This window comes from Schistocerca gregaria, unplaced genomic scaffold, assembly GCF_023897955.1.
Source record: "Schistocerca gregaria isolate iqSchGreg1 unplaced genomic scaffold, iqSchGreg1.2 ptg000407l, whole genome shotgun sequence".
Lineage (NCBI taxonomy): Eukaryota > Metazoa > Arthropoda > Insecta > Orthoptera > Acrididae > Schistocerca > Schistocerca gregaria.
Genome location: NW_026061844.1, coordinates 1,741,716 through 1,813,804, shown reverse-complemented (window position 1 = coordinate 1,813,804; position 72,089 = coordinate 1,741,716).

Genomic DNA, 72,089 nt, shown 5'->3' with positions numbered 1-72,089 from the left:
CTTATGGTCCCAGGTCATGTCCAAGCCACCAAAGACGGCTAAAAAGTGAATAATCGACAACTAAAACTTCAATTGTACTACTTCTTACTGGCTATTACTTCAACTTAGAAGCTTCTTCTGTGTTCTACTATGGTGCTTTTAGTGTTTCCGCATACTGCAGCACGCGACATAGCTTTGCAGACGATAAATGTAACCGTTTCAGAGAGTAGAGCGGCCAATGTGACTATGTGGCTTAAAGTCGATTCGATAACAAATGTCGAAAACGGACGGATTTCTCAGTTTTTTACTACATATGAACACTTTTCACATTCTCCCGTGCAACGCGGCTGTTATTCCTCCTTTCATGCAAAATCTTATGGTCCTAGGTCATGTCCAAGCCAACAAAGCCGGCTAAAAAGTGAATAATCGACAACTAAAACTTCAATTGTACTACTTCTTACTGGCTATTGCTTCAACTTAGAAGCTTCTTCAGTGTTCTACTATGGTGCTTTTAGTGTCTCCGCATACCGCAGCACGCGACATAGCTTTGCAGACGATAAATGTAACCGTCTCAGAGAGAAATGTGGCCAATGTGACGATCTGGCTTTAAGACGATTCGATAACAAATGACGAAAACGGACGGATTTCTCAGGTTTTTAATACATATGAACACTTTTCACATTCTCCCGTGCAACGCGGCTGTTAGTCCTCCTTTCATGCAAAATCGTATGGTCCTAGGTCATGTCCAAGCCACCAAAGCCGGCTAAAAAGTGAATAATCGACAACTAAAACTTCAATTGTACTACTTCTTACTGGCTATTGCTTCAACTTAGAAGCTTCTTCAGTGTTCTACTATGGTGCTTTTAGTGTCTCCGCATCCCGCAGCACGCGACTTAGCTTTGCAGACGATAAATGTAACCGTCTCAGAGAGAAATGCGGCCAATGTGACGATCTGGCTTTAAGACGATTCGATAACAAATGACGAAAACGGACGGATTTCTCAGGTTTTTACTACATATGAACACTTTTCACATTCTCCCGTGCAACGCGGCTGTTAGTCCTCCTTTCATGCAAAATTTTATGGTCCTAGGTCATGTCCAAGCCACCAAAGCCGGCTAAAAAGTGAATAATCGACAACTAAAACTTCAATTGTACTACTTCTTACTGGCTATTGCTTCAACTTAGAAGCTTCTTCAGTGTTCTACTATGGTGCTTTTAGTGTCTCCGCATCCCGCAGCACGCGACATAGCTTTGCAGACGATAAATGTAACCGTCTCAGAGAGAAATGCAGCCAATGTGACGATCTGGCTTTAAGACGATTGGATAACAAATGACGAAAACGGACGGATTTCTCAGGTTTTTACTACATATGAACACTTTTCACATTCTCCGCTGCAACGTGGCTGCTAGTCTTCCTTTCATGCAAAATTTTATGGTTCCACCTCATGTCCAAGCCACCAAAGCCGGCAAAAAAGTGAATAATCGACAACTAAAACTTCAATTGTACTACTTCTTACTGGCTATTACTTCAACTTAGAAGCTTCTTCTGTGTTCTACTATGGTGCTTTTAGTGTTTCCGCATACTGCAGCACGCGACATAGCTTTGCAGACGATAAATGTAACCGTTTCAGAGAGTAGAGCGGCCAATGTGACTATGTGGCTTAAAGTCGATTCGATAACAAATGACGAAAACGGACGGATTTCTCAGGTTTTTACTACATATGAACACTTTTCACATTCTCCCGTGCAACGCGTCTGCTAGTCCTCCTTTCATGCAAAATCTTATGGTCCTAGGTCATGTCCAAGCCACCAAAGCCGGCTAAAAAGTGAATAATCGACAACTAAAACTTGAATTGTACTACTTCTTACTGGCTATTACTTCAACTTAGAAGCTTCTTCTGTGTTCTACTATGGTGCTTTTAGTGTCTCCGCATACCGCAGCACGCGACATAGCTTTGCAGACGATAAATGTAACCGTCTCAGAGAGAAAAGCGGCCAATGTGACGATCTGGCTTTAAGTCGATTCGATAACAAATGACGAAAACGGACGGATTTCTCAGGTTTTTACTACATATGAACACTTTTCACATTCTCCCGTGCAACGCGGCTGTTAGTCCTCCTTTCATGCAAAATCTTATGGTCCTAGGTCATGTCCAAGCCACCAAAGCCGGCTAAAAAGTGAATAATCGACAACTAAAACTTCAATTGTACTACTTCTTACTGGCTATTGCTTCAACTTAGAAGCTTCTTCAGTGTTCTACTATGGTGCTTTTAGTGTCTCCGCATACCGCAGCACGCGACATAGCTTTGGAGACGATAAATGTAACCGTTTCAGAGAGAAAAGCGGCCAATGTGACGATCTGGCTTTAAGACGATTCGATAACAAATGACGAAAACGGACGGATTTCTCAGGTTTTTAATACATATGAACACTCTTCACATTATCCCGTGCAACGCGGCTGTTAGTCCTCCTTTCATGCAAAATCGTATGGTCCTAGGTCATGTCCAAGCCACCAAAGCCGGCTAAAAAGTGAATAATCGACAACTAAAACTTCAATTGTACTACTTCTTACTGGCTATTGCTTCAACTTAGAAGCTTCTTCTGTGTTCTACTATGGTGCTTTTAGTGTCTCCGCATCCCGCAGCACGCGACATAGCTTTGCAGACGATAAATGTAACCGTCTCAGAGAGAAAAGCGGCCAATGTGATGATCTGCCTTTAGGACGATTCGATAACAAATGACGAAAACGGACGGATTTCTCAGGTTTTTACTGCATATGAACACTTTTCACATTCTCCCGTGCAACGCGGCTGTTAGTCCTCCTTTCATGCAAAATCTTATGGTCCTAGGTCATGTCCAAGCCACCAAAGCCGGCTAAAAAGTGAATAATCGACAACTAAAACTTCAATTGTACTACTTCTTACTGGCTATTGCTTCAACTTAGAAGCTTCTTCAGTGTTCTACTATGGTGCTTTTAGTGTCTCCGCATCCCGCAGCACGCGACATAGATTTGCAGACGATAAATGTAACAGTCTCAGAAAGAAAAGCAGCCAATGTGACGATCTGGCTTTAAGACGATTCGATAACAAATGACGAAAACGGACGGATTTCTCAGGTTTTTACTACATATGAACACTTTTCGCATTCTCCGGTGCAACGTGGCTGCTAGTCTTCCTTTCATGCAAAATTTTATGGTTCCACCTCATGTCCAAGCAACCAAAGCCGGCTAAAAAGTGAATAATCGACAACTAAAACTTCATTTGTACTACTTCTTACTGGCTATTACTTCAACATAGAAGCTTCTTCAGTGTTCTACTATGGTGCTTTTAGTGTTTCCGCATAACGCAGCACGCGACATAGCTTTGTAGACGATAAATGTAACCGTTTCAGAGAGAAGAGCGGCCAATGTGACGATCTGGCTTTAAGTCGATTCGATAACAAATGACGAAAACGGACGGATTTCCCAGGTTTTTACTACATATGAACACTTTTCACATTCTCCTGAGCAACGCGGCTGCTAGTCCTCCTTTCATGCAAAATCTTAAGGTCCTAGGTCATGTCCAAGCCACCAAAGCCGGCTAAAATGTGAATAATCGACAACTAAAACTTGAATTGTATTACATCTTACTGGCTATTACTTCAACTTAGAAGCTTCTTCTGTGTTCTACTATGGTGCTTTTAGTGTCTCCGAATACCGCAGCACGCGACATAGCGTTGCAGACGATAAATGTAACCGTCTCAGAGTGGAAAGCGGCCAACGTGACGATCTGCCTTTAAGTCGATTCGATAACAAATGACGACAACGGACGGATTTCTCAGGTTTTTACTACATATGAACACTTTTCACATTCTCCCGTGCAACGCGGCTGCCAGTCCTCCTTTCATGTAAAATCTTATGGTCCCAGGTCATGTCCAAGCCACCAAAGACGGCTAAAAAGTGAATAATCGACAACTAAAACTTCAATTGTACTACTTCTTACTGGCTATTACTTCAACTTAGAAGCTTCTTCTGTGTTCTACTATGGTGCTTTTAGTGTTTCCGCATACTGCAGCACGCGACATAGCTTTGCAGACGATAAATGTAACCGTTTCAGAGAGTAGAGCGGCCAATGTGACTATGTGGCTTAAAGTCGATTCGATAACAAATGTCGAAAACGGACGGATTTCTCAGTTTTTTACTACATATGAACACTTTTCACATTCTCCCGTGCAACGCGGCTGTTATTCCTCCTTTCATGCAAAATCTTATGGTCCTAGGTCATGTCCAAGCCAACAAAGCCGGCTAAAAAGTGAATAATCGACAACTAAAACTTCAATTGTACTACTTCTTACTGGCTATTGCTTCAACTTAGAAGCTTCTTCTGTGTTCTACTATGGTGCTTTTAGTGTCTCCGCATACCGCAGCACGCGACATAGCTTTGCCGACGATAAATGTAACCGTCTCAGAGAGAAAAGCGGCCAATGTGATGATCTGCCTTTAAGACGATTCGATAACAAATGACGAAAACGGACGGGTTTCTCAGGTATTTACTACATATGAACACTTTTCACATTCTCCCGTGCAACGCGGCTGTTAGTCCTCCTTTCATGCAAAATCTTATGGTCCTAGGTCATGTCCAAGCCACCAAAGCCGGCTAAAAAGTGAATAATCGACAACTAAAACTTCAATTGTACTACTTCTTACTGGCTATTGCTTCAACTTAGAAGCTTCTTCAGTGTTCTACTATGGTGCTTTTAGTGTCTCCGCATCCCGCAGCACGCGACATAGATTTGCAGACGATAAATGTAACCGTCTCAGAAAGAAAAGCAGCCAATGTGACGATCTGGCTTTAAGACGATTCGATAACAAATGACGAAAACGGACGGATTTCTCAGGTTTTTACTACATATGAACACTTTTCGCATTCTCCGGTGCAACGTGGCTGCTAGTCTTCCTTTCATGCAAAATTTTATGGTTCCACCTCATGTCCAAGCAACCAAAGCCGGCTAAAAAGTGAATAATCGACAACTAAAACTTCATTTGTACTACTTCTTACTGGCTATTACTTCAACATAGAAGCTTCTTCAGTGTTCTACTATGGTGCTTTTAGTGTTTCCGCATAACGCAGCACGCGACATAGCTTTGTAGACGATAAATGTAACCGTTTCAGAGAGAAGAGCGGCCAATGTGACGATCTGGCTTTAAGTCGATTCGATAACAAATGACGAAAACGGACGGATTTCCCAGGTTTTTACTACATATGAACACTTTTCACATTCTCCTGAGCAACGCGGCTGCTAGTCCTCCTTTCATGCAAAATCTTAAGGTCCTAGGTCATGTCCAAGCCACCAAAGCCGGCTAAAATGTGAATAATCGACAACTAAAACTTGAATTGTATTACTTCTTACTGGCTATTACTTCAACTTAGAAGCTTCTTCTGTGTTCTACTATGGTGCTTTTAGTGTTTCCGCATACTGCAGCACGCGACATAGCTTTGCAGACGATAAATGTAACCGTTTCAGAGAGTAGAGCGGCCAATGTGACTATGTGGCTTAAAGTCGATTCGATAACAAATGTCGAAAACGGACGGATTTCTCAGTTTTTTACTACATATGAACACTTTTCACATTCTCCCGTGCAACGCGGCTGTTATTCCTCCTTTCATGCAAAATCTTATGGTCCTAGGTCATGTCCAAGCCAACAAAGCCGGCTAATAAGTGAATAATCGACAACTAAAACTTCAATTGTACTACTTCTTACTGGCTATTGCTTCAACTTAGAAGCTTCTTCAGTGTTCTACTATGGTGCTTTTAGTGTCTCCGCATACCGCAGCACGCGACATAGCTTTGCAGACGATAAATGTAACCGTCTCAGAGAGAAAAGCGGCCAATGTGACGATCTGGCTTTAAGACGATTCGATAACAAATGACGAAAACGGACGGATTTCTCAGGTTTTTAATACATATGAACACTTTTCACATTCTCCCGTGCAACGCGGCTGTTAGTCCTCCTTTCATGCAAAATCGTATGGTCCTAGGTCATGTCCAAGCCACCAAAGCCGGCTAAAAAGTGAATAATCGACAACTAAAACTTCAATTGTACTACTTCTTACTGGCTATTGCTTCAACTTAGAAGCTTCTTCAGTGTTCTACTATGGTGCTTTTAGTGTCTCCGCATCCCGCAGCACGCGACATAGCTTTGCAGACGATAAATGTAACCGTCTCAGAGAGAAATGCAGCCAATGTGACGATCTGGCTTTAAGACGATTGGATAACAAATGACGAAAACGGACGGATTTCTCAGGTTTTTACTACATATGAACACTTTTCACATTCTCCGCTGCAACGTGGCTGCTAGTCTTCCTTTCATGCAAAATTTTATGGTTCCACCTCATGTCCAAGCCACCAAAGCCGGCAAAAAAGTGAATAATCGACAACTAAAACTTCAATTGTACTACTTCTTACTGGCTATTACTTCAACTTAGAAGCTTCTTCTGTGTTCTACTATGGTGCTTTTAGTGTTTCCGCATACTGCAGCACGCGACATAGCTTTGCAGACGATAAATGTAACCGTTTCAGAGAGTAGAGCGGCCAATGTGACTATGTGGCTTAAAGTCGATTCGATAACAAATGACGAAAACGGACGGATTTCTCAGGTTTTTACTACATATGAACACTTTTCACATTCTCCCGTGCAACGCGTCTGCTAGTCCTCCTTTCATGCAAAATCTTATGGTCCTAGGTCATGTCCAAGCCACCAAAGCCGGCTAAAAAGTGAATAATCGACAACTAAAACTTGAATTGTACTACTTCTTACTGGCTATTACTTCAACTTAGAAGCTTCTTCTGTGTTCTACTATGGTGCTTTTAGTGTCTCCGCATACCGCAGCACGCGACATAGCTTTGCAGACGATAAATGTAACCGTCTCAGAGAGAAAAGCGGCCAATGTGACGATCTGGCTTTAAGTCGATTCGATAACAAATGACGAAAACGGACGGATTTCTCAGGTTTTTACTACATATGAACACTTTTCACATTCTCCCGTGCAACGCGGCTGTTAGTCCTCCTTTCATGCAAAATCTTATGGTCCTAGGTCATGTCCAAGCCAACAAAGCCGGCTAAAAAGTGAATAATCGACAACTAAAACTTCAATTGTACTACTTCTTACTGGCTATTGCTTCAACTTAGAAGCTTCTTCAGTGTTCTACTATGGTGCTTTTAGTGTCTCCGCTTACCGCAGCACGCGACATAGCTTTGGAGACGATAAATGTAACCGTTTCAGAGAGTAGAGCGGCCAATGTGACTATGTGGCTTAAAGTCGATTCGATAACAAATGACGAAAACGGACGGATTTCTCAGGTTTTTACTACATATGAACACTTTTCACATTCTCCCGTGCAACGCGTCTGCTAGTCCTCCTTTCATGCAAAATCTTATGGTCCTAGGTCATGTCCAAGCCAACAAAGCCGGCTAAAAAGTGAATAATCGACAACTAAAACTTCAATTGTACTACTTCTTACTGGCTATTGCTTCAACTTAGAAGCTTCTTCAGTGTTCTACTATGGTGCTTTTAGTGTCTCCGCATACCGCAGCACGCGACATAGCTTTGGAGACGATAAATGTAACCGTCTCAGAGAGAAAAGCGGCCAATGTGACGATCTGGCTTTAAGACGATTCGATAACAAATGACGAAAACGGACGGATTTCTCAGGTTTTTAATACATATGAACACTCTTCACATTATCCCGTGCAACGCGGCTGTTAGTCCTCCTTTCATGCAAAATCGTATGGTCCTAGGTCATGTCCAAGCCACCAAAGCCGGCTAAAAAGTGAATAATCGACAACTAAAACTTCAATTGTACTACTTCTTACTGGCTATTGCTTCAGCTTAGAAGCTTCTTCAGTGTTCTACTATGGTGCTTTTAGTGTCTCCGCATACCGCAGCACGCGACATAGCTTTGCCGACGATAAATGTAACCGTCTCAGAGAGAAAAGCGGCCAATGTGATGATCTGCCTTTAAGACGATTCGATAACAAATGACGAAAACGGACGGATTTCTCAGGTATTTACTACATATGAACACTTTTCACATTCTCCCGTGCAACGCGGCTGTTAGTCCTCCTTTCATGCAAAATCTTATGGTCCTAGGTCATGTCCAAGCCACCAAAGCCGGCTAAAAAGTGAATAATCGACAACTAAAACTTCAATTGTACTACTTCTTACTGGCTATTGCTTCAACTTAGAAGCTTCTTCAGTGTTCTACTATGGTGCTTTTAGTGTCTCCGCATCCCGCAGCACGCGACATAGATTTGCAGACGATAAATGTAACCGTCTCAGAAAGAAAAGCAGCCAATGTGACGATCTGGCTTTAAGACGATTCGATAACAAATGACGAAAACGGACGGATTTCTCAGGTTTTTACTACATATGAACACTTTTCGCATTCTCCGGTGCAACGTGGCTGCTAGTCTTCCTTTCATGCAAAATTTTATGGTTCCACCTCATGTCCAAGCAACCAAAGCCGGCTAAAAAGTGAATAATCGACAACTAAAACTTCATTTGTACTACTTCTTACTGGCTATTACTTCAACATAGAAGCTTCTTCAGTGTTCTACTATGGTGCTTTTAGTGTTTCCGCATAACGCAGCACGCGACATAGCTTTGTAGACGATAAATGTAACCGTTTCAGAGAGAAGAGCGGCCAATGTGACGATCTGGCTTTAAGTCGATTCGATAACAAATGACGAAAACGGACGGATTTCCCAGGTTTTTACTACATATGAACACTTTTCACATTCTCCTGAGCAACGCGGCTGCTAGTCCTCCTTTCATGCAAAATCTTAAGGTCCTAGGTCATGTCCAAGCCACCAAAGCCGGCTAAAATGTGAATAATCGACAACTAAAACTTGAATTGTATTACTTCTTACTGGCTATTACTTCAACTTAGAAGCTTCTTCTGTGTTCTACTATGGTGCTTTTAGTGTTTCCGCATACTGCAGCACGCGACATAGCTTTGCAGACGATAAATGTAACCGTTTCAGAGAGTAGAGCGGCCAATGTGACTATGTGGCTTAAAGTCGATTCGATAACAAATGTCGAAAACGGACGGATTTCTCAGTTTTTTACTACATATGAACACTTTTCACATTCTCCCGTGCAACGCGGCTGTTATTCCTCCTTTCATGCAAAATCTTATGGTCCTAGGTCATGTCCAAGCCAACAAAGCCGGCTAAAAAGTGAATAATCGACAACTAAAACTTCAATTGTACTACTTCTTACTGGCTATTGCTTCAACTTAGAAGCTTCTTCAGTGTTCTACTATGGTGCTTTTAGTGTCTCCGCATACCGCAGCACGCGACATAGCTTTGCAGACGATAAATGTAACCGTCTCAGAGAGAAAAGCGGCCAATGTGACGATCTGGCTTTAAGACGATTCGATAACAAATGACGAAAACGGACGGATTTCTCAGGTTTTTAATACATATGAACACTTTTCACATTCTCCCGTGCAACGCGGCTGTTAGTCCTCCTTTCATGCAAAATCGTATGGTCCTAGGTCATGTCCAAGCCACCAAAGCCGGCTAAAAAGTGAATAATCGACAACTAAAACTTCAATTGTACTACTTCTTACTGGCTATTGCTTCAACTTAGAAGCTTCTTCAGTGTTCTACTATGGTGCTTTTAGTGTCTCCGCATCCCGCAGCACGCGACATAGCTTTGCAGACGATAAATGTAACCGTCTCAGAGAGAAATGCAGCCAATGTGACGATCTGGCTTTAAGACGATTGGATAACAAATGACGAAAACGGACGGATTTCTCAGGTTTTTACTACATATGAACACTTTTCACATTCTCCGCTGCAACGTGGCTGCTAGTCTTCCTTTCATGCAAAATTTTATGGTTCCACCTCATGCCCAAGCCACCAAAGCCGGCAAAAAAGTGAATAATCGACAACTAAAACTTCAATTGTACTACTTCTTACTGGCTATTACTTCAACTTAGAAGCTTCTTCTGTGTTCTACTATGGTGCTTTTAGTGTTTCCGCATACTGCAGCACGCGACATAGCTTTGCAGACGATAAATGTAACCGTTTCAGAGAGTAGAGCGGCCAATGTGACTATGTGGCTTAAAGTCGATTCGATAACAAATGACGAAAACGGACGGATTTCTCAGGTTTTTACTACATATGAACACTTTTCACATTCTCCCGTGCAACGCGTCTGCTAGTCCTCCTTTCATGCAAAATCTTATGGTCCTAGGTCATGTCCAAGCCACCAAAGCCGGCTAAAAAGTGAATAATCGACAACTAAAACTTGAATTGTACTACTTCTTACTGGCTATTACTTCAACTTAGAAGCTTCTTCTGTGTTCTACTATGGTGCTTTTAGTGTCTCCGCATACCGCAGCACGCGACATAGCTTTGCAGACGATAAATGTAACCGTCTCAGAGAGAAAAGCGGCCAATGTGACGATCTGGCTTTAAGTCGATTCGATAACAAATGACGAAAACGGACGGATTTCTCAGGTTTTTACTACATATGAACACTTTTCACATTCTCCCGTGCAACGCGGCTGTTAGTCCTCCTTTCATGCAAAATCGTATGGTCCTAGGTCATGTCCAAGCCACCAAAGCCGGCTAAAAAGTGAATAATCGACAACTAAAACTTCAATTGTACTACTTCTTACTGGCTATTGCTTCAGCTTAGAAGCTTCTTCAGTGTTCTACTATGGTGCTTTTAGTGTCTCCGCATACCGCAGCACGCGACATAGCTTTGCCGACGATAAATGTAACCGTCTCAGAGAGAAAAGCGGCCAATGTGATGATCTGCCTTTAAGACGATTCGATAACAAATGACGAAAACGGACGGATTTCTCAGGTATTTACTACATATGAACACTTTTCACATTCTCCCGTGCAACGCGGCTGTTAGTCCTCCTTTCATGCAAAATCTTATGGTCCTAGGTCATGTCCAAGCCACCAAAGCCGGCTAAAAAGTGAATAATCGACAACTAAAACTTCAATTGTACTACTTCTTACTGGCTATTGCTTCAACTTAGAAGCTTCTTCAGTGTTCTACTATGGTGCTTTTAGTGTCTCCGCATCCCGCAGCACGCGACATAGATTTGCAGACGATAAATGTAACCGTCTCAGAAAGAAAAGCAGCCAATGTGACGATCTGGCTTTAAGACGATTCGATAACAAATGACGAAAACGGACGGATTTCTCAGGTTTTTACTACATATGAACACTTTTCGCATTCTCCGGTGCAACGTGGCTGCTAGTCTTCCTTTCATGCAAAATTTTATGGTTCCACCTCATGTCCAAGCAACCAAAGCCGGCTAAAAAGTGAATAATCGACAACTAAAACTTCATTTGTACTACTTCTTACTGGCTATTACTTCAACATAGAAGCTTCTTCAGTGTTCTACTATGGTGCTTTTAGTGTTTCCGCATAACGCAGCACGCGACATAGCTTTGTAGACGATAAATGTAACCGTTTCAGAGAGAAGAGCGGCCAATGTGACGATCTGGCTTTAAGTCGATTCGATAACAAATGACGAAAACGGACGGATTTCCCAGGTTTTTACTACATATGAACACTTTTCACATTCTCCTGAGCAACGCGGCTGCTAGTCCTCCTTTCATGCAAAATCTTAAGGTCCTAGGTCATGTCCAAGCCACCAAAGCCGGCTAAAATGTGAATAATCGACAACTAAAACTTGAATTGTATTACTTCTTACTGGCTATTACTTCAACTTAGAAGCTTCTTCTGTGTTCTACTATGGTGCTTTTAGTGTCTCCGCATACCGCAGCACGCGACATAGCTTTGCAGACGATAAATGTAACCGTCTCAGAGAGAAAAGCGGCCAATGTGACGATCTGGCTTTAAGACGATTCGATAACAAATGACGAAAACGGACGGATTTCTCAGGTTTTTAATACATATGAACACTTTTCACATTCTCCCGTGCAACGCGGCTGTTAGTCCTCCTTTCATGCAAAATCTTATGGTCCTAGGTCATGTCCAAGCCACCAAAGCCGGCTAAAAAGTGAATAATCGACAACTAAAACTTGAATTGTACTACTTCTTACTGGCTATTACTTCAACTTAGAAGCTTCTTCTGTGTTCTACTATGGTGCTTTTAGTGTCTCCGCATACCGCAGCACGCGACATAGCTTTGGAGACGATAAATGTAACCGTTTCAGAGAGTAGAGCGGCCAATGTGACTATGTCGCTTAAAGTCGATTCGATAACAAATGACGAAAACGGACGGATTTCTCAGGTTTTTACTACATATGAACACTTTTCACATTCTCCCGTGCAACGCGTCTGCTAGTCCTCCTTTCATGCAAAATCTTATGGTCCTAGGTCATGTCCAAGCCAACAAAGCCGGCTAAAAAGTGAATAATCGACAACTAAAACTTCAATTGTACTACTTCTTACTGGCTATTGCTTCAACTTAGAAGCTTCTTCAGTGTTCTACTATGGTGCTTTTAGTGTCTCCGCATACCGCAGCACGCGACATAGCTTTGGAGACGATAAATGTAACCGTCTCAGAGAGAAAAGCGGCCAATGTGACGATCTGGCTTTAAGACGATTCGATAACAAATGACGAAAACGGACGGATTTCTCAGGTTTTTAATACATATGAACACTCTTCACATTATCCCGTGCAACGCGGCTGTTAGTCCTCCTTTCATGCAAAATCGTATGGTCCTAGGTCATGTCCAAGCCACCAAAGCCGGCTAAAAAGTGAATAATCGACAACTAAAACTTCAATTGTACTACTTCTTACTGGCTATTGCTTCAGCTTAGAAGCTTCTTCAGTGTTCTACTATGGTGCTTTTAGTGTCTCCGCATACCGCAGCACGCGACATAGCTTTGCAGACGATAAATGTAACCGTCTCAGAGAGAAAAGCGGCCAATGTGATGATCTGGCTTTAAGACGATTCGATAACTAATGACGAAAACGGACGGATTTCTCAGGTTTTTACTACATATGTACACTTTTCACATTCTCCCGTGCAACGCGGCTGTTAGTCCTCCTTTCATGCATAATCTTATGGTCCTAGGTCATGTCCAAGCCACCAAAGCCGGCTAAAAAGTGAATAATCGACAACTAAAACTTCAATTGTACTACTTCTTACTGGCTATTGCTTCAACTTAGAAGCTTCTTCAGTGTTCTACTATGGTGCTTTTAGTGTCTCCGCATCCCGCAGCCCGCGACATAGCTTTGCAGACGATAAATGTAACCGTCTCAGAGAGAAAAGCGGCCAATGTGACGATCTGGCTTTAAGACGATTGGATAACAAATGACGAAAACGGACGGATTTCTCAGGTTTTTACTACATATGAACACTTTTCACATTCTCCGCTGCAACGTGGCTGCTAGTCTTCCTTTCATGCAAAATTTTATGGTTCCACCTCATGTCCAAGCCACCAAAGCCGGCAAAAAAGTGAATAATCGACAACTAAAACTTCAATTGTACTACTTCTTACTGGCTATTACTTCAACTTAGAAGCTTCTTCTGTGTTCTACTATGGTGCTTTTAGTGTTTCCGCATACTGCAGCACGCGACATAGCTTTGCAGACGATAAATGTAACCGTTTCAGAGAGTAGAGCGGCCAATGTGACTATGTGGCTTAAAGTCGATTTGATAACAAATGACGAAAACGGACGGATTTCTCAGGTTTTTACTACATATGAACACTTTTCACATTCTCCCGTGCAACGCGTCTGCTAGTCCTCCTTTCATGCAAAATCTTATGGTCCTAGGTCATGTCCAAGCCACCAAAGCCGGCTAAAAAGTGAATAATCGACAACTAAAACTTGAATTGTACTACTTCTTACTGGCTATTACTTCAACTTTGAAGTTTCTTCTGTGTTCTACTATGGTGCTTTTAGTGTCTCCGCATACCGCAGCACGCGACATAGCTTTGCAGACGATAAATGTAACCGTCTCAGAGAGAAAAGCGGCCAATGTGACGATCTGGCTTTAAGTCGATTCGATAACAAATGACGAAAACGGACGGATTTCTCAGGTTTTTACTACATATGAACACTTTTCACATTCTCCCGTGCAACGCGGCTGTTAGTCCTCCTTTCATGCAAAATCTTATGGTCCTAGGTCATGTCCAAGGCACCAAAGCCGGCTAAAAAGTGAATAATCGACAACTAAAACTTCAATTGTACTACTTCTTACTGGCTATTGCTTCAACTTAGAAGCTTCTTCAGTGTTCTACTATGGTGCTTTTAGTGTCTCCGCATACCGCAGCACGCGACATAGCTTTGCAGACGATAAATGTAACCGTTTCAGAGAGTAGAGCGGCCAATGTGACTATGTGGCTTAAAGTCGATTCGATAACAAATGTCGAAAACGGACGGATTTCTCAGTTTTTTACTACATATGAACACTTTTCACATTCTCCGTGCAACGCGGCTGTTATTCCTCCTTTCATGCAAAATCTTATGGTCCTAGGTCATGTCCAAGCCAACAAAGCCGGCTAAAAAGTGAATAATCGACAACTAAAACTTCAATTGTACTACTTCTTACTGGCTATTGCTTCAACTTAGAAGCTTCTTCAGTGTTCTACTATGGTGCTTTTAGTGTCTCCGCATACCGCAGCACGCGACATAGCTTTGCAGACGATAAATGTAACCGTCTCAGAGAGAAAAGCGGCCAATGTGACGATCTGGCTTTAAGACGATTCGATAACAAATGACGAAAACGGACGGATTTCTCAGGTTTTTAATACATATGAACACTTTTCACATTCTCCCGTGCAACGCGGCTGTTAGTCCTCCTTTCATGCAAAATCTTATGGTCCTAGGTCATGTCCAAGCCACCAAAGCCGGCTAAAAAGTGAATAATCGACAACTAAAACTTGAATTGTACTACTTCTTACTGGCTATTACTTCAACTTAGAAGCTTCTTCTGTGTTCTACTATGGTGCTTTTAGTGTTTCCGCATACTGCAGCACGCGACATAGCTTTGCAGACGATAAATGTAACCGTTTCAGAGAGTAGAGCGGCCAATGTGACTATGTGGCTTAAAGTCGATTCGATAACAAATGACGAAAACGGACGGATTTCTCAGGTTTTTACTACATATGAACACTTTTCACATTCTCCCGTGCAACGCGTCTGCTAGTCCTCCTTTCATGCAAAATCTTATGGTCCTAGGTCATGTCCAAGCCACCAAAGCCGGCTAAAAAGTGAATAATCGACAACTAAAACTTGAATTGTACTACTTCTTACTGGCTATTACTTCAACTTAGAAGCTTCTTCTGTGTTCTACTATGGTGCTTTTAGTGTCTCCGCATACCGCAGCACGCGACATAGCTTTGCAGACGATAAATGTAACCGTCTCAGAGAGAAAAGCGGCCAATGTGACGATCTGGCTTTAAGTCGATTCGATAACAAATGACGAAAACGGACGGATTTCTCAGGTTTTTACTACATATGAACACTTTTCACATTCTCCCGTGCAACGCGGCTGTTAGTCCTCCTTTCATGCAAAATCTTATGGTCCTAGGTCATGTCCAAGCCAACAAAGCCGGCTAAAAAGTGAATAATCGACAACTAAAACTTCAATTGTACTACTTCTTACTGGCTATTGCTTCAACTTAGAAGCTTCTTCAGTGTTCTACTATGGTGCTTTTAGTGTCTCCGCATACCGCAGCACGCGACATAGCTTTGGAGACGATAAATGTAACCGTTTCAGAGAGTAGAGCGGCCAATGTGACTATGTCGCTTAAAGTCGATTCGATAACAAATGACGAAAACGGACGGATTTCTCAGGTTTTTACTACATATGAACACTTTTCACATTCTCCCGTGCAACGCGTCTGCTAGTCCTCCTTTCATGCAAAATCTTATGGTCCTAGGTCATGTCCAAGCCAACAAAGCCGGCTAAAAAGTGAATAATCGACAACTAAAACTTCAATTGTACTACTTCTTACTGGCTATTGCTTCAACTTAGAAGCTTCTTCTGTGTTCTACTATGGTGCTTTTAGTGTTTCCGCATACTGCAGCACGCGACATAGCTTTGCAGACGATAAATGTAACCGTTTCAGAGAGTAGAGCGGCCAATGTGACTATGTGGCTTAAAGTCGATTCGATAACAAATGACGAAAACGGACGGATTTCTCAGGTTTTTACTACATATGAACACTTTTCACATTCTCCCGTGCAACGCGTCTGCTAGTCCTCCTTTCATGCAAAATCTTATGGTCCTAGGTCATGTCCAAGCCACCAAAGCCGGCTAAAAAGTGAATAATCGACAACTAAAACTTGAATTGTACTACTTCTTACTGGCTATTACTTCAACTTAGAAGCTTCTTCTGTGTTCTACTATGGTGCTTTTAGTGTCTCCGCATACCGCAGCACGCGACATAGCTTTGCAGACGATAAATGTAACCGTCTCAGAGAGAAAAGCGGCCAATGTGACGATCTGGCTTTAAGTCGATTCGATAACAAATGACGAAAACGGACGGATTTCTCAGGTTTTTACTACATATGAACACTTTTCACATTCTCCCGTGCAACGCGGCTGTTAGTCCTCCTTTCATGCAAAATCTTATGGTCCTAGGTCATGTCCAAGCCAACAAAGCCGGCTAAAAAGTGAATAATCGACAACTAAAACTTCAATTGTACTACTTCTTACTGGCTATTGCTTCAACTTAGAAGCTTCTTCAGTGTTCTACTATGGTGCTTTTAGTGTCTCCGCATACCGCAGCACGCGACATAGCTTTGGAGACGATAAATGTAACCGTTTCAGAGAGTAGAGCGGCCAATGTGACTATGTCGCTTAAAGTCGATTCGATAACAAATGACGAAAACGGACGGATTTCTCAGGTTTTTACTACATATGAACACTTTTCACATTCTCCCGTGCAACGCGTCTGCTAGTCCTCCTTTCATGCAAAATCTTATGGTCCTAGGTCATGTCCAAGCCAACAAAGCCGGCTAAAAAGTGAATAATCGACAACTAAAACTTCAATTGTACTACTTCTTACTGGCTATTGCTTCAACTTAGAAGCTTCTTCAGTGTTCTACTATGGTGCTTTTAGTGTCTCCGCATACCGCAGCACGCGACATAGCTTTGGAGACGATAAATGTAACCGTCTCAGAGAGAAAAGCGGCCAATGTGACGATCTGGCTTTAAGACGATTCGATAACAAATGACGAAAACGGACGGATTTCTCAGGTTTTTAATACATATGAACACTCTTCACATTATCCCGTGCAACGCGGCTGTTAGTCCTCCTTTCATGCAAAATCGTATGGTCCTAGGTCATGTCCAAGCCACCAAAGCCGGCTAAAAAGTGAATAATCGACAACTAAAACTTCAATTGTACTACTTCTTACTGGCTATTGCTTCAGCTTAGAAGCTTCTTCAGTGTTCTACTATGGTGCTTTTAGTGTCTCCGCATACCGCAGCACGCGACATAGCTTTGCAGACGATAAATGTAACCGTCTCAGAGAGAAAAGCGGCCAATGTGATGATCTGGCTTTAAGACGATTCGATAACTAATGACGAAAACGGACGGATTTCTCAGGTTTTTACTACATATGTACACTTTTCACATTCTCCCGTGCAACGCGGCTGTTAGTCCTCCTTTCATGCATAATCTTATGGTCCTAGGTCATGTCCAAGCCACCAAAGCCGGCTAAAAAGTGAATAATCGACAACTAAAACTTCAATTGTACTACTTCTTACTGGCTATTGCTTCAACTTAGAAGCTTCTTCAGTGTTCTACTATGGTGCTTTTAGTGTCTCCGCATCCCGCAGCCCGCGACATAGCTTTGCAGACGATAAATGTAACCGTCTCAGAGAGAAAAGCGGCCAATGTGACGATCTGGCTTTAAGACGATTGGATAACAAATGACGAAAACGGACGGATTTCTCAGGTTTTTACTACATATGAACACTTTTCACATTCTCCGCTGCAACGTGGCTGCTAGTCTTCCTTTCATGCAAAATTTTATGGTTCCACCTCATGTCCAAGCCACCAAAGCCGGCAAAAAAGTGAATAATCGACAACTAAAACTTCAATTGTACTACTTCTTACTGGCTATTACTTCAACTTAGAAGCTTCTTCTGTGTTCTACTATGGTGCTTTTAGTGTTTCCGCATACTGCAGCACGCGACATAGCTTTGCAGACGATAAATGTAACCGTTTCAGAGAGTAGAGCGGCCAATGTGACTATGTGGCTTAAAGTCGATTTGATAACAAATGACGAAAACGGACGGATTTCTCAGGTTTTTACTACATATGAACACTTTTCACATTCTCCCGTGCAACGCGTCTGCTAGTCCTCCTTTCATGCAAAATCTTATGGTCCTAGGTCATGTCCAAGCCACCAAAGCCGGCTAAAAAGTGAATAATCGACAACTAAAACTTGAATTGTACTACTTCTTACTGGCTATTACTTCAACTTTGAAGTTTCTTCTGTGTTCTACTATGGTGCTTTTAGTGTCTCCGCATACCGCAGCACGCGACATAGCTTTGCAGACGATAAATGTAACCGTCTCAGAGAGAAAAGCGGCCAATGTGACGATCTGGCTTTAAGTCGATTCGATAACAAATGACGAAAACGGACGGATTTCTCAGGTTTTTACTACATATGAACACTTTTCACATTCTCCCGTGCAACGCGGCTGTTAGTCCTCCTTTCATGCAAAATCTTATGGTCCTAGGTCATGTCCAAGGCACCAAAGCCGGCTAAAAAGTGAATAATCGACAACTAAAACTTCAATTGTACTACTTCTTACTGGCTATTGCTTCAACTTAGAAGCTTCTTCAGTGTTCTACTATGGTGCTTTTAGTGTCTCCGCATACCGCAGCACGCGACATAGCTTTGCAGACGATAAATGTAACCGTCTCAGAGAGAAAAGCGGCCAATGTGACGATCTGGCTTTAAGACGATTCGATAACAAATGACGAAAACGGACGGATTTCTCAGGTTTTTAACACATATGAACACTCTTCACATTATCCCGTGCAACGCGGCTGTTAGTCCTCCTTTCATGCAAAATCGTATGGTCCTAGGTCATGTCCAAGCCACCAAAGTCGGCTAAAAAGTGAATAATCGACAATTAAAACTTCAATTGTACTACTTCTTACTGGCTATTGCTTCAACTTAGAAGCTTCCTCAGTGTTCTACTATGGTGCTTTTAGTGTCTCCGCATACCGCAGCACGCGACATAGCTTTGCAGACGATAAATGTAACCGTCTCAGAGAGAAAAGCGGCCAATGTGATGATCTGGCTTTAAGACGATTCGATAACAAATGACGAAAACGGACGGATTTCTCAGGTTTTTCCAACATATGAACACTTTTCACATTCTCCCGTGCAACGCGGCTGTTAGTCCTCCTTTCATGCATAATCTTATGGTCCTAGGTCATGTCCAAGCCACCAAAGCCGGCTAAAAAGTGAATAATCGACAACTAAAACTTCAATTGTACTACTTCTTACTGGCTATTGCTTCAACTTAGAAGCTTCTTCAGTGTTCTACTATGGTGCTTTTAGTGTCTCCGCATCCCGCAGCACGCGACATAGATTTGCAGACGATAAATGTAACCGTCTCAGAAAGAAAAGTAGCCAATGTGACGATCTGGCTTTAAGACGATTCGATAACAAATGACGAAAACGGACGGATTTCTCAGGTTTTTACTACATATGAACACTTTTCGCATTCTCCGGTGCAACGTGGCTGCTAGTCTTCCTTTCATGCAAAATTTTATGGTTCCACCTCATGTCCAAGCAACCAAAGCCGGCTAAAAAGTGAATAATCGACAACTAAAACTTCATTTGTACTACTTCTTACTGGCTATTACTTCAACATAGAAGCTTCTTCAGTGTTCTACTATGGTGCTTTTAGTGTTTCCGCATCACGCAGCACGCGACATAGCTTTGTAGACGATAAATGTAACCGTTTCAGAGAGAAGAGCGGCCAATGTGACGATCTGGCTTTAAGTCGATTCGATAACAAAAGACGAAAACGGACGGATTTCCCAGGTTTTTACTACATATGAACACTTTTCACATTCTCCCGTGCAATGCGGCTGCTAGTCCTCCTTTCATGCAAAATCTTAAGGTCCTAGGTCATGTCCAAGCCACCAAAGCCGGCTAAAATGTGAATAATCTACAACTACAACTTGAATTGTATTACTTCTTACTGGCTATTACTTCAATTTAGAAGCTTCTTCTGTGTTCTACTATGGTGCTTTTAGTGTCTCCGCATCCTGCAGCACGCGACATAGCTTTGCAGACGATAAATGTAACCGTCTCAGAGAGAAATGCGGCCAATGTGACGATCTGGCTTTAAGACGATTCGATAACAAATGACGAAAACGGACGGAGTTCTCAGGTTTTTACTACATATGAACACTTTTCACATTCTCCCGTGCAACGCGGCTGTTAGTCCTCCTTTCATGCAAAATCGTATGGTCCTAGGTCATGTCCAAGCCACCAAAGCCGGCTAAAAAGTGAATAATCGACAACTAAAACTTCAATTGTACTACTTCTTACTGGCTATTGCTTCAACTTAGAAGCTTCTTCAGTGTTCTACTATGGTGCTTTTAGTGTCTCCGCATCCCGCAGCACGCTACATAGCTTTGCAGACGATAAATGTAACCGTCTCAGAGAGAAATGCGGCCAATGTGACGATCTGGCTTTAAGACGATTCGATAACAAATGACGAAAACGGACGGATTTCTCAGGTTTTTACTACATATGAACACTTTTCACATTCTCCCGTGCAACGCGGCTGTTAGTCCTCCTTTCATGCAAAATCTTATGGTCCTAGGTCATGTCCAAGCCAACAAAGCCGGCTAAAAAGTGAATAATCGACAACTAAAACTTCAATTGTACTACTTCTTACTGGCTATTGCTTCAACTTAGAAGCTTCTTCAGTGTTCTACTATGGTGCTTTTAGTGTCTCCGCATCCCGCAGCACGCGACATAGCTTTGCAGACGATAAATGTAACCGTCTCAGAGAGAAATGCGGCCAATGTGACGATCTGGCTCTAAGACGATTCGATAACAAATGACGAAAACGGACGGATTTCTCAGGTTTTTACTACATATGAACACTTTTCACATTCTCCGCTGCAACGTGGCTGCTAGTCTTCCTTTCATGCAAAATTTTATGGTTCCACCTCATGTCCAAGCCACCAAAGCCGGCTAAAAAGTGAATAATCTACAACTAAAACTTCAATTGTACTACCTCTTACTGGCTATTACTTCAACTTAGAAGCTTCTTCTGTGTTCTACTATGGTGCTTTTAGTGTTTCCGCATACTGCAGCACGCGACATAGCTTTGCAGACGATAAATGTAACCGTTTCAGAGAGTAGAGCGGCCAATGTGACTATGTGGCTTAAAGTCGATTCGATAACAAATGACGAAAACGGACAGATTTCTCAGGTTTTTACTACATATGAACACTTTTCACATTCTCCCGTGCAACGCGTCTGCTAGTCCTCCTTTCATGCAAAATCTTATGGTCCTAGGTCATGTCCAAGCCACCAAAGCCGGCTAAAAAGTGAATAATCGACAACTAAAACTTGAATTGTACTACTTCTTACTGGCTATTACTTCAACTTTGAAGTTTCTTCTGTGTTCTACTATGGTGCTTTTAGTGTCTCCGCATACCGCAGCACGCGACATAGCTTTGCAGACGATAAATGTAACCGTCTCAGAGAGAAAAGCGGCCAATGTGACGATCTGGCTTTAAGTCGATTCGATAACAAATGACGAAAACGGACGGATTTCTCAGGTTTTTACTACATATGAACACTTTTCACATTCTCCCGTGCAACGCGGCTGTTAGTCCTCCTTTCATGCAAAATCTTATGGTCCTAGGTCATGTCCAAGCCAACAAAGCCGGCTAAAAAGTGAATAATCGACAACTAAAACTTCAATTGTACTACTTCTTACTGGCTATTGCTTCAACTTAGAAGCTTCTTCAGTGTTCTACTATGGTGCTTTTAGTGTCTCCGCATACCGCAGCACGCGACATAGCTTTGGAGACGATAAATGTAACCGTCTCAGAGAGAAAAGCGGCCAATGTGACGATCTGGCTTTAAGACGATTCGATAACAAATGACGAAAACGGACGGATTTCTCAGGTTTTTAATACATATGAACACTTTTCACATTATCCCGTGCAACGCGGCTGTTAGTCCTCCTTTCATGCAAAATCGTATGGTCCTAGGTCATGTCCAAGGCACCAAAGGCGGCTAAAAAGTGAATAATCGACAACTAAAACTTCAATTGTACTACTTCTTACTGGCTATTGCTTCAACTTAGAAGCTTCTTCAGTGTTCTACTATGGTGCTTTTAGTGTCTCCGCATACCGCAGCACGCGACATAGCTTTGCAGACGATAAATGTAACCGTTTCAGAGAGAAATGCGGCCAATGTGACGATCTGCCTTTAAGACGATTCGATAACAAATGACGAAAACGGACGGATTTCTCAGGTTTTTACTACATATGAACACTTTTCACATTCTCCCGTGCAACGCGGCTGTTAGTCCTCCTTTCATGCAAAATCGTATGGTCCTAGGTCATGTCCAAGCCACCAAAGCCGGCTAAAAAGTGAATAATCGACAACTAAAACTTCAATTGTACTACTTCTTACTGGCTATTGCTTCAACTTAGAAGCTTCTTCAGTGTTCTACTATGGTGCTTTTAGTGTCTCCGCATCCCGCAGCACGCGACATAGCTTTGCAGACGATAAATGTAACCGTCTCAGAGAGAAATGCGGCCAATGTGACGATCTGGCTTTAAGACGATTCGATAACAAATGACGAAAACGGACGGATTTCTCAGGTTTTTACTACATATGAACACTTTTCACATTCTCCGGTGCAACGTGGCTGCTAGTCTTCCTTTCATGCAAAATTTTATGGTTCCACCTCATGTCCAAGCCACCAAAGCCGGCTAAAAAGCGAATAATCGACAACTAAAACTTCAATTGTACTACTTCTTACTGGCTATTACTTCAACTTAGAAGCTTCTTCTGTGTTCTACTATGGTGCTTTTAGTGTTTCCGCATACTGCAGCACGCGACATAGCTTTGCAGACGATAAATGTAACCGTTTCAGAGAGTAGAGCGGCCAATGTGACTATGTGGCTTAAAGTCGATTCGATAACAAATGACGAAAACGGACAGATTTCTCAGGTTTTTACTACATATGAACACTTTTCACATTCTCCCGTGCAACGCGTCTGCTAGTCCTCCTTTCATGCAAAATCTTATGGTCCTAGGTCATGTCCAAGCCACCAAAGCCGGCTAAAAAGTGAATAATCGACAACTAAAACTTGAATTGTACTACTTCTTACTGGCTATTACTTCAACTTTGAAGTTTCTTCTGTGTTCTACTATGGTGCTTTTAGTGTCTCCGCATACCGCAGCACGCGACATAGCTTTGCAGACGATAAATGTAACCGTCTCAGAGAGAAAAGCGGCCAATGTGACGATCTGGCTTTAAGTCGATTCGATAACAAATGACGAAAACGGACGGATTTCTCAGGTTTTTACTACATATGAACACTTTTCACATTCTCCCGTGCAACGCGGCTGTTTGTCCTCCTTTCATGCAAAATCTTATGGTCCTAGGTCATGTCCAAGCCAACAAAGCCGGCTAAAAAGTGAATAATCGACAACTAAAACTTAAATAGTACTACTTCTTACTGGCTATTGCTTCAACTTAGAAGCTTCTTCAGTGTTCTACTATGGTGCTTTTAGTGTCTCCGCATCCCGCAGCACGCGACATAGATTTGCAGACGATAAATGTAACCGTCTCAGAAAGAAAAGTAGCCAATGTGACGATCTGGCTTTAAGACGATTCGATAACAAATGACGAAAACGGACGGATTTCTCAGGTTTTTACTACATATGAACACTTTTCGCATTCTCCGGTGCAACGTGGCTGCTAGTCTTCCTTTCATGCAAAATTTTATGGTTCCACCTCATGTCCAAGCAACCAAAGCCGGCTAAAAAGTGAATAATCGACAACTAAAACTTCATTTGTACTACTTCTTACTGGCTATTACTTCAACATAGAAGCTTCTTCAGTGTTCTACTATGGTGCTTTTAGTGTTTCCGCATCACGCAGCACGCGACATAACTTTGTAGACGATAAATGTAACCGTTTCAGAGAGAAGAGCGGCCAATGTGACGATCTGGCTTTAAGTCGATTCGATAACAAAAGACGAAAACGGACGGATTTCCCAGGTTTTTACTACATATGAACACTTTTCACATTCTCCCGTGCAATGCGGCTGCTAGTCCTCCTTTCATGCAAAATCTTAAGGTCCTAGGTCATGTCCAAGCCACCAAAGCCGGCTAAAATGTGAATAATCTACAACTACAACTTGAATTGTATTACTTCTTACTGGCTATTACTTCAATTTAGAAGCTTCTTCTGTGTTCTACTATGGTGCTTTTAGTGTCTCCGCATCCTGCAGCACGCGACATAGCTTTGCAGACGATAAATGTAACCGTCTCAGAGAGAAATGCGGCCAATGTGACGATCTGGCTTTAAGACGATTCGATAACAAATGACGAAAACGGACGGATTTCTCAGGTTTTTACTACATATGAACACTTTTCACATTCTCCCGTGCAACGCGGCTGTTAGTCCTCCTTTCATGCAAAATCGTATGGTCCTAGGTCATGTCCAAGCCACCAAAGCCGGCTAAAAAGTGAATAATCGACAACTAAAACTTCAATTGTACTACTTCTTACTGGCTATTGCTTCAACTTAGAAGCTTCTTCAGTGTTCTACTATGGTGCTTTTAGTGTCTCCGCATCCCGCAGCACGCTACATAGCTTTGCAGACGATAAATGTAACCGTCTCAGAGAGAAATGCGGCCAATGTGACGATCTGGCTTTAAGACGATTCGATAACAAATGACGAAAACGGACGGATTTCTCAGGTTTTTACTACATATGAACACTTTTCACATTCTCCCGTGCAACGCGGCTGTTAGTCCTCCTTTCATGCAAAATCTTATGGTCCTAGGTCATGTCCAAGCCAACAAAGCCGGCTAAAAAGTGAATAATCGACAACTAAAACTTCAATTGTACTACTTCTTACTGGCTATTGCTTCAACTTAGAAGCTTCTTCAGTGTTCTACTATGGTGCTTTTAGTGTCTCCGCATCCCGCAGCACGCGACATAGCTTTGCAGACGATAAATGTAACCGTCTCAGAGAGAAATGCGGCCAATGTGACGATCTGGCTCTAAGACGATTCGATAACAAATGACGAAAACGGACGGATTTCTCAGGTTTTTACTACATATGAACACTTTTCACATTCTCCGCTGCAACGTGGCTGCTAGTCTTCCTTTCATGCAAAATTTTATGGTTCCACCTCATGTCCAAGCCACCAAAGCCGGCTAAAAAGTGAATAATCTACAACTAAAACTTCAATTGTACTACCTCTTACTGGCTATTACTTCAACTTAGAAGCTTCTTCTGTGTTCTACTATGGTGCTTTTAGTGTTTCCGCATACTGCAGCACGCGACATAGCTTTGCAGACGATAAATGTAACCGTTTCAGAGAGTAGAGCGGCCAATGTGACTATGTGGCTTAAAGTCGATTCGATAACAAATGACGAAAACGGACAGATTTCTCAGGTTTTTACTACATATGAACACTTTTCACATTCTCCCGTGCAACGCGTCTGCTAGTCCTCCTTTCATGCAAAATCTTATGGTCCTAGGTCATGTCCAAGCCACCAAAGCCGGCTAAAAAGTGAATAATCGACAACTAAAACTTGAATTGTACTACTTCTTACTGGCTATTACTTCAACTTTGAAGTTTCTTCTGTGTTCTACTATGGTGCTTTTAGTGTCTCCGCATACCGCAGCACGCGACATAGCTTTGCAGACGATAAATGTAACCGTCTCAGAGAGAAAAGCGGCCAATGTGACGATCTGGCTTTAAGTCGATTCGATAACAAATGACGAAAACGGACGGATTTCTCAGGTTTTTACTACATATGAACACTTTTCACATTCTCCCGTGCAACGCGGCTGTTAGTCCTCCTTTCATGCAAAATCTTATGGTCCTAGGTCATGTCCAAGCCAACAAAGCCGGCTAAAAAGTGAATAATCGACAACTAAAACTTCAATTGTACTACTTCTTACTGGCTATTGCTTCAACTTAGAAGCTTCTTCAGTGTTCTACTATGGTGCTTTTAGTGTCTCCGCATACCGCAGCACGCGACATAGCTTTGGAGACGATAAATGTAACCGTCTCAGAGAGAAAAGCGGCCAATGTGACGATCTGGCTTTAAGACGATTCGATAACAAATGACGAAAACGGACGGATTTCTCAGGTTTTTAATACATATGAACACTTTTCACATTATCCCGTGCAACGCGGCTGTTAGTCCTCCTTTCATGCAAAATCGTATGGTCCTAGGTCATGTCCAAGGCACCAAAGGCGGCTAAAAAGTGAATAATCGACAACTAAAACTTCAATTGTACTACTTCTTACTGGCTATTGCTTCAACTTAGAAGCTTCTTCAGTGTTCTACTATGGTGCTTTTAGTGTCTCCGCATACCGCAGCACGCGACATAGCTTTGCAGACGATAAATGTAACCGTTTCAGAGAGAAATGCGGCCAATGTGACGATCTGCCTTTAAGACGATTCGATAACAAATGACGAAAACGGACGGATTTCTCAGGTTTTTACTACATATGAACACTTTTCACATTCTCCCGTGCAACGCGGCTGTTAGTCCTCCTTTCATGCAAAATCGTATGGTCCTAGGTCATGTCCAAGCCACCAAAGCCGGCTAAAAAGTGAATAATCGACAACTAAAACTTCAATTGTACTACTTCTTACTGGCTATTGCTTCAACTTAGAAGCTTCTTCAGTGTTCTACTATGGTGCTTTTAGTGTCTCCGCATCCCGCAGCACGCGACATAGCTTTGCAGACGATAAATGTAACCGTCTCAGAGAGAAATGCGGCCAATGTGACGATCTGGCTTTAAGACGATTCGATAACAAATGACGAAAACGGACGGATTTCTCAGGTTTTTACTACATATGAACACTTTTCACATTCTCCGGTGCAACGTGGCTGCTAGTCTTCCTTTCATGCAAAATTTTATGGTTCCACCTCATGTCCAAGCCACCAAAGCCGGCTAAAAAGCGAATAATCGACAACTAAAACTTCAATTGTACTACTTCTTACTGGCTATTACTTCAACTTAGAAGCTTCTTCTGTGTTCTACTATGGTGCTTTTAGTGTTTCCGCATACTGCAGCACGCGACATAGCTTTGCAGACGATAAATGTAACCGTTTCAGAGAGTAGAGCGGCCAATGTGACTATGTGGCTTAAAGTCGATTCGATAACAAATGACGAAAACGGACAGATTTCTCAGGTTTTTACTACATATGAACACTTTTCACATTCTCCCGTGCAACGCGTCTGCTAGTCCTCCTTTCATGCAAAATCTTATGGTCCTAGGTCATGTCCAAGCCACCAAAGCCGGCTAAAAAGTGAATAATCGACAACTAAAACTTGAATTGTACTACTTCTTACTGGCTATTACTTCAACTTTGAAGTTTCTTCTGTGTTCTACTATGGTGCTTTTAGTGTCTCCGCATACCGCAGCACGCGACATAGCTTTGCAGACGATAAATGTAACCGTCTCAGAGAGAAAAGCGGCCAATGTGACGATCTGGCTTTAAGTCGATTCGATAACAAATGACGAAAACGGACGGATTTCTCAGGTTTTTACTACATATGAACACTTTTCACATTCTCCCGTGCAACGCGGCTGTTAGTCCTCCTTTCATGCAAAATCTTATGGTCCTAGGTCATGTCCAAGCCAACAAAGCCGGCTAAAAAGTGAATAATCGACAACTAAAACTTCAATTGTACTACTTCTTACTGGCTATTGCTTCAACTTAGAAGCTTCTTCAGTGTTCTACTATGGTGCTTTTAGTGTCTCCGCATACCGCAGCACGCGACATAGCTTTGGAGACGATAAATGTAACCGTCTCAGAGAGAAAAGCGGCCAATGTGACGATCTGGCTTTAAGACGATTCGATAACAAATGACGAAAACGGACGGATTTCTCAGGTTTTTAATACATATGAACACTTTTCACATTATCCCGTGCAACGCGGCTGTTAGTCCTCCTTTCATGCAAAATCGTATGGTCCTATGTCATGTCCAAGGCACTAAAGGCGGCTAAAAAGTGAATAATCGACAACTAAAACTTCAATTGTACTACTTCTTACTGGCTATTGCTTCAACTTAGAAGCTTCTTCAGTGTTCTACTATGGTGCTTTTAGTGTCTCCGCATACCGCAGCACGCGACATAGCTTTGCAGACGATAAATGTAACCGTTTCAGAGAGAAATGCGGCCAATGTGACGATCTGCCTTTAAGACGATTCGATAACAAATGACGAAAACGGACGGATTTCTCAGGTTTTTACTACATATGAACACTTTTCACATTCTCCCGTGCAACGCGGCTGTTAGTCCTCCTTTCATGCAAAATCGTATGGTCCTAGGTCATGTCCAAGCCACCAAAGCCGGCTAAAAAGTGAATAATCGACAACTAAAACTTCAATTGTACTACTTCTTACTGGCTATTGCTTCAACTTAGAAGCTTCTTCAGTGTTCTACTATGGTGCTTTTAGTGTCTCCGCATCCCGCAGCACGCGACATAGCTTTGCAGACGATAAATGTAACCGTCTCAGAGAGAAATGCGGCCAATGTGACGATCTGGCTTTAAGACGATTCGATAACAAATGACGAAAACGGACGGATTTCTCAGGTTTTTACTACATATGAACACTTTTCACATTCTCCGGTGCAACGTGGCTGCTAGTCTTCCTTTCATGCAAAATTTTATGGTTCCACCTCATGTCCAAGCCACCAAAGCCGGCTAAAAAGCGAATAATCGACAACTAAAACTTCAATTGTACTACTTCTTACTGGCTATTACTTCAACTTAGAAGCTTCTTCTGTGTTCTACTATGGTGCTTTTAGTGTTTCCGCATACTGCAGCACGCGACATAGCTTTGCAGACGATAAATGTAACCGTTTCAGAGAGTAGAGCGGCCAATGTGACTATGAGGCTTAAAGTCGATTCGATAACAAATGACGAAAACGGACGGATTTCTCAGGTTTTTACTACATATGAACACTTTTCACATTCTCCCGTGCAACGCGTCTGCTAGTCCTCCTTTCATGCAAAATCTTATGGTCCTAGGTCATGTCCAAGCCACCAAAGCCGGCTAAAAAGTGAATAATCGACAACTAAAACTTGAATTGTACTACTTCTTACTGGCTATTACTTCAACTTTGAAGTTTCTTCTGTGTTCTACTATGGTGCTTTTAGTGTCTCCGCATACCGCAGCACGCGACATAGCTTTGCAGACGATAAATGTAACCGTCTCAGAGAGAAAAGCGGCCAATGTGACGATCTGGCTTTAAGACGATTCGATAACAAATGACGAAAACGGACGGATTTCTCAGGTTTTTAATACATATGAACACTTTTCACATTATCCCGTGCAACGCGGCTGTTAGTCCTCCTTTCATGCAAAATCTTATGGTCCTTGGTCATGTCCAAGCCAACAAAGCCGGCTAAAAAGTGAATAATCGACAACTAAATCTTCAATTGTACTACTTCTTACTGGCTATTGCTTCAACTTAGAAACTTCTTCAGTGTTCTACTATGGTGCTTTTAGTGTCTCCGCATACCGCAGCACGCGACATAGCTTTGGAGACGATAAATGTAACCGTCTCAGAGAGAAAAGCGGCCAATGTGACGATCTGGCTTTAAGACGATTCGATAACAAATGACGAAAACGGACGGATTTCTCAGGTTTTTAATACATATGAACACTTTTCACATTATCCCGTGCAACGCGGCTGTTAGTCCTCCTTTCATGCAAAATCGTATGGTCCTAGGTCATGTCCAAGCCACCAAAGCCGGCTAAAAAGTGAATAATCGACAACTAAAACTTCAATTGTACTACTTCTTACTGGCTATTGCTTCAACTTAGAAGCTTCTTCAGTGTTCTACTATGGTGCTTTTAGTGTCTCCGCATACCGCAGCACGCGACATAGCTTTGCAGACGATAAATGTAACCGTCTCAGAGAGAAAATCGGCCAATGTGATGATCTGGCTTTAAGACGATTCGATAACAAATGACGAAAACGGACGGATTTCTCAGGTTTTTACTACATATGAACACTTTTCACATTCGCCCGTGCAACGCGGCTGTTAGTCCTCCTTTCATGCATAATCTTATGGTCCTAGGTCATGTCCAAGCCACCAAAGCCGGCTAAAAAGTGAATAATCGACAATTAAAACTTGAATTGTACTACTTCTTACTGGCTATTGCTTCAACTTAGAAGCTTCTTCAGTGTTCTACTATGGTGCTTTTAGTGTCTCCGCATACCGCAGCACGCGACATAGCGTTGCAGACGATAAATGTAACCGTATCAGAGAGAAAAGCGGCCAATGTGACGATCTGCCTTTAAGTCGATTCGATAACAAATGACGAAAACGGACGGATTTCTCAGGTTTTTACTACATATGAACACTTTTCACATTCTCCGGTGCAACGTGGCCGCTAGTCTTCCTTTCATGCAAAATTTTATGGTTCCACCTCATGTCCAAGCCACCAAAGCCGGCTAATAAGTGAATAATCGACAACTAAAACTTGAATTGTACTACTTCTTACGGGCTATTGCTTCAACTTAGAAGCTTCTTCTGTGTTCTACTATGGTGCTTTTAGTGTCTCCGCATACCGCAGCACGCGACATAGCTTTGCAGACGATAAATGTAACCGTTTCAGAGAGAAGAGCGGCCAATGTGACGATCTGGCTTTAAGTCGATTCGATAACAAATGACGAAAACGGACGGATTTCTCAGGTTTTTACTACATATGAACACTTTTCACATTCTCCCGTGCAACGCGGCTGCTAGTCCTCCTTTCATGCAAAATCTTAAGGTCCCTTGTCATGTCCAAGCCACCAAAGCCGGCTAAAAAGTGAATAATCGCCAACTAAAACTTCAAGTGTACTACTTCTTACTGGCTATTACTTCAACTTAGAAGCATCTTCTGTGTTCTTCTATGGTGCTTTTAGTGTCTCCGCATACTGCAGCACGCGACATAGCTTTGCAGACAATAAGTGTAACCTTCTCAGAGAGAAAGGCGGCAAATGTGACGATCTGCCTTTAAGTCGATTCGATAACAAATGACGAAAACGGACGGATTTCTCAGGTTTTTACTACACATGAACACTTTTCACATTCTCCCATGCAACGCGGCTAATAGTCCTCCTTTCATGCAAAATCGTAAGGTCCCAGGTCATGTCCAAGCCACCAAAGCCGGCTAAAAAGTGAATAATCGACAACTAAAACTTCAATTGTACTACTTCTTACTGGCTATTACTTCAACTTAGAAGCTTCTTCTGTGTTCTCCTATGGTGCTTTTAGTGTCTCCGCAGATCGCAGCACGCGACATAGCTTTGCAGACGATAAATGTAACCGTTTCAGAGAGAAGAGCGGCAAATGTGACGATCTGGCTTTAAGTCGATTCGATAACATATGACGAAAACGGACGGATTTCTCAGGTTTTTACTACATATGAACACTTTTCACATTCTCCCGTGCAACGCGGCTGTTAGTCCTCCTTTCATGCAAAATCTTATGGTCCTAGGTCATGTCCAAGCCACCAAAGCCGGCTAAAAAGTGAATAATCGACAACTAAACATGAATTGTACTACTTCTTACTGACTATTACTTCAACTTAGAAGCTTCTTCTGTGTTCTACTATGGTGCTTTTGGTGTCTCCGCATCCCGCAGCACGCGACATAGCTTTGCAGACGATAAATGTAACCGTCTCAGAGAGAAATGCGGCCAATGTGACGATCTGGCTTTAAGACGATTCGATAACAAATGACGAAAACGGACGGATTTCTCAGGTTTTTACTACATATGAACACTTTTCACATTCTCCGGTGCAACGTGGCTGCTAGTCTTCCTTTCATGCAAAATTTTATGGTTCCACCTCATGTCCAAGCCACCAAAGCCGGCTAAAAAGTGAATAATCGACAACTAAAACTTCAATTGTACTACTTCTTACTGGCTATTACTTCAACTTAGAAGCTTCTTCTGTGTTCTACTATGGTGCTTTTAGTGTTTCCGCATACTGCAGCACGCGACATAGCTTTGCAGACGATAAATGTAACCGTTTCAGAGAGTAGAGCGGCCAATGTGACTATGTGGCTTAAAGTCGATTCGATAACAAATGACGAAAACGGACGGATTTCTAAGGTTTTTACTACATATGAACACTTTTCACATTCTCCCGTGCAACGCGTCTGCTAGTCCTCCTTTCATGCAAAATCTTATGGTCCTAGGTCATGTCCAAGCCACCAAAGCCGGCTAAAAAGTGAATAATCGACAACTAAAACTTGAATTGTACTACTTCTTACTGGCTATTACTTCAACTTTGAAGTTTCTTCTGTGTTCTACTATGGTGTTTTTAGTGTCTCCGCATACCGCAGCACGCGACATAGCTTTGCAGACGATAAATGTAACCGTCTCAGAGAGAAAAGCGGCCAATGTGACGATCTCTCTTTAAGTCGATTCGATAACAAATGACGAAAATGGACGGATTTCTAAGGTTTTTACTACATATGAACACTTTTCACATTCTCCCGTGCAACGCGGCTGTTAGTCCTCCTTTCATGCAAAATCGTATGGTCCTAGGTCATGTCCAAGCCACCAAAGCCGGCTAAAAAGTGAATAATCGACAACTAAAACTTCAATTGTACTACTTCTTACTGGCTATTGCTTCAACTTAGAAGCTTCTTCAGTGTTCTACTATGGTGCTTTTAGTGTCTCCGCATACCGCAGCACGCGACATAGCTTTGCAGACGATAAATGTAACCGTCTCAGAGAGAAAAGCGGCCAATGTGATGATCTGGCTTTAAGACGATTCGATAACAAATGACGAAAACGGACGGATTTCTCAGGTTTTTACTACATATAAACACTTTTCACATTCTCCCGTGCAACGCGGCTGTTAGTCCTCCTTTCATGCATAATCGTATGGTCCTAGGTCATGTCCAAGCCACCAAAGCCCGCTAAAATGTGAATAATCGACAACTAAAACTTCAATTGTACTACTTCTTACTGGCTATTGCTTCAACTTAGAAGCTTCTTCAGTGTTCTACTATGGTGCTTTTAGTGTCTCCGCATACCGCAGCACGCGACATAGATTTGCAGACGATAAATGTAACAGTCTCAGAAAGAAAAGCAGCCAATGTGACGATCTGGCTTTAAGACGATTCGATAACAAATGACAAAAACGGACGGATTTCTCAGGTTTTTACTACATATGAACACTTTTCGCATTCTCCGGTGCAACGTGGCTGCTAGTCTTCCTTTCATGCAAAATTTTATGGTTCCACCTCATGTCCAAGCAACCAAAGCCGGCTAAAAAGTGAATAATCGACAACTAAAACTTCATTTGTACTACTTCTTACTGGCTATTACTTCAACATAGAAGCTTCTTCAGTGTTCTACTACGGTGCTTTTAGTGTTTGCGCATAACGCAGCACGCGACATAGCTTTGCAGACGATAAATGTAACCGTTTCAGAGAGTAGAGCGGCCAATGTGACGATCTGGCTTTAAGTCGATTCGATAACAAATGACGAAAACGGACGGATTTCTCAGGTTTTTACTACATATGAACACTTTTCACATTCTCCCGTGCAACGCGGCTGTTAGTCCTCCTTTCATGCAAAATCTTATGGTCCTAGGTCATGTCCAAGCCACCAAAGCCGGCTAAAAAGTGAATAATCGACAACTAAAACTTCAATTGTACTACTTCTTTCTGGCTATTGCTTCAACTTAGAAGCTTCTTCAGTGTTCTACTATGGTGCTTTTAGTGTGTCCGCATACCGCAGCACGCGACATAGCTTTGCAGACGATAAATGTAACCGTCTCAGAGAGAAAAGCAGCCAATGTGACGATCTGACTTTAAGTCGATTCGATAACAAATGACGAAAACGGACGGATTTCTCAGGTTTTTACTACATATGAACACTTTTCACATTCTCCCGTGCAACGCGGCTGTTAGTCCTCCTTTCATGCAAAATCTTATGGTCCTAGGTCATGTCCAAGCCACCAAAGCCGGCTAAAAAGTGAATAATCGACAACTAAAACTTCAATCGTACTACTTCTTTCTGGCTATTGCTTCAACTTAGAAGCTTCTTCAGTGTTCTACTATGGTGCTTTTAGTGTGTCCGCATACCGCAGCACGCGACATAGCTTTGCAGACGATAAATGTAACCGTCTCAGAGAGAAAAGCAGCCAATGTGACGATCTGGCTTTAAGACGATTCGATAACAAATGACGAAAACGGACGGATTTCTCAGGTTTTTACTACATATGAACACTTTTCACATTCTCCCGTGCAACGCGGCTGTTAGTCCTCCTTTCATGCAAAATCTTATGGTCCTAGGTCATGTCCAAGGCACCAAAGCCGGCTAAAAAGTGAATAATCGACAACTAAAACTTCAATTGTACTACTCCTTACTGGCTATTGCTTCAACTTAGAAGCTTCTTCAGTGTTCTACTATGGTGCTTTTAGTGTCTCCGCATACCGCAGCAGGCGACATAGATTTGCAGACGATAAATGTAACCGTCTCAGAGAGAAAAGCAGCCAATGTGACGAACTGGCTTTAAGACGATTTGATAACAAATGACGAAAACAATTTATTTCTCAGGTTTTTACTACATATGAACACTTTTCACATTCTCCGGTGCCACGTGGCTGCTAGTGTTCCTTTCATGCAAAATTTTATGGTTCCACCTCATGTCCAGGCCACCAAAGACGGCTAAAATATGAATAACCGACAACTAAAACTTCAATTGCACTACTTCTTACTGGCTATTACTTCAACATAGAAGCTTCTTCAGTGTTCTACTATGGTGCTTTTAGTGTTTCCGCATACTGCAGCACGCGACATAGCTTTGCAGACGATAAATGTAACCGTTTCAGAGAGTAGAGCGGAAAAAGTGACGATCTGGCTTTAAGTCGGACCGATAACAAATGACGAAAACGGACGGATTTCTCAGGTTTTTACTACATATGAACACTTTTCACATTCTCCCGTGCAACGCGTCTGCTAGTCCTCCTTTCATGCAAAATCTTAAGGTCCTAGGTCATGTCCAAGCCACCAAAGCCGGCTAAATCGTGAATAATCGACAACTAAATTTGAATTGAAATACTTCTTACTGGCTGTTACTTCAACTTAGAAGCTTCTTCAGTGTTCTACTATGGTGCTTTTAGTGTCTCCGCATACCGCAGCAGGCGACATAGATTTGCAGACGATAAATGTAACCGTCTCAGAGAGAAAAGCGGCCAATGTGACGATCTGCCTTTAAGTCGATTCGATAACAAATGACGAAAACGGACGGATTTATCAGGTTTTTACCACATATGAACACTTTTCACATTCTCCCGTGCAACGCGGCTGCCAGTCCTCCTTTCATGTAAAATCTTAAGGTCCTTTGTCATGTCCAAGCCACCAAAGCCGGCTAAAAAGTGAATAATCGACAACTAAAACTTCAATTGTACTACATCTTACTGGCTATTACTTCAACTTAGAAGCATCTTCTGTGTTCTTCTATGGTGCTTTTAGTGTCTCCGCATACTGCAGCACGCGACATAGCTTTGCAGACAATATGTGTAACCTTCTCAGAGAGAAAGGCGGCAAATGTGACGATCTGGCTTTAAGTCGATTCGATAACAAATGACGAAAACGGACGGATTTCTCAGGTTTTTCCTACACATGAACACTTTTCACATTCTCCCATGCAACGCGGCTGCTAGTCCTCCTTTCATGCAAAATCGTAAGGTCCCAGGTCATGTCCAAGCCACCAAAGCCGGCTAAAAAGTGAATAATCGACAACTAAAACTTCAATTGTACTACTTCTTACTGGCTATTACTTCAACTTAGAAGCTTCTTCTGTGTTCTCCTATGGTGCTTTTAGTGTCTCCGCAGATCGCAGCACGCGACATAGCTTTGCAGACGATAAATGTAACCGTTTCAGAGAGAAGAGCGGCAAATGTGACGATCTGGCCTTAAGTCGATTCGATAACAAATGACGAAAACGGACGGATTTCTAAGGTTTTTACTACATATGAACACTTTTCACATTCTCCCGTGCAACGCGTCTGCTAGTCCTCCTTTCATGCAAAATCTTATGGTCCTAGGTCATATCCAAGCCACCAAAGCCGGCTAAAAAGTGAATAATCGACAACTAAAACTTGAATTGTACTACTTCTTACTGGCTATTGATTCAACTTTGAAGTTTCTTTTGTGTTCTACTATGGTGCTTTTAGTGTCTCCGCATACCGCAGCACGCGACATAGCTTTGCAGACGATAAATGTAACCGTCTCAGAGAGAAAAGCGGCCAATGTGACGATCTGGCTTTAAGACGATTCGATAACAAATGACGAAAACGGACGGATTTCTCAGGTTTTTACTACATATGAACACTTTTCACATTCTCCCGTGCAACGCGGCTGTTAGTCCTCCTTTCATGCAAAATCTTATGGTCCTAGGTCATGTACAAGCCACCAAAGCCGGCTAAAAAGTGAATAATCGACAACTAAAACTTCAATTGTACTACTTCTTACTGGCTGTTGCTTCAACTTAGAAGCTTCTTCAGTGTTCTACTATGGTGCTTTTAGTGTCTCCGCATACCGCAGCAGGCGACATAGATTTGCAGACGATAAATGTAACCGTCTCAGAGAGAAAAGCAGCCAATGTGACGATCTGGCTTTAAGACCATTTGATAACAAATGACGAAAACGATGGATTTCTCAGGTTTGTACTACATATGAACACTTTTCACATTCTCCGGTGCAACGTGGCTGCTAGTCTTCCTTTCATGCAAAATTTTATGGTTCCACCTCATGTCCAAGCCACCAAAGCCGGCTAAAAAGTGAATAATCGACAACTAAAAGTTCAATTGCACTACTTCTTACTGGCTATTACTTCAACATAGAAGCTTCTTCAGTGTTCTACTATGGTGCTTTTAGTGTTTCCGCATACTGCAGCACGCGACATAGCTTTGCAGACGATAAATGTAACCGTTTCAGAGAGTAGAGCGGCCAATGTGACTATGTGGCTTTAAGTCGATTCGATAACAAATGACGAAAACGGACGGATTTCTCAGGTTTTTACTACATATGAACACTTTTCACATTCTCCCGTGCAACGCGTCTGCTAGTCCTCCTTTCATGCAAAATCTTAAGGTACTAGGTCATGTCCAAGCCACCAAAGCCGGCTAAATAGTGAATAATCGACAACTAAATTTGAATTGAAATACTTCTTACTGGCTATTACTTCAACTTAGAAGCTTCTTCAGTGTTCTACTATGGTGCTTTTAGTGTTTCCGCATACTGCAGCACGCGACATAGCTTTGCAGACGATAAATGTAACCGTTTCAGAGAGTAGAGCGGCCAATGTGACTATGTGGCTTTAAGTCGATTCGATAACAAATGACGAAAACGGACGGATTTATCAGGTTTTTACTACATATGAACACTTTTCACATTCTCCCGTGCAACGCGTCTGCTAGTCCTCCTTTCATGCAAAATCTTATGGTCCTAGGTCATATCCAAGCCACCAAAGCCGGCTAAAAAGTGAATAATCGACAACTAAAACTTGAATTGTACTACTTATTACTGGCAATTACTTCAACTTTGAAGTTTCTTCTGTGTTATACTATGGTGCTTTTAGTGTCTCCGCATACCGCAGCACGCGACATAGCTTTGCAGACGATAAATGTAACCGTCCCAGAGAGAAAAGCGGCCAATGTGACGATCTGGCTTTAAGTCGATTCGATAACAAATGACGATAACGGACGGATTTATCAGGTTTTTACCACATATGAACACTTTTCACATTCTCCCGTGCAACGCGGCTGCCAGTCCTCCTTTCATGTAAAATCTTAAGGTCCCTTGTCATGTCCAAGCCACCAAAGCCGGCTAAAAAGTGAATAATCGACAACTAAAACTTCAATTGTACTACTTCTTACTGGCTATTACTTCAACTTAGAAGCATCTTCTGTGTTCTTCTATGGTGCTTTTAGTGTCTCCGCATACTGCAGCACGCGACATAGCTTTGCAGACATTAAGTGTAACCTTCTCAGAGAGAAAGGCGGCAAATGTGACGATCTGGCTTTAAGTCGATTCGATAACAAATGACGAAAACGGACGGATTTCTCAGGTTTTTACTACACATGAACACTTTTCACACTCTCCCATGCAACATGGCTGCTAGTCCTCCTTTCATGCAAAATCGTAAGGTCCCAGGTCATGTCCAAGCCACCAAAGCCAGCTAAAAAGTGAATAATCGACAACTAAAACTTCAATTGTACTACTTCTTACTGGCTATTACTTCAACTTAGAAGCTTCTTCTGTGTTCTCCTATGGTGCTTTTAGTGTCTCCGCAGATCGCAGCACGCGACATAGCTTTGCAGACGATAAATGTAACCGTTTCAGAGAGAAGAGCGGCGAATGTGACGATCTGGCTTTAAGTCGAATCGATAACAAATGACGAAAACGGACGGATTTCTCAGGTTTTTACTACATATGAACACATTTCACATTCTCCCGTGAAACGCGGCTGTTAGTCCTCCTTTCATGCAAAATCTTATGGTCCTAGGTCATGTCCAAGCCACCAAAGCCGGCTAAAAAGTGAATAATCGACAACTAAAACATGAATTGTACTACTTCTTACTGGCTATTACTTCAACTTAGAAGCTTCTTCTGTGTTCTACTATGGTGCTTTTAGTGTTTCCGCATACCGCAGCACGCGACATAGCTTTGTAGACGATAAATGTAACCGTTTGAGAGAGAAGAGGGGCCAATGTGACGATCTGACTTTAAGTCGATTCGATAACAAATGACGAAAACGGACGGATTTCTCAGGTTTTTACTACATATGAACACTTTTCACATTCTCCCGTGCAACGCGGCTGCTAGTCCTCCTTTCATGCAAAATCTTAAGATCCTAGGTCATGTCCAAGCCACCAAAGCCGGCTAAATAGTGAATAATCGACAACTAAATTTGAATTGAAATACTTCTTACTGGCTATTACTTCAACTTAGAAGCTTCTTCTGTGTTCTACTATGGTGCTTTTAGTGTTTCCGCATACTGCAGCACGCGACATAGCTTTGCAGACGATAAATGTAACCGTTTCAGAGAGTAGAGCGGCCAATGTGACTATGTGGCTTTAAGTCGATTCGATAACAAATGACGAAAACGGACGGATTTCTAAGGTTTTTACTACATATGAACACTTTTCACATTCTCCCGTGCAACGCGTCTGCTATTCCTCCTTTCATGCAAAATCTTATGGTCCTAGGACATATCCAAGCCACCAAAGCCGGCTAAAAAGTGAATAATCGACCAATAAAACTTCAATTGTACTACTTCTTACTGGCTATTGATTCAACTTTAAAGTTTCTTCTGTGTTCTACTATGGTGCTTTTAGTGTCTCCGCATACCGCAGCACGCGACATAGCTTTGCAGACGATAAATGTAACCGTCCCAGAGAGAAAAGCGGCCAATGTGACGATCTGGCTTTAAGTCGATTCGATAACAAAGGACGAAAACGGACGGATTTCTCAGGTTTTTACTACTTATGAACACTTTTCACATTCTCCCATGCAACGCGGCTGTTAGTCCTCCTTTCATGCAAAATCTTATGATCCTAGGTCATGTCCAAGCCACCAAAGCCGGCTGAAAAGTGAATAATCGACAACTAAAACTTCAATTGTACTACTTCTTTCTGGCTATTGCTTCAACTTAGAAGCTTCTTCAGTGTTCTACTATGGTGCTTTTAGTGTCTCCGCATACCGCAGCACGCGACATAGCTTTGCAGACGATAAATGTAACCGTCTCAGAGAGAAAAGCGGCCAATGTGACGATCTGGCTTTAAGTCGATTCGATAACAAATGATGAAAACGGACGGATTTCTCAGGTTTTGACTACATATGAACACTTTTCACATTCTCCCGTGCAACGCGGCTGTTAGTCCTCCTTTCATGCATAATCTTATGGTCCTAGGTCATGTCCAAGCCACCAAAGCCGGCTAAAAAGTGAATAATCGACAACTAAAACTTCAATTGTACTACTTCTTACTGGCTATTGCTTCAACTTAGAAGCTTCTTCAGTGTTCTACTATGGTGCTTTTAGTGTCTCCGCATACCGCAGCAGGCGACATAGATTTGCAGACGATAAATGTAACCGTCTCAGAGAGAAAAGCAGCCAATGTGACGATCTGGCTTTAAGACGATTTGATAACAAATGACGAAAACGATGGATTTCTCAGGTTTTGACTACATATGAACACTTTTCACATTCTCCCGTGCAACGCGGCTGTTAGTCCTCCTTTCATGCAAAATCTTATGGTCCTAGGTCATGTCCAAGCCACCAAAGCCGGCTAAAAAGTGAATAATCGACAACTAAAACATGAATTGTACTACTTCTTACTGGGTATTACTTCAACTTAGAAGCTTCTTCTGTGTTCTACTATGGTGCTTTTAGTGTTTCCGCATACCGCAGCAAGCGACATAGCTTTGTAGACGATAAATGTAACCGTTTCAGAGAGAAGAGGGGCCAATGTGACGATCTGACTTTAAGTCGATTCGATAACAAATGACGAAAACGGACGGATTTCTCAGGTTTTTACTACATATGAACACTTTTTATATTCCCCCGTGCAACGCGGCTGCCAGTCCTCCTTTCATGCAAAATCTTAACGTCCTAGGTGATGTCCGAGCTACCAATGCCGGCTAAAAAGTGAATAATCGACAACTAAATTTGAATTGAAATACTTCTTACTGGCTATTACTTCAACTTAGAAGCTTCTTCTGTGTTCTACTATGGTGCTTTTAGTGTTTCCGCATACTGCAGCACGCGACATAGCTTTGCAGACGATAAATGTAACCGTTTCAGAGAGTAGAGCGGCCAATGTGACTATGTGGCTTTAAGTCGATTCGATAACAAATGACGAAAACGGACGGATTTCTAAGGTTTTTACTACATATGAACACTTTTCACATTCTCCCGTGCAACGCGTCTGCTAGTCCTCCTTTCATGCGAAATCTTATGGTCCTAGGTCATATCCAAGCCACCAAAGCCGGCTAAAAAGTGAATAATCGACAACTAAAACTTGAATTGTAGTACTTCATACTGGCTATTGATTCAACTTTGAAGTTTCTTCTGTGTTCTACTATGGTGCTTTTAGTGTCTCCGCATACCGCAGCACGCGACATAGCTTTGCAGACGATAAATGTAACCGTTTCAGAGAGAAGAGGGAACAATGTGACGATCTGGCTTTAAGTCGATTCGATAACAAATGACGAAAACGGACGGATTTCTCAGGTTTTGACTACATATGAACACTTTTCACATTCTCCCGTGCAACGCGGCTGTTAGTCCTCCTTTCATGCAAAATCTTATGGTCCTAGGTCATGTCCAAGCCACCAAAGCCGGCTAAAAAGTGAATAATCGACAACTAAAACTTCAATTGTACTACTTCTTTCTGGCTATATCTTCAACTTAGAAGCTTCTTCAGTGTTCTACTATGGTGCTTTTAGTGTCTCCGCATACCGCAGCACGCGACATAGCTTTGCAGACGATAAATTTAACCGTCTCAGAGAGAAAAGCGGCCAATGTGACGATCTGGCTTTAAGTCGATTCGATAACAAATGACGAAAACGGACGGATTTCTCAGGTTTTTACTACATATGAACACTTTTCACATTCTCCCGTGCAACGCGGCTGTTAGTCCTCCTTTCATGCAAAATCTTATGGTCCTAGGTCATGTCCAAGCCACCAAAGCCGGCTAAAAAGTGAATAATCGACAACTAAAATTTCAATTGTACTACTTCTTACTGGCTATTGCTTCAACTTAGAAGCTTCTTCAGTGTTCTACTATGGTGCTTTTAGTGTCTCCGCATACCGCAGCAGGCGACATAGATTTGCAGACGATAATTGTAACCGTCTCAGAGAGAAAAGCAGCCAATGTGAGGATCTGGCTTTAAGACGATTTGATAACAAATGACGAAAACGATGGATTTCTCAGGTTTTTACTACATATGAACACTTTTCACATTCTCCGGTGCAACGTGGCTGCTAGTCTTCCTTTCCTGCAAAATTTTATGGTTCCACCTCATGTCCAAGCCACCAAAGCCGGCTAAAAAGTGAATAATCGACAACTAAAACTTCAATTGCATTACTTCTTACTGGCTATTACTTCAACATAGAAGCTTCTTCTGTGTTCTCCTATGGTGCTTTTAGTGTCTCCGCAGATCGCAGCACTCGACATAGCTTTGTAGACGATAAATGTAACCGTTTCAGAGAGAAGAGCGGCAAATGTGACGATCTGGCTTTAAGTCGATTCGATAACAAATGACGAAAACGGACGGATTTCTCAGGTTTTTACTACATATGAACACATTTCACATTCTCCCGTGCAACGCGGCTGTTAGTCCTCCTTTCATGCAAAATCTTATGGTCCTAGGTCATGTCCAAGCCACCAAAGCCGGCTAAAAAGTGAAAAATCGACAACTAAAACTTCAATTGTACTACATCTTTCTGGCTATTGCTTCAACTTAGAAGCTTCTTCAGTGTTCTACTATGGTGCTTTTAGTGTCTCCGCATACCGCAGCACGCGACATAGCTTTGCAGACGATAAATGTTACCGTCTCAGAGAGAAGAGCGGCCAATGTGACGATCTGGCTTAAAGTCGATTCGATAAGAGGTGACGAAAACGGACGGATTTCTCAGGTTTTGACTACATATGAACACTTTTCACATTCTCCCGTGCAACGCGGCTGCTAGTCCTCCTTTCATGCAAAATGTTAAGGTCCTTGATCATGTCCAAGCCACCAAAGCCGGCTAAAATGTGAATAATCGACAACTAAAACTTGAATTGTATTTCTTCTTACTGGCTATTACTTTAACTTAGAAGCTTCTTCTGTGTTCTACTATGGTGCTTTTAGTGTCTCCGCAGATCGCAGCACGCGACATAGCTTTGCAGACGATAAATGTAACCGTCTCAGAGAGAAAAGCGGCCAATGTGACGATCTGGCTTTAAGTCAATTCGATAACAAATGACGAAAACGGACGCATTTCTCAGGTTTTTACCACATATGAACACTTTTCACATTCTGCCATGCAACGCGGCTGCTAGTCCTCCTTTCACGCAAAATCTTAAGGTCCTAGGTCATGTCCAAGCCACCAAAGCCGGCTAAAAAGTGAATAATCGACAACTAAAACTTCAATTGTACTACTTCTTACTTTCTATTACTTCAACTTAGAAGCTTCTTCTGTGTTCTCCTATGGTGCTTTTAGTGTCTCCGCAGACCGCAGCACGTGACATAGCTTTGCAGACGATATATGTAACAGTCTCAGAGAGAAAAGCGGCCAATGTGACGATCTGGCTTTAAGTCGATTCCATAACAAATGACGAAAACGGACGGAATTATCAGGTTTTTACCACATATGAACACTTTTCACATTCTCCCGTGCAACGCTGCTGCCAGTCCCCTTTTCATGTAAAATCTTATGGTCCCAGGTCATGTCCAAGCCACCAAAGCCGGCTAAAAAGTGAATAATCGACAACTAAAACTTCAATTGTACTACTTCTTACTGGCTATTACTTCAACTTAGAAGCTTCTTCTGTGTTCTTCTATGGTGCTTTTAGTGTCTCCGCATACCGCAGCACGCGACATAGCTTTGCAGACGATAAATGTAACCGTCTCAGAGAGAAAAGCGGCATATGTGACGATCTGGCTTTAAGTCAATTCGATAACAAATGACGAAAACGGACGCATTTCTCAGGTTTTTACCACATATGAACACTTTTCGCATTCTGCCATGCAACGCGGCTGTTAGTCCTCCTTTCATGCAAAATCTTAAGGTCCTAGGTCATGTCCAAGCCACCAAAGCCGGCTAAAAAGTGAATAATCGACAACTAAAACTTCAATTGTACTACTTCTTACTTTCTATTACTTCAACTTAGAAGCTTCTTCTGTGTTCTCCTATGGTGCTTTTAGTGTCTCCGCAGACCGCAGCACGTGACATAGCTTTGCAGACGATATATGTAACAGTCTCAGAGAGAAAAGCGGCCAATGTGACGATCTGGCTTTAAGTCGATTCGATAACAAATGACGAAAACGGACGGATTTCTCAGGTTTTTACTACATATGAACACTTTTCACATTCTCCCGTGCAACGCGGCTGCTAGACCTCCTTTCATACAAAATCTTAAGGTCCTAGGTCATGTAAAAGCCACCAAAGCCGGCTAAAAAGTGAATAATCGACAACTAAAACTTTAATTGTACTACTTCTTACTGGCTATTACTTCAACATAGAAGCTTCTTCTGTGTTTTACTATGGTGCTTTTAGTGTTTCCGCATACCGCAGCACGCGACATAGCTTTGCAGACGATAAATGTAACCGTTTCAGAGAGAAGAGGGGACAATGTGACGATCTGCCTTTAAGTCGATTCGATAACAAATGACGAAAACGGACGGATTTCTCAGGTTTTTCTACATATGAACACTTTTCACATTCTCAAGTGCAACGCGGCTGCTAGTCCTCCTTTCATGCAAAATCTTAAGGTCCTAGGTCATGTCCAAGCCACCAAAGCCGGCTAAAAAGTGAATAATCGACAACTAAATTTGAATTGAAATACTTCTTACTGGCTATTACTTCAACTTAGAAGCTTCTTCTGTGTTCTACTATGGTGCTTTTAGGGTTTCCGCATACTGCAGCACGCGACATAGCTTTGCAGACGATAACTGTAACCGTTTCAGAGAGAAGAGAGGCCAACGTGACGATCTGGCTTTAAGTCGATTCGATAACAAATGACAAAAACGGGCGGATTTCTCAGGTTTTTACTACATATGAACACTTTTCTCATTCTCCCGTGCAACGCGGCTGCTAGTCCTCCTTTCATGCAAAATCTTATGGTCCTAGGTCATGTCCAAGCCACCAAAGCCGGCTAAAAAGTGAATAATCGACAACTAACACTTGAATTGTACTACTTCTTACTGGCTATTACTTCAACTTAGAAGCTTCTTCTGTGTTCTACTATGGTGCTTTTAGTGTCTCCGCATACCGCAGCACGCGACATAGCTTTGCAGACGATAAATGTAACCGTCTCAGAGAGAAAAGCGGCCAATGTGACGAACTGGCTTTAAGTCAATTCGATAACAAATGACGAAAACGGACGGATTTCTCAGGTTTTTACTACATATGAACTCTTTTCACTTTCTCCCATGCAACGCGGCAACTAGTCCTCTTTTCATGCAAAATCTTATGGTCCTAGGTCATGTCCAAGCCACCAAAGCCGGCTAAAAAGTGAATAATCGACAACTAAAACTTCAATTGTACTACTTCTTACTATCTATTACTTCAACATAGAAGCTTCTTCTGTGTTCTATTATGGTGCTTTTAATGTTTCCGCATAACGCAGCACGCGACATAGCTTTGTAGACGATAAATGTAACCGTTTCAGACAGAAGAGCGGCCAATGTGACGATCTGGCTTTAAGACGATTTGATAACAAATGACGAAAACGATGGATCTCTCAGGTTTTTACTACATATGAACACTTTTCACATTCTCTGCTGCAACGTGGCTGCTAGTCTTCCTTTCATGCAAAATTTTATGGTTCCACCTCATGTCCAAGCCACCAAAGCCGGCTAAAAAGTGAATAATCGACAACTAAAACTTCAATTGTACTACTTCTTACTGGCTATTACTTCAACATAGAAGCTTCTTCAGTGTTCTACTATGGTGCGTTTAGTGTTTCCACATAACGCAGCACGCGACATAGCTTTGTAGACGATAAATGTAACCGTTTCAGAGAGAAGAGCGGCCAATGTGACGATCTGCCTTTAAGTCGATTCAAAAACAAATGACGAAAACGGACGGATTTATCAGGTTTTTACCACATATGAACACTTTTCACATTCTCCCGTGCAACGCGGCTGCCAGTCCTCTTTTCATGTAAAATCTTATGGTCCCAGGTCATGTCCAAGCCACCAAAGCCGGCTAAAAAGTGAATAATCGACAACTAAAACTTCAATTGTACTACTTCTTACTGGCTATTACTTCAACTTAGAAGCTTCTTCTGTGTTCTACTATGGTGCTTTTAGTGTCTCCGCATACCGCAGCACGCGACATAGCGTTGCAGACGATAAATGTAACCGTCTCAGAGAGAAAAGCGGCCAATGTGACGATCTGCCTTTAAGTCGATTCAAAAACAAATGACGAAAACGGACGGATTTATCAGGTTTTTACCACATATGAACACTTTTCACATTCTCCCGTGCAACGCGGCTGCCAGTCCTCTTTTCATGTAAAATCTTATGGTCCCAGGTCATGTCCAAGCCACCAAAGCCGGCTAAAAAGTGAATAATCGACAACTAAAACTTCAATTGTACTACTTCTTACTGGCTATTACTTCAACTTAGAAGCTTCTTCTGTGTTCTACTATGGTGCTTTTAGTGTCTCCGCATACCGCAGCACGCGACATAGCTTTGCAGACGATAAATGTAACCGTCTCAGAGAGAAAAGCGGCCAATGTGACGAACTGGCTTTAAGTCAATTCGATAACAAATGACGAAAACGGACGGATTTCTCAGGTTTTTACTACATATGAACTCTTTTCACTTTCTCCCATGCAACGCGGCAACTAGTCCTCCTTTCATGCAAAATCTTATGGTCCTAGGTCATGTCCAAGCCACCAAAGCCGGCTAAAAAGTGAATATTCGACAACTAAAACTTCAATTGTACTACTTCTTACTATCTATTACTTCAACATAGAAGCTTCTTCTGTGTTCTATTATGGTGCTTTTAATGTTTCCGCATAACGCAGCACGCGACATAGCTTTGTAGACGATAAATGTAACCGTTTCAGAGAGAAGAGCGGCCAATGTGACGATCTGGCTTTAAGAAGATTTGATAACAAATGACGAAAACGATGGATCTCTCAGGTTTTTACTACATATGAACACTTTTCACATTCTCCGCTGCAACGTGGCTGCTAGTCTTCCTTTCATGCAAAATTTTATGGTTCCACCTCATGTCCAAGCCACCAAAGCCGGCTAAAAAGTGAATAATCGACAACTAAAACTTCAATTGTACTACTTCTTACTGGCTATTACTTCAACATAGAAGCTTCTTCAGTGTTCTACTATGGTGCGTTTAGTGTTTCCACATAACGCAGCACGCGACATAGCTTTGTAGACGATAAATGTAACCGTTTCAGAGAGAAGAGCGGCCAATGTGACGATCTGGCTTTAAGTCGATTCGATAACAAATGACGAAAACGGACGGATTTCTCAGGTTTTTACTACATATGAACACTTTTCACATTCTCCCGTGCAACGCGGCTGCTAGTCCTCCTTTCATGCAAAATGTTAAGGTCCTAGGTCATGTCCAAGCCACCAAAGCTGGCTAAAATGTGAATAATCGACAACTAAAACTTGAATTGTATTTCTTCTTACTGGCTATTACTTCAACTTAGAAGCTTCTTCTGTGTTCTACTATGGTGCTTTTAGTGTCTCCGCATACCGCAGCACGCGACATAGCGTTGCAGACGATAAATGTAACCGTCTCAGAGAGAAAAGCGGCCAATGTGACGATCTGCCTTTAAGTCGATTCAAAAACAAATGACGAAAACGGACGGATTTATCAGGTTTTTACCACATATGAACACTTTTCACATTCTCCCGTGCAACGCGGCTGCCAGTTCTCTTTTCATGTAAAATCTTATGGTCCCAGGTCATGTCCAAGCCACCAAAGCCGGCTAAAAAGTGAATAATCGACAACTAAAACTTCAATTGTACTACTTCTTACTGGCTATTACTTCAACTTGGAAGCTTCTTCTGTGTTCTACTATGGTGCTTTTAGTGTCTCCGCATACCGCAGCACGCGACATAGCTTTGCAGACGATAAATGTAACCGTCTCAGAGAGAAAAGCGGCCAATGTGACGATCTGGCTTTAAGTCAATTCGATAACAAATGACGAAAACGGACGCATTTCTCAGGTTTTTACCACATGTGGACACTTTTCACATTCTGCCATGCAACGCGGCTGCTAGTCCTCCTTTCATGCAAAATCTTAAGGTCCTAGGTCATGTCCAAGCCACCAAAGCCGGCTAAAAAGTGAATAATCGACAACTAAAACTTCAATTGTACTACTTCTTACTTTCTATTACTTCAACTTAGAAGCTTCTTCTGTGTTCTCCTATGGTGCTTTTAGTGTCTCCGCAGACCGCAGCACATGACATAGCTTTGCAGACGATAAATGTAACAGTCTCAGAGAGAAAAGCAGCCAATGTGAGGATCTGGCTTTAAGACGATTTGATAACAAATGACGAAAACGATGGATTTCTCAGGTTTTTACTACATATGAACACTTTTCACATTCTCCGGTGCAACGTGGCTGCTAGTCTTCCTTTCATGCAAAATTTTATGGTTCCACCTCATGTCCAAGCCACCAAAGCCGGCTAAAAAGTGAATAATCGACAACTAAAACTTCAATTGCACTACTTCTTACTGGCTATTACTTCAACATAGAAGCTTCTTCAGTGTTCTACTATGGTGCTTTTAGTGTTTCCGCATACTGCAGCACGCGACATAGCTTTGCAGACGATAAATGTAACCGTTTCAGAGAGTAGAGCGGCCAATGTGACTATGTGGCTTTAAGTCGATTCGATAACAAATGACGAAAACGGACGGATTTCTCAGGTTTTTACTACATATGAACACTTTTCACATTCTCCCGTGCAACGCGTCTGCTAGTCCTCCTTTCATGCAAAATCTTAAGGTCCTAGGTCATGTCCAAGCCACCAAAGCCGGCTAAATAGTGAATAATCGACAACTAAATTTGAATTGAAATACTTCTTACTGGCTATTACTTCAACTTAGAAGCTTCTTCAGTGTTCTACTATGGTGCTTTTAGTGTTTCCGCATACTGCAGCACGCGACATAGCTTTGCAGACGATAAATGTAACCGTTTCAGAGAGTAGAGCGGCCAATGTGACTATGTGGCTTTAAGTCGATTCGATAACAAATGACGAAAACGGACGGATTTCTCAGGTTTTTACTACATATGAACACTTTTCACATTCTCCCATGCAACGCGTCTGCTAGTCCTCCTTTCATGCAAAATCTTATGGTCCTAGGTCATATCAGAGCCACCAAAGCCCGCTAAAAAGTGAATAATCGACAACTAAAACTTGAATTGTACTACTTCTTACTGGCTATTACTTCAACTTTAAAGTTTCTTCTGTGTTATACTATGGTGCTTTTAGTGTCTCCGCATACCGCAGCACGCGACATAGCTTTGCAGACGATAAATGTAACCGTCCCAGAGAGAAAAGCGGCCAATGTGACGATCTTGCTTAAAGTCGATTCGATAAGAGGTGACGAAAACGGACGGATTTCTCAGGTTTTTACTACATATGAACACTTTTCACTTTCTCCCGTGCAACGCGGCTGCTAGTCCTCCTTTCATGCAAAATGTTAAGGTCCTATGTCATGTCCAAGCCACCAAAGCCGGCTAAAATGTGAATAATCGACAACTAAAACTTGAATTGTATTTCTTCTTACTGGCTATTTCTTTAACTTAGAAGCTTCTTCTGTGTTCTACTATGGTGCTTTTAGTGTCTCCGCAGATCGCAGCACCCGACATAGCTTTGCAGACGATAAATGTAACCGTCTCAGAGAGAAAAGCGGCCAATGTGACGATCTGGCTTTAAGTCAATTCGATAACAAATGACGAAAACGGACGGATTTCTCAGGTTTTTACTACATATGAACACTTTTCACATTCTCCGCTGCAACGTGGCTGCTAGTCTTCCTTTCATGCAAAATTTTATGGTTCCACCTCATGTCCAAGCCACCAAAGCCGGCAAAAAAGTGAATAATCGACAACTAAAACTTCAATTGTATTACTGCTTACTGGCTATTACTTCAACTTAGAAGCTTCTTCTGTGTTCTACTATGGTGCTTTTAGTGTTTCCGCATACTGCAGCACGCGACATACCTTTGCAGACGATAAATGTAACCGTTTCAGAGGGTAGAGCGGCCAATGTGACTATGTGGCATAAAGTCGATTCGATAACAAATGACGAAAACGGACGGATTTCTCAAGTTTTTACTACATATGAACACTTTTCACATTCTCCCGTGCAACGCGTCTGCTAGTCCTCCTTTCATGCAAAATCTTATGGTCCTAGGTCATGTCCAAGCCACCAAAGCCGAATAAAAAGTGAATAATCGACAACTAAAACTTGAATTGTACTACTTCTTACTATCTATTACTTCAACATAGAAGCTTCTTCTGTGTTCTATTATGGTGCTTTTAATGTTTCCGCATAACGCAGCACGCGACATAGCTTTGTAGACGATAAATGTAACCGTTTCAGAGAGAAGAGCGGCCAATGTGACGATCTGGCTTTAAGACGATTTGATAACAAATGACGAAAACGATGGATCTCTCAGGTTTTTACTACATATGAACACTTTTCACATTCTCCGCTGCAACGTGGCTGCTAGTCTTCCTTTCATGCAAAATTTTATGGTTCCACCTCATGTCCAAGCCACCAAAGCCGGCTAAAAAGTGAATAATCGACAACTAAAACTTCAATTGTACTACTTCTTACTGGCTATTACTTCAACATAGAAGCTTCTTCAGTGTTCTACTATGGTGCGTTTAGTGTTTCCACATAACGCAGCACGCGACATAGCTTTGTAGACGATAAATGTAACCGTTTCAGAGAGAAGAGCGGCCAATGTGACGATCTGGCTTTAAGTCAATTCGATAACAAATGACGAAAACGGACGGATTTCTCAGGTTTTTACTACATATGAACACTTTTCACATTCTCCCGTGCAACGCGGCTGCTAGTCCTCCTTTCATGCAAAATGTTAAGGTCCTAGGTCATGTCCAAGCCACCAAAGCCGGCTAAAATGTGAATAATCGACAACTAAAACTTGAATTGTATTTCTTCTTACTGACTATTACTTCAAATTAGAAGCTTCTTCTGTGTTCTACTATGGTGCTTTTAGTGTCTCCGCATACCGCAGCACGCGACATAGCGTTGCAGACGATAAATGTAACCGTCTCAGAGAGAAAAGCGGCCAATGTGACGATCTGCCTTTAAGTCGATTCAAAAACAAATGACGAAAACGGACGGATTTATCAGGTTTTTACCACATATGAACACTTTTCACATTCTCCCGTGCAACGCGGCTGCCAGTCCTCTTTTCATGTAAAATCTTATGGTCCCAGGTCATGTCCAAGCCACCAAAGCCGGCTAAAAAGTGAATAATCGACAACTAAAACTTCAATTGTACTACTTCTTACTGGCTATTACTTCAACTTAGAAGCTTCTTCTGTGTTCTACTATGGTGCTTTTAGTGTCTCCGCATACCGCAGCACGCGACATAGCTTTGCAGACGATAAATGTAACCGTCTCAGAGAGAAAAGCGGCCAATGTGACGATCTGGCTTTAAGTCAATTCGATAACAAATGACGAAAACGGACGCATTTCTCAGGTTTTTACCACATATGGACACTTTACACATTCTGCCATGCAACGCGTCTGCTAGTCCTCCTTTCATGCAAAATCTTATGGTCCTAGGTCATATCCAAGCCACCAAAGCCGGCTAAAAAGTGAATAATCGACAACTAAAACTTCAATTGTACTACTTCTTACTATCTATTACTTCAACATAGAAGCTTCTTCTGTGTTCTATTATGGTGCTTTTAATGTTTCCGCATAACGCAGCACGCGACATAGCTTTGTAGACGATAAATGTAACCGTTTCAGAGAGAAGAGCGGCCAATGTGACGATCTGGCTTTAAGACGATTTGATAACAAATGACGAAAACGATGGATCTCTCAGGTTTTTACTACATATGAACACTTTTCACATTCTCCGCTGCAACGTGGCTGCTAGTCTTCCTTTCATGCAAAATTTTATGGTTCCACCTCATGTCCAAGCCACCAAAGCCGGCTAAAAAGTGAATAATCGACAACTAAAACTTCAATTGTACTACTTCTTACTGGCTATTACTTCAACATAGAAGCTTCTTCAGTGTTCTACTATGGTGCGTTTAGTGTTTCCACATAACGCAGCACGCGACATAGCTTTGTAGACGATAAATGTAACCGTTTCAGAGAGAAGAGCGGCCAATGTGACGATCTGGCTTTAAGTCGATTCGATAACAAATGACGAAAACGGACGGATTTCTCAGGTTTTTACTACATATGAACACTTTTCACATTCTCCCGTGCAACGCGGCTGCTAGTCCTCCTTTCATGCAAAATGTTAAGGTCCTAGGTCATGTCCAAGCCACCAAAGCCGGCTAAAATGTGAATAATCGACAAATAAAACTTGAATTGTATTTCTTCTTACTGGCTATTACTTCAACTTAGAAGCTTCTTCTGTGTTCTACTATGGTGCTTTTAGTGTCTCCGCATACCGCAGCACGCGACATAGCGTTGCAGACGATAAATGTAACCGTCTCAGAGAGAAAAGCGGCCAATGTGACGATCTGCCTTTAAGTCGATTCAAAAACAAATGACGAAAACGGACGGATTTATCAGGTTTTTACCACATATGAACACTTTTCACATTCTCCCGTGCAACGCGGCTGCCAGTCCTCTTTTCATGTAAAATCTTATGGTCCCAGGTCATGTCCAAGCCACCAAAGCCGGCTAAAAAGTGAATAATCGACAACTAAAACTTGAATTGAAATACTTCTTACTGGCTATTACTTCAACTTAGAAGCTTCTTCTGTGTTCTACTATGGTGCTTTTAGTGTCTCCGCATACCGCAGCACGCGACATAGCTTTGCAGACGATAAATGTAACCGTCTCAGAGAGAAAAGCGGCCAATGTGACGATCTGGCTTTAAGTCAATTCGATAACAAATGACGAAAACGGACGCATTTCTCAGGTTTTTACCACATATGGACACTTTTCACATTCTGCCATGCAACGCGGCTGCTAGTCCTCCTTTCATGCAAAATCTTAAGGTCCTAGGTCATGTCCAAGCCACCAAAGCCGGCTAAAAAGTGAATAATCGACAACTAAAACTTCAATTGTACTACTTCTTACTTTCTATTACTTCAACTTAGAAGCTTCTTCTGTGTTCTCCTATGGTGCTTTTAGTGTCTCCGCAGACCGCAGCACATGACATAGCTTTGCAGACGATAAATGTAACAGTCTCAGAGAGAAAAGCAGCCAATGTGAGGATCTGGCTTTAAGACGATTTGATAACAAATGACGAAAACGATGGATTTCTCAGGTTTTTACTACATATGAACACTTTTCACATTCTCCGGTGCAACGTGGCTGCTAGTCTTCCTTTCCTGCAAAATTTTATGGTTCCACCTCATGTCCAAGCCACCAAAGCCGGCTAAAAAGTGAATAATCGACAACTAAAACTTCAATTGCACTACTTCTTACTGGCTATTACTTCAACATAGAAGCTTCTTCAGTGTTCTACTATGGTGCTTTTAGTGTTTCCGCATACTGCAGCACGCGACATAGCTTTGCAGACGATAAATGTAACCGTTTCAGAGAGTAGAGCGGCCAATGTGACTATGTGGCTTTAAGTCGATTCGATAACAAATGACGAAAACGGACGGATTTCTCAGGTTTTTACTACATATGAACACTTTTCACATTCTCCCGTGCAACGCGTCTGCTAGTCCTCCTTTCATGCAAAATCTTAAGGTCGTAGGTCATGTCCAAGCCACCAAAGCCGGATAAATAGTGAATAATCGACAACCAAATTTGAATTGAAATACTTCTTACTGGCTATTACTTCAACTTAGAAGCTTCTTCAGTGTTCTACTATGGTGCTTTTAGTGTTTCCGCATACTGCAGCACGCGACATAGCTTTGCAGACGATAAATGTAACCGTTTCAGAGAGTAGAGCGGCCAATGTGACTATGTGGCTTTAAGTCGATTCGATAACAAATGACGAAAACGGACGGATTTCTCAGGTTTTTACTACATATGAACACTTTTCACATTCTCCCATGCAACGCGTCTGCTAGTCCTCCTTTCATGCAAAATCTTATGGTCCTATGTCATATCCAAGCCACCAAAGCCCGCTAAAAAGTGAATAATCGACAACTAAAACTTGAATTGTACTACTTCTTACTGGCTATTACTTCAACTTTGAAGTTTCTTCTGTGTTATACTATGGTGCTTTTAGTGTCTCCGCATACCGCAGCACGCGACATAGCTTTGCAGACGATAAATGTAACCGTCCCAGAGAGAAAAGCGGCCAATGTGACGATCTGGCTTTAAGTCGATTCGATAACAAATGACGAAAACGGACGGATTTCTCAGGTTTTTACTACATATGAACACTTTTCACATTCTCCCGTGCAACGCGGCTGTTAGTCCTCCTTTCATGCAAAATCTTATGGTCCTAGGTCATGTCCAAGCCACCAAGCCGGCTAAAAAGTGAATAATCGACAACTAAAACTTCAATTGTACTACTTCTTTCTGGCTATTGCTTCAACTTAGAAGCTTCTTCAGTGTTCTACTATGGTGCTTTTAGTGTCTCCGCATACCGCAGCACGCGACATAGCTTTGCAGACGATAAATGTGACCGTCTCAGAGAGAAAAGCGGACAATGTGACGATCTGGCTTAAAGTCGATTCGATAAGAGGTGACGAAAACGGACGGATTTCTCAGGTTTTGACTACATATGAACACTTTTCACTTTCTCCCGTGCAACGCGGCTGCTAGTCCTCCTTTCATGCAAAATGTTAAGGTCCTATGTCATGTCCAAGCCACCAAAGCCGGCTAAAATGTGAATAATCGACAACTAAAACTTGAATTGTATTTCTTCTTACTGGCTATTACTTTAACTTAGAAGCTTCTTCTGTGTTCTACTATGGTGCTTTTAGTGTCTCCGCAGATCGCAGCACCCGACATAGCTTTGCAGACGATAAATGTAACCGTCTCAGAGAGAAAAGCGGCCAATGTGACGATCTGGCTTTAAGTCAATTCGATAACAAATGACGAAAACGGACGCATTTCTCAGGTTTTTACCACATATGAACACTTTTCACATTCTGCCATGCAACGCGGCTGCTAGTCCTCCTTTCATGCAAAATCTTAAGGTCCTGGGTCATGTCCAAGCCACCAAAGCCGGCTAAAAAGTGAATAATCGACAACTAAAACTTCAATTGTACTACTTCTTACTTTCTATTACTTCAACTTAGAAGCTTCTTCTGTGTTCTCCTATGGTGCTTTTAGTGTCTCCGCAGACCGCAGCACGTGACATAGCTTTGCAGACGATATATGTAACAGTCTCAGAGAGAAAAGCGGCCAATGTGACGATCTGGCTTTAAGTCAATTCGATAACAAATGACGAAAACGGACGCATTTCTCAGGTTTTTACCACATATGAACACTTTTCGCATTCTGCCATGCAACGCGGCTGCTAGTCCTCCTTTCATGCAAAATCTTAAGGTCCTAGGTCATGTCCAAGCCACCAAAGCCGGCTAAAAAGTGAATAATCGACAACTAAAACTTCAATTGTACTACTTCTTACTTTCTATTACTTCAACTTAGAAGCTTCTTCTGTGTTCTCCTATGGTGCTTTTAGTGTCTCCGCAGACCGCAGCACGTGACATAGCTTTGCAGACGATATATGTAACAGTCTCAGAGAGAAAAGCGGCCAATGTGACGATCTGGCTTTAACTCGATTCGATAACAAATGACGAAAACGGACGGATTTCTCAGGTTTTTACTACATATGAACACTTTTCACATTCTCCCATGCAACGCGGCTGCTAGACCTCCTTTCATACAAAATCTTAAGGCCCTAGGTCATGTAAAAGCCACCAAAGCCGGCTAAAAAGTGAATAATCGACAACTAAAACTTTAATTGTACTACTTCTTACTAACTATTACTTCAACATAGAAGCTTCTTCTGTGTTCTACTATGGTGCTTTTAGTGTTTCCGCATACCGCAGCACGCGACATAGCTTTGCAGACGATAAATGTAACCGTTTCAGAGAGAAGAGGGGACAATGTGACGATCTGGCTTTAAGTCGATTCGATAACAAATGACGAAAACGGACGGATTTCTCAGGTTTTTACTACATATGAACACTTTTCACATTCTCCCGTGCAACGCGGCTGCTAGTCCTCCTTTCATGCAGAATCTTAAGGTCCTAGGTCATGTCCAAGCCACCAAAGCCGGCTAAAAAGTGAATAATCGACAACTAAATTTGAATTGAAATACTTCTTACTGGCTATTACTTCAACTTAGAAGCTTCTTCTGTGTTCTACTATGGTGCTTTTAGGGTTTCCGCATACTGCAGCACGCGACATAGCTTTGCAGACGTTAACTGTAACCGTTTCAGAGAGAAGAGAGGCCAATGTGACGATCTGGCTTTAAGTCGATTCGATAACAAATGACAAAAACGGACGGATTTCTCAGGTTTTTACTACATATGAACACTTTTCACATTCTCCCGTGCAACGCGGCTGCTAGTCCTCCTTTCATGCAAAATCTTATGGTCCTAGGTCATGTCCAAGCCACCAAAGCCGGCTAAAAAGTGAATAATCGACAACTAATACTTGAATTGTACTACTTCTTACTGGCTATTACTTCAACTTAGAAGCTTCTTCTGTGTTCTACTATGGTGCTTTTAGTGTCTCCGCATACCGCAGCACGCGACATAGCTTTGCAGACGATAAATGTAACCGTCTCAGAGAGAAAAGCGGCCAATGTGACGAACTGGCTTTAAGTCGATTCGATAACAAATGACGACAACGGACGGATTTCTCAGGTTTTTACTACATGTGAACTCTTTTCACTTTCTCCCATGCAATGCGGCAACTAGTCCTCCTTTCATGCAAAATCTTATGGTCCTAGGTCATGTCCAAGCCACCAAAGCCGGCTAAAAAGTGAATAATCGACAACTAAAACTTCAATTGTACTACTTCTTACTATCTATTACTTCAACATAGAAGCTTCTTCTGTGTTCTATTATGGTGCTTTTAGTGTTTCCGCATAACGCAGCACGCGACATAGCTTTGTAGACGATAAATGTAACCGTTTCAGAGGGAAGAGCGGCCAATGTGACGATCTGGCTTTAAGTCGATTCGATAACAAATGACGAAAACGGACGGATTTCTCAGGTTTTTACTACATATGAACACTTTTCACATTCTCCCGTGCAATGGGGCTGCTAGTCCTCCTTTCATGCAAAATCTTAAGGTCCTAGGTCATGTCCAAGCCACCAAAGCCTGCTAAAATGTGTATAATCGACAACTAAAACTTGAATTGTATTACTTCTTACTGGCTATTACTTCAACTTAGAAGCTTCTTCAGTGTTCTACTATGGTGCTTTTAGTGTCTCCGCATACCGCAGCACGCGACATAGCTTTGCAGACCATAAATGTAACCGTCTCAGAGAGAAAAGCGGCCAATGTGACGATCTGGCTTAAAGTCGATTCGATAAGAGGTGACGAAAACGGACGGATTTCTCAGGTTTTTACTACATATGAACACTTTTCACATTCTCCCGTGCAACGCGGCTGTTAGTCCTCCTTTCATGCAAAATCTTATGGTCCTAGGTCATGTCCAAGCCACCAAAGCCGGCTAAAAAGTGAATAATCGACAACTAAAACTTCAATTGTACTACTTCTTACTGGCTATTGCTTCAACTTAGAAGCTTCTTCAGTGTTCTACTATGGTGCTTTTAGTGTCTCCGCATACCGCAGCAGGCGACATAGATTTGCAGACGATAAATGTAACCGTCTCAGAGAGAAAAGCAGCCAATGTGACGATCTGGCTTTAAGACGATTTGATAACAAATGACGAAAACGATGGATCTCTCAGGTTTTTACTACATATGAACACTTTTCACATTCTCCCGTGCAACGCGGCTGCAGTCCTCTTTTCATGTAAAATCTTATGGTCCCAGGTCATGTCCAAGCCACCAAAGCCGGCTAAAAAGTGAATAATCGACAACTAAAACTTGAATTGTACTACTTCTTACTGGCTATTACATCAACTTAGAAGCTTCTTCTGTGTTCTACTATGGTGCTTTTAGTGTCTCCGCATACCGCAGCACGCGACATAGCTTTGCAGACGATAAATGTAACCGTCTCAGAGAGAAAAGCGGCCAATGTGACGATCTGGCTTTAAGTCAATTCGATAACAAATGACGAAAACGGACGCATTTCTCAGGTTTTTACCACATATGAACACTTTTCACATTCTGCCATGCAACGCGGCTGCTAGTCCTCCTTTCATGCAAAATCTTAAGGTCCTAGGTCATGTCCAAGCCACCAAAGCCGGCTAAAAAGTGAATAATCGACAACTAAAACTTCAATTGTACTACTTCTTACTTTCTATTACTTCAACTTAGAAGCTTCTTCTGTGTTCTCCTATGGTGCTTTTAGTGTCTCCGCAGACCGCAGCACGTGACATAGCTTTGCAGACGATAAATGTAACAGTCTCAGAGAGAAAAGCGGCCAATGTGACGATCTGGCTTTAAGTCGATTCGATAACAAATGACGAAAACGGACGGATTTCTCAGGTTTTTACTACATATGAACACTTTTCACATTCTCCCGTGCAACGCGGCTGCTAGACCTCCTTTCATGCAAAATCTTAAGGTCCTAGGTCTTGTAAAAGCCAAAAAAGCCGGCTAAAAAGTGAATAATCGACAACTAAAACTTTAATTGTACTACTTCTTACTGGCTATTACTTCAACATAGAAGCTTCTTCTGTGTTCTACTATGGTGCTTTTAGTGTTTCCGCATACCGCAGCACGCGACATAGCTTTGCAGACGATAAATGTAACCGTTTCAGAGAGAAGAGGGGCCAATGTGACGATCTGGCTTTAAGTCGATTCGATAACAAATGACGAAAACGGACGGATTTCTCAGGTTTTTACTACATATGAACACTTTTCACATTCTGCCGTGCAACGCGGCTGCTAGTCCTCCTTTCATGCACAATCTTAAGGTCCTAGGTCATGTCCAACCACCAAAGCTGGCTAAAAAATGAATAATCGAAAACTAAAACTTGAATTGTATTACTTCTTACTGGCTATTACTTCAACTTAGAAGCTTCTTCTGTGTTCTCCTATGGTGCTTATAGTGTCTCCGCAGACCGCAGCACGTGACATAGCTTTGCAGACGATATATGTAACAGTCTCAGAGAGAAAAGCGGCCAATGTGACGATCTGGCTTTAAGTCGATTCGATAACAAATGACGAAAACGGACGGATTTCTCAGGTTTTTACTACATATGAACACTTTTCACATTCTCCCATGCAACGCGGCTGCTAGACCTCCTTTCATACAAAATCTTAAGGCCCTAGGTCATGTAAAAGCCACCAAAGCCGGCTAAAAAGTGAATAATCGACAACTAAAACTTTAATTGTACTACTTCTTACTAACTATTACTTCAACATAGAAGCTTCTTCTGTGTTCTACTATGGTGCTTTTAGTGTTTCCGCATACCGCAGCACGCGACATAGCTTTGCAGACGATAAATGTAACCGTTTCAGAGAGAAGAGGGGACAATGTGACGATCTGGCTTTAAGTCGATTCGATAACAAATGACGAAAACGGACGGATTTCTCAGGTTTTTACTACATATGAACACTTTTCACATTCTCCCGTGCAACGCGGCTGCTAGTCCTCCTTTCATGCAGAATCTTAAGGTCCTAGGTCATGTCCAAGCCACCAAAGCCGGCTAAAAAGTGAATAATCGACAACTAAATTTGAATTGAAATACTTCTTACTGGCTATTACTTCAACTTAGAAGCTTCTTCTGTGTTCTACTATGGTGCTTTTAGGGTTTCCGCATACTGCAGCACGCGACATAGCTTTGCAGACGTTAACTGTAACCGTTTCAGAGAGAAGAGAGGCCAATGTGACGATCTGGCTTTAAGTCGATTCGATAACAAATGACAAAAACGGACGGATTTCTCAGGTTTTTACTACATATGAACACTTTTCACATTCTCCCGTGCAACGCGGCTGCTAGTCCTCCTTTCATGCAAAATCTTATGGTCCTAGGTCATGTCCAAGCCACCAAAGCCGGCTAAAAAGTGAATAATCGACAACTAATACTTGAATTGTACTACTTCTTACTGGCTATTACTTCAACTTAGAAGCTTCTTCTGTGTTCTACTATGGTGCTTTTAGTGTCTCCGCATACCGCAGCACGCGACATAGCTTTGCAGACGATAAATGTAACCGTCTCAGAGAGAAAAGCGGCCAATGTGACGAACTGGCTTTAAGTCGATTCGATAACAAATGACGACAACGGACGGATTTCTCAGGTTTTTACTACATGTGAACTCTTTTCACTTTCTCCCATGCAATGCGGCAACTAGTCCTCCTTTCATGCAAAATCTTATGGTCCTAGGTCATGTCCAAGCCACCAAAGCCGGCTAAAAAGTGAATAATCGACAACTAAAACTTCAATTGTACTACTTCTTACTATCTATTACTTCAACATAGAAGCTTCTTCTGTGTTCTATTATGGTGCTTTTAGTGTTTCCGCATAACGCAGCACGCGACATAGCTTTGTAGACGATAAATGTAACCGTTTCAGAGAGAAGAGCGGCCAATGTGACGATCTGGCTTTAAGTCGATTCGATAACAAATGACGAAAACGGACGGATTTCTCAGGTTTTTACTACATATGAACACTTTTCACATTCTCCCGTGCAATGCGGCTGCTAGTCCTCCTTTCATGCAAAATCTTAAGGTCCTAGGTCATGTCCAAGCCACCAAAGCCTGCTAAAATGTGTATAATCGACAACTAAAACTTGAATTGTATTACTTCTTACTGGCTATTACTTCAACTTAGAAGCTTCTTCAGTGTTCTACTATGGTGCGTTTAGTGTCTCCGCATACCGCAGCACGCGACATAGCTTTGCAGACCATAAATGTAACCGTCTCAGAGAGAAAAGCGGCCAATGTGACGATCTGGCTTAAAGTCGATTCGATAAGAGGTGACGAAAACGGACGGATTTCTCAGGTTTTTACTACATATGAACACTTTTCACATTCTCCCGTGCAACGCGGCTGTTAGTCCTCCTTTCATGCAAAATCTTATGGTCCCAGGTCATGTCCAAGCCACCAAAGCCGGCTAAAAAGTGAATAATCGACAACTAAAACTTCAATTGTACTACTTCTTACTGGCTATTGCTTCAACTTAGAAGCTTCTTCAGTGTTCTACTATGGTGCTTTTAGTGTCTCCGCATACCGCAGCAGGCGACATAGATTTGCAGACGATAAATGTAACCGTCTCAGAGAGAAAAGCAGCCAATGTGACGATCTGGCTTTAAGACGATTTGATAACAAATGACGAAAACGATGGATGTCTCAGGTTTTTACTACATATGAACACTTTTCACATTCTCCCGTGCAACGCGGCTGCAGTCCTCTTTTCATGTAAAATCTTATGGTCCCAGGTCATGTCCAAGCCACCAAAGCCGGCTAAAAAGTGAATAATCGACAACTAAAACTTGAATTGTACTACTTCTTACTGGCTATTACATCAACTTAGAAGCTTCTTCTGTGTTCTACTATGGTGCTTTTAGTGTCTCCGCATACCGCAGCACGCGACATAGCTTTGCAGACGATAAATGTAACCGTCTCAGAGAGAAAAGCGGCCAATGTGACGATCTGGCTTTAAGTCAATTCGATAACAAATGACGAAAACGGACGCATTTCTCAGGTTTTTACCACATATGAACACTTTTCACATTCTGCCATGCAACGCGGCTGCTAGTCCTCCTTTCATGCAAAATCTTAAGGTCCTAGGTCATGTCCAAGCCACCAAAGCCGGCTAAAAAGTGAATAATCGACAACTAAAACTTCAATTGTACTACTTCTTACTTTCTATTACTTCAACTTAGAAGCTTCTTCTGTGTTCTCCTATGGTGCTTTTAGTGTCTCCGCAGACCGCAGCACGTGACATAGCTTTGCAGACGATAAATGTAACAGTCTCAGAGAGAAAAGCGGCCAATGTGACGATCTGGCTTTAAGTCGATTCGATAACAAATGACGAAAACGGACGGATTTCTCAGGTTTTTACTACATATGAACACTTTTCACATTCTCCCGTGCAACGCGGCTGCTAGACCTCCTTTCATGCAAAATCTTAAGGTCCTAGGTCTTGTAAAAGCCAAAAAAGCCGGCTAAAAAGTGAATAATCGACAACTAAAACTTTAATTGTACTACTTCTTACTGGCTATTACTTCAACATAGAAGCTTCTTCTGTGTTCTACTATGGTGCTTTTAGTGTTTCCGCATACCGCAGCACGCGACATAGCTTTGCAGACGATAAATGTAACCGTTTCAGAGAGAAGAGGGGCCAATGTGACGATCTGGCTTTAAGTCGATTCGATAACAAATGACGAAAACGGACGGATTTATCAGGTTTTTACTACATATGAACACTTTTCACATTCTGCCGTGCAACGCGGCTGCTAGTCCTCCTTTCATGCACAATCTTAAGGTCCTAGGTCATGTCCAACCACCAAAGCTGGCTAAAAAATGAATAATCGACAACTAAAACTTGAATTGTATTACTTCTTACTGGCTATTACTTCAACTTAGAAGCTTCTTCAGTGTTCTACTATGGTGCTTTTAGTGTCTCCGCATACCGCAGCACGCGACATAGCTTTGCAGACGATAAATGTAACCGTCTCAGAGAGAAAAGCGGCCAATGTGACGATCTGGCTTAAAGTCGATTCGATAAGAGGTGACGAAAACGATGGATCTCTCAGGTTTTTACTACATATGAACACTTTTCACATTCTCCGCTGCAACGTGGCTGCTAGTCTTCCTTTCATGCAAAATTTTATGGTTCCACCTCATGTCCAAGCCACCAAAGCCGGCTAAAAAGTGAATAATCGACAACTAAAATTTCAATTGTACTACTTCTTACTGGCTATTACTTCAACATAGAAGCTTCTTCAGTGTTCTACTATGGTGCTTTTAGTGTTTCCACATAACGCAGCACGCGACATAGCGTTGCAGACGATAAATGTAACCGTCTCAGAGAGAAAAGCGGCCAATGTGACGATCTGCCTTTAAGTCGATTCAAAAACGAATGACGAAAACGGACGGATTTATCAGGTTTTTACCACATATGAACACTTTTCACATTCTCCCGTGCAACGCGGCTGCCAGTCCTCTTTTCATGTAAAATCTTATGGTCCCAGGTCATGTCCAAGCCACCAAAGCCGGCTAAAAAGTGAATAATCGACAACTAAAACTTGAATTGTACTACTTCTTACTGGCTATTACTTCAACTTAGAAGCTTCTTCTGTGTTCTACTATGGTGCTTTTAGTGTCTCCGCATACCGCAGCACGCGACATAGCTTTGCAGACGATAAATGTAACCGTCTCAGAGAGAAAAGCGGCCAATGTGACGACCTGGCTTTAAGTCAATTCGATAACAAATGACGAAAACGGACGCATTTCTCAGGTTTTTACCACATATGAACACTTTTCACATTCTGCCATGCAACGCGGCTGCTAGTCCTCCTTTCATGCAAAATCTTAAGGTCCTAGGTCATGTCCAAGCCACCAAAGCCGGCTAAAAAGTGAATAATCGACAACTAAAACTTCAATTGTACTACTTCTTACTTTCTATTACTTCAACTTAGAAGCTTCTTCTGTGTTCTCCTATGGTGCTTTTAGTGTCTCCGCAGACCGCAGCACGTGACATAGCTTTGCAGACGATAAATGTAACAGTCTCAGAGAGAAAAGCGGCCAATGTGACGATCTGGCTTTAAGTCGATTCGATAACAAATGACGAAAACGGACGGATTTCTCAGGTTTTTACTACATATGAACACTTTTCACATTCTCCCGTGCAACGCGGCTGCTAGACCTCCTTTCATGCAAAATCTTAAGGTCCTAGGTCATGTAAAACCCAAAAAAGCCGGCTAAAAAGTGAATAATCGACAACTAAAACTTTAATTGTACTACTTCTTACTGGCTATTACTTCAACTTAGAAGCTTCTTCTGTGTTCTACTATGGTGCTTTTAGGGGTTCCGCATACTGCAGCACGCGACATAGCTTTGCAGACGATAAATGTAACCGTTTCAGAGAGAAGAAGAGCCAATGTGACGATCTGGCTTTAAGTCGATTCGATAACAAATGACGAAAACGGACGTATTTCTCAGGTTTTTACTACATATGAACACTTTTCACATTCTCCCGTGCAACGCGGCTGCTAGTCCTCCTTTCATGCAAAATCTTATGGTCCTAGGTCATGTCCAAGCCACCAAAGCCGGCTAAAAAGTGAATAATCGACAACTAAAACTTGAATTGTACTACTTCTTACTGGCTATTACTTCAACTTAGAAGCTTCTTCTGTGTTCTACTATGGTGCTTTTAGTGTCTCCGCATACCGCAGCACGCGACATAGCTTTGCAGACGATAAATGTAACCGTTTTAGAGAGAAAAGCGGCCAATGTGACGAACTGGCTTTAAGTCGATTCGATAACAAATGACGAAAACGGACGGATTTCTCAGGTTTTTACTACATATGAACTCTTTTCACTTTCTCCCATGCAACGCGGCAACTAGTCCTCCTTTCATGCAAAATCTTATGGTCCTAGGTCATGTCCAAGCCACCAAAGCCGGCTAAAATGTGAATAATCGACAACTAAAACTTAAATTGTACTACTTCTTACTGGCTATTACTTCAACTTAGAAGCATCTTCTGTGTTCTCCTATGGTGCTTTAAGTGTCTCCGCAGACCGCAGCACGCGACATAGCTTTGCAGACGATAAATCTAACAGTCTCAGAGAGAAAAGCAGCCAATGTGACGATCTGGCTTTAAGTCGATTCGATAACAAATGACGAAAACGGACGCATTTCTCAGGTTTTTACCACATATGAACACTTTTCACATTCTCCCGTGCAACGCGGCTGCCAGTCCTCCTTTCATGCATAATCTTAACGTCCTAGGTGATGTCGAAGCCACCAAAGCCGGCTAAAAGGTGAATAATCGACAACTAAAACTTGAATTGTATTACTTCTTACTGGCTATTACTTCAACTTAGAAGCTTCTTCTGCGTTCTACTATGGTGCTTTTAGTGTCTCCGCATACCGCAGCACGCGACATAGCTTTGCAGACGGTAAATGTAACCGTCTCAGAGAGAAAAGCGGCCAATGTGACGATCTGGCTTCAGGTCGATTCGATAAAACATGACGAAAACGGACGGATTTCTCAGGTTTTTACTACATATGAACACTTTTCACATTCTCCCATACAACGCGGCTGCTAGACCTCCTTTCATGCAAAATCTTAAGGTCCTAGGTCATGAAAAAGCCGCCAAAGCCGGCTAAAAAGTGAATAATCGATAACTAAAACTTGAATTGCACTACTTCTTACTGGCTATTACTTCAACTTTGAAGTTTCTTCTTTGTTCTACAATGGTGCTTTTAGTGTCTCCGCATACCGCAGCACGCGACATAGCTTTGCAGACGATAAATGTAACCGTCTCAGAGAGAAAAGCGGCCAATGTGACGATCTGGCTTTAAATCGATTCGATAACAAATGACGAAAACGGACGGCTATTGCTTCAACTTAGAAGCTTCTTCAGTGTTCTACTATGGTGCTTTTAGTGTCTCCGCATACCGCAACACGCGACATAGCTTTGCAGACGATAAAAGTAACCGTCTCAGAGAGAAAAGCGGCCAAATTGACGATCTGGGTTTAAGTCGATTCGATAACAAATGACGAAAACTGACGGATTTCTCAGGTTTTTACTACATATGAACAGTTTTCACATTCTCCCGTGCAACGCGGGTGCTAGTCCTCCTTTCATGCAAAATCATAAGGTGCTAGGTCATGTCCAAGCCACCAAAGCCGGCTAAAAAGTGAATAATCGACAACTAAAACTTGAATTGTACTACTTCTTACTGGCTATTACTTTAACTTAGAAGCTTCTTCTGTGTTCTACTATGGTGCTTTTAGTGTTTCGGCATACCCTAGCACCCGACATTGCTTTGCAAACGATAAGTGTAACCGTTTCAGAGAGAAGAGCGGTTATGTGACGATCTGGCTTTAAGTCGATTCGATAGCAAATGACGAAAACGGACTGATTTCTCAGGTTTTTATTACATATGAACACTTTTTATATTCCCCCGTGCAACGCGGCTGCCAGTCCTTCTTTCATGCAAAATCTTATGGTCCTAGGTCATGTCCAAGCAACCAAAGCCGGCTAAAAAGTGAATAATCGACAACTAAAACTTCAATTGTACTACTTCTTACTGGCTATTGCTTCAACTTAGAAGCTTCTTCAGTGTTCTACTATGGTGCTTTTAGTGTCTCCGCATACCGCAGCACGCGACATAGATTTGCAGACGATAAATGTAACCGTCTCAGAAAGAATAGCAGCCAATGTGAGAATCTGGCTTTAAGACGATTTGATAACAAATGACGAAAACGGACGGATTTCTCAGGTTTTTACTACATATGAACACTTTTCACATTCTCCGGTGCAACGTGGCTGCTAGTCTTCCTTTCATGCAAAATTTTATGGTTCCACCTCATGTCCAAGCAACCAAAGCCGGCTAAAAAGTGAATAATCGACAACTAAAACTTCATTTGTACTACTTCTTAATGGCTATTACTTCAACATAGAAGCTTCTTCAGTGTTCTACTATGGTGCTTTTAGTGTTTCCGCATAACGCAGCACGCGACATAGCTTTGTAGACGATAAGTGTAACCGTTTCAGAGAGAAGAGCGGCCAATGTGACGATCTGGCTTTAAGTCGATTCGATAACAAATGACGAAAACGGACGGATTTCTCAGGTTTTTACTACATATGAACACTTTTCACATTCTCCCGTGCAACGCGGCTGCTAGTCCTCCTTTCATGCAAAATCTTAAGGTCCTAGGTCATGTCCAAGCCACCAAAGCTGGCTAAAATGTGAATAATCGACAACTAAAACTTGAATTGTATTTCTTCTTACTGGCTATTACTTCAACTTAGAAGCTTCTTCTGTGTTCTACTATGGTGCTTTTAGTGTCTCCGCATACCGCAGCACGCGACATAGCGTTGCAGACGATAAATGTAACCGTCTCAGAGAGAAAAGCGGCCAATGTGACGATCTGCCTTTAAGTCGATTCAAAAACAAATGACGAAAACGGACGGATTTATCAGGTTTTTACCACATATGAACACTTTTCACATTCTCCCGTGCAACGCGGCTGCCAGTTCTCTTTTCATGTAAAATCTTATGGTCCCAGGTCATGTCCAAGCCACCAAAGCCGGCTAAAAAGTGAATAATCGACAACTAAAACTTCAATTGTACTACTTCTTACTGGCTATTACTTCAACTTGGAAGCTTCTTCTGTGTTCTACTATGGTGCTTTTAGTGTCTCCGCATACCGCAGCACGCGACATAGCTTTGCAGACGATAAATGTAACCGTCTCAGAGAGAAAAGCGGCCAATGTGACGATCTGGCTTTAAGTCAATTCGATAACAAATGACGAAAACGGACGCATTTCTCAGGTTTTTACCACATATGAACACTTTTCACATTCTGCCATGCAACGCGGCTGCTAGTCCTCCTTTCATGCAAAATCTTAAGGTCCTAGGTCATGTCCAAGCCACCAAAGCCGGCTAAAAAGTGAATAATCGACAACTAAAACTTCAATTGTACTACTTCTTACTTTCTATTACTTCAACTTAGAAGCTTCTTCTGTGTTCTCCTATGGTGCTTTTAGTGTCTCCGCAGACCGCAGCACGTGACATAGCTTTGCAGACGATAAATGTAACAGTCTCAGAGAGAAAAGCGGCCAATGTGACGATCTGGCTTTAAGTCGATTCGATAACAAATGACGAAAACGGACGGATTTCTCAGGTTTTTACTACATATGAACACTTTTCACATTCTCCCGTGCAACGCGGCTGCTAGACCTCCTTTCATGCAAAATCTTAAGGTCCTAGGTCATGTAAAACCCAAAAAAGCCGGCTAAAAAGTGAATAATCGACAACTAAAACTTTAATTGTACTACTTCTTACTGGCTATTACTTCAACTTAGAAGCTTCTTCTGTGTTCTACTATGGTGCTTTTAGGGGTTCCGCATACTGCAGCACGCGACATAGCTTTGCAGACGATAAATGTAACCGTTTCAGAGAGAAGAAGAGCCAATGTGACGATCTGGCTTTAAGTCGATTCGATAACAAATGACGAAAACGGACGTATTTCTCAGGTTTTTACTACATATGAACACTTTTCACATTCTCCCGTGCAACGCGGCTGCTAGTCCTCCTTTCATGCAAAATCTTATGGTCCTAGGTCATGTCCAAGCCACCAAAGCCGGCTAAAAAGTGAATAATCGACAACTAAAACTTGAATTGTACTACTTCTTACTGGCTATTACTTCAACTTAGAAGCTTCTTCTGTGTTCTACTATGGTGCTTTTAGTGTCTCCGCATACCGCAGCACGCGACATAGCTTTGCAGACGATAAATGTAACCGTTTTAGAGAGAAAAGCGGCCAATGTGACGAACTGGCTTTAAGTCGATTCGATAACAAATGACGAAAACGGACGGATTTCTCAGGTTTTTACTACATATGAACTCTTTTCACTTTCTCCCATGCAACGCGGCAACTAGTCCTCCTTTCATGCAAAATCTTATGGTCCTAGGTCATGTCCAAGCCACCAAAGCCGGCTAAAATGTGAATAATCGACAACTAAAACTTAAATTGTACTACTTCTTACTGGCTATTACTTCAACTTAGAAGCATCTTCTGTGTTCTCCTATGGTGCTTTAAGTGTCTCCGCAGACCGCAGCACGCGACATAGCTTTGCAGACGATAAATCTAACAGTCTCAGAGAGAAAAGCAGCCAATGTGACGATCTGGCTTTAAGTCGATTCGATAACAAATGACGAAAACGGACGCATTTCTCAGGTTTTTACCACATATGAACACTTTTCACATTCTCCCGTGCAACGCGGCTGCCAGTCCTCCTTTCATGCATAATCTTAACGTCCTAGGTGATGTCGAAGCCACCAAAGCCGGCTAAAAGGTGAATAATCGACAACTAAAACTTGAATTGTATTACTTCTTACTGGCTATTACTTCAACTTAGAAGCTTCTTCTGCGTTCTACTATGGTGCTTTTAGTGTCTCCGCATACCGCAGCACGCGACATAGCTTTGCAGACGGTAAATGTAACCGTCTCAGAGAGAAAAGCGGCCAATGTGACGATCTGGCTTCAGGTCGATTCGATAAAACATGACGAAAACGGACGGATTTCTCAGGTTTTTACTACATATGAACACTTTTCACATTCTCCCATACAACGCGGCTGCTAGACCTCCTTTCATGCAAAATCTTAAGGTCCTAGGTCATGAAAAAGCCGCCAAAGCCGGCTAAAAAGTGAATAATCGATAACTAAAACTTGAATTGCACTACTTCTTACTGGCTATTACTTCAACTTTGAAGTTTCTTCTTTGTTCTACAATGGTGCTTTTAGTGTCTCCGCATACCGCAGCACGCGACATAGCTTTGCAGACGATAAATGTAACCGTCTCAGAGAGAAAAGCGGCCAATGTGACGATCTGGCTTTAAATCGATTCGATAACAAATGACGAAAACGGACGGCTATTGCTTCAACTTAGAAGCTTCTTCAGTGTTCTACTATGGTGCTTTTAGTGTCTCCGCATACCGCAACACGCGACATAGCTTTGCAGACGATAAAAGTAACCGTCTCAGAGAGAAAAGCGGCCAAATTGACGATCTGGGTTTAAGTCGATTCGATAACAAATGACGAAAACTGACGGATTTCTCAGGTTTTTACTACATATGAACAGTTTTCACATTCTCCCGTGCAACGCGGGTGCTAGTCCTCCTTTCATGCAAAATCATAAGGTGCTAGGTCATGTCCAAGCCACCAAAGCCGGCTAAAAAGTGAATAATCGACAACTAAAACTTGAATTGTACTACTTCTTACTGGCTATTACTTTAACTTAGAAGCTTCTTCTGTGTTCTACTATGGTGCTTTTAGTGTTTCGGCATACCCTAGCACCCGACATTGCTTTGCAAACGATAAGTGTAACCGTTTCAGAGAGAAGAGCGGTTATGTGACGATCTGGCTTTAAGTCGATTCGATAGCAAATGACGAAAACGGACTGATTTCTCAGGTTTTTATTACATATGAACACTTTTTATATTCCCCCGTGCAACGCGGCTGCCAGTCCTTCTTTCATGCAAAATCTTATGGTCCTAGGTCATGTCCAAGCAACCAAAGCCGGCTAAAAAGTGAATAATCGACAACTAAAACTTCAATTGTACTACTTCTTACTGGCTATTGCTTCAACTTAGAAGCTTCTTCAGTGTTCTACTATGGTGCTTTTAGTGTCTCCGCATACCGCAGCACGCGACATAGATTTGCAGACGATAAATGTAACCGTCTCAGAAAGAATAGCAGCCAATGTGAGAATCTGGCTTTAAGACGATTTGATAACAAATGACGAAAACGGACGGATTTCTCAGGTTTTTACTACATATGAACACTTTTCACATTCTCCGGTGCAACGTGGCTGCTAGTCTTCCTTTCATGCAAAATTTTATGGTTCCACCTCATGTCCAAGCAACCAAAGCCGGCTAAAAAGTGAATAATCGACAACTAAAACTTCATTTGTACTACTTCTTAATGGCTATTACTTCAACATAGAAGCTTCTTCAGTGTTCTACTATGGTGCTTTTAGTGTTTCCGCATAACGCAGCACGCGACATAGCTTTGTAGACGATAAGTGTAACCGTTTCAGAGAGAAGAGCGGCCAATGTGACGATCTGGCTTTAAGTCGATTCGATAACAAATGACGAAAACGGACGGATTTCTCAGGTTTTTACTACATATGAACACTTTTCACATTCTCCCGTGCAACGCGGCTGCTAGTCCTCCTTTCATGCAAAATCTTAAGGTCCTAGGTCATGTCCAAGCCACCAAAGCCGGCTAAAATGTGAATAATCGACAACTAAAACTTCAATTGTACTACTTCTTACTGGCTATTACTTCAACTTAGAAGCATCTTCTGTGTTCTTCTATGGTGCTTTTAGTGTCTCCGCATACTGCAGCACGCGACATAGCTTTGCAGACAATAAGTGTAACCTTCTCAGAGAGAAAGGCGGCAAATGTGTCGATCTGGCTTTAAGTCGATTCGATAACAAATGACGAAAACGGACGGATTTCTCAGGTTTTTACTCCACATGAACACTTTTCACATTCTCCCATGCAACGCGGCTGCTAGTCCTCCTTTCATGCAAAATCGTAAGGTCCCAGGTCATGTCCAAGGCACCAAAGCCGGCTAAAAAGTGAATAATCGACAACTAAAACATGAATTGTACTACTTCTTACTGGCTATTACTTCAACTTAGAAGCTTCTTCTGTGTTCTACTATGGTGCTTTTAGTGTTTCCGCATACCGCAGCACGCGACATAGCTTTGTAGACGATAAATGTAACCGTTTCAGAGAGAAGAGGGGCCAATGTGACGATCTGACTTTAAGTCGATTCGATAACAAATGACGAAAACGGACGGATTTCGCAGGTTTTTACTACATATGAACACTTTTCACATTCTCCCGTGCAACGCGGCTGCTAGTCCTCCTTTCATGCAAAATCTTAAGGTCCTGGGTCATGTCCAAGCCACCAAAGCCGGCTAAATAGTGAATAATCGACAACTAAATTTGAATTGAAATACTTCTTACTGGCTATTACTTCAACTTAGAAGCATCTTCTGTGTTCTACTATGGTGCTTTTAGTGTTTCCGCATACTGCAGCACGCGACATAGCTTTGCAGACGATAAATGTAACCGTTTCAGAGAGTAGAGCGGCCAATGTGACTATGTGGCTTTAAGTCGATTCGATAACAAATGACGAAAACGGACGGATTTCTCAGGTTTTTACTACATATGAACACTTTTCACA